The 61,634-nt window shown below is 42.1% G+C and overlaps 9 non-coding genes across 9 annotated transcripts; all 9 read right to left on the minus strand.

The window, feature by feature from the left end:
* Positions 1–8,507: 8,507 nt before the first annotated feature.
* trnap-ugg (transfer RNA proline (anticodon UGG)) lies at positions 8,508–8,595 on the minus strand. Its single transcript is given in 2 exon segments — positions 8,508–8,543; positions 8,560–8,595. It is a non-coding gene; the product is annotated as a tRNA-Pro (tRNA).
* Positions 8,596–11,637: 3,042 nt separating this feature from the next.
* On the minus strand, positions 11,638–11,725 carry trnap-ugg (transfer RNA proline (anticodon UGG)). Its single transcript is given in 2 exon segments — positions 11,638–11,673; positions 11,690–11,725. It is a non-coding gene; the product is annotated as a tRNA-Pro (tRNA).
* A 3,041-nt stretch (positions 11,726–14,766) lies between these two features.
* Positions 14,767–14,854, minus strand: trnap-ugg (transfer RNA proline (anticodon UGG)). Its single transcript is given in 2 exon segments — positions 14,767–14,802; positions 14,819–14,854. It is a non-coding gene; the product is annotated as a tRNA-Pro (tRNA).
* Positions 14,855–17,896: 3,042 nt separating this feature from the next.
* trnap-ugg (transfer RNA proline (anticodon UGG)) lies at positions 17,897–17,984 on the minus strand. The gene is given in 2 exon segments: positions 17,897–17,932; positions 17,949–17,984. It is a non-coding gene; the product is annotated as a tRNA-Pro (tRNA).
* A 3,037-nt stretch (positions 17,985–21,021) lies between these two features.
* trnap-ugg (transfer RNA proline (anticodon UGG)) lies at positions 21,022–21,109 on the minus strand. The gene is given in 2 exon segments: positions 21,022–21,057; positions 21,074–21,109. It is a non-coding gene; the product is annotated as a tRNA-Pro (tRNA).
* Positions 21,110–24,151: 3,042 nt separating this feature from the next.
* On the minus strand, positions 24,152–24,239 carry trnap-ugg (transfer RNA proline (anticodon UGG)). Its single transcript is given in 2 exon segments — positions 24,152–24,187; positions 24,204–24,239. It is a non-coding gene; the product is annotated as a tRNA-Pro (tRNA).
* Positions 24,240–39,518: 15,279 nt separating this feature from the next.
* Positions 39,519–39,606, minus strand: trnap-ugg (transfer RNA proline (anticodon UGG)). The gene is given in 2 exon segments: positions 39,519–39,554; positions 39,571–39,606. It is a non-coding gene; the product is annotated as a tRNA-Pro (tRNA).
* Positions 39,607–42,634: 3,028 nt separating this feature from the next.
* trnap-ugg (transfer RNA proline (anticodon UGG)) lies at positions 42,635–42,722 on the minus strand. The gene is given in 2 exon segments: positions 42,635–42,670; positions 42,687–42,722. It is a non-coding gene; the product is annotated as a tRNA-Pro (tRNA).
* A 9,288-nt stretch (positions 42,723–52,010) lies between these two features.
* trnap-ugg (transfer RNA proline (anticodon UGG)) lies at positions 52,011–52,098 on the minus strand. The gene is given in 2 exon segments: positions 52,011–52,046; positions 52,063–52,098. It is a non-coding gene; the product is annotated as a tRNA-Pro (tRNA).
* Between the last annotated feature and the right edge of the window lie 9,536 nt (positions 52,099–61,634).

Consider the following 61,634-nt stretch of genomic DNA (forward strand, 5'->3'; position numbering starts at 1 on the left):
AGCCTCAAAGAGCTCAACGCCCTCCCGGATGGATTTTCTCCACCTCGGGCTATCTGCGGCCAGGGTCTCACAGGTGTCAGTGGTGATGTCGCACTTTCCCAGCGAGGCTTTCAGGGTGTCCTTATAACGTTTACGCTGTCCTCCTTTGGCTCGTTTACCATGAAGGAATTCCGCATAAAGCATTGCTTATGGAGTCTCACATCTGGCATGCGTGCTATGTTGCCTGCCCAGCGAAGCTGATCGAGTGTGGTCAGTGCTTCAGTACTGGGGATGTTACCCTGGTCGAGGACACTGATGTTGATGCGTCTGTCCTGCCAGGAGATTTGCAGGATCTTGCGGAGACATCGTTGGTGATATATCTCCAGCGACCTGAGGTGCCTTCTGCACATCGTCCATGCCTCAGACCCATACAGGAGGGCGGGTACTATTACAGCCCTGTAGACCATGAGTTAGGTGGTAGATTTCAGGGCCTGGTCTTCAAACAGTCTTTTCCGCAGGCGGCTGAAGGCTGCACTGGAGCACTGGAGGAGATGCTGAATCTCCACATCAATGTCTGCCTTTGTTGATAAGAGGCACCCCCTCATTTCCAATGGAATTCTTCCAGTCACACAGCCTTCGTTCAATCAAAAAATATCTAGATTATGAATCAATTATTTATTTATTTAAAACAAATCAAATTCAATTTTTTTTAAATAAAAATTAAATGTATTTATTTTCTTAAGTTGTTTAATATATATATATATTTGTAAATTGGCTTTCAGTGGGCTGGTTTTACGTACCTCCCTCTTTCCTGCCTGTCTATCACCTGTGGCTTCAATAACCGTCTCTGCCCCGCGTGGTCCTGAGCCCCACTGCACAATTGCCTTCAGTGATGATAGAAATCTCACTTTATTCATTTAAAAGGGAACTGCGGTCAGTCAAGGGTGATTCTGCATCTGGGTAAAAGGGATGTTATTGCAGTCCCCGATCATTCTGTATCTCTTTAAAAGGGCTGGTTGTCAGTTCCGGTTCATAATCTTTCCCTTTAAAACGGATTGTCTCATAAACCCGGGTCATCCTGTATAGTTTGAGAAGGAGTATGATTTCAGCTGCAATGACCGAATTGTTAAACTGTTGTGATCCAATTTACATTGGGGTTTCCTCTGCCGGGTGCGCACCCAGATCGCAGTGCATCTGTTCATTTACTCGAAATATGCTCATCTTTTCCTCAATCCACTCCTTGATTTTGCTCGCAATATACACAACAACACATTAGGTGATGGGGGCAGCGGCCGTGTGGTCTAATGGATACAGCGTCTGACTTCGATTATAACCGCGAACTTATCAAAACATTGCAGAGTCGTATCTTGCCGCGGTCAATTGACCCGCTGCCTGAAATTTTATATTCGTTGTTTTGATTCTGCCGAGAAACCAACCATCACTTCCAGTCACTCAGCTGAAGGAAAGGAAGGATGTTTGCTTTTGGAATCGAATAGCACGTTTTCATCATTGTCGATCTGCATGCACGGGCGCAGCAAGCTGTGAAGTGGACTTTCTTGCACATTATTTCTGTTGGGTTACAAAAAGCAGGAGATTGAAAGGCTGACGCTTGGCTGAATAAAAGGCGAGGTGGCCGAGAAGTTAAGGCGATGAACTACTAATCAATTTTGTTCTACACGCATGGGTTCGAATCCCATCCTCGTCGTATTTGTGTTCAGCTTTGACTCCCCTGGTCACTTTGTCAATCACATTAACCTCATCGCCGAGTTTCCCTTTCACTGACAAGAATGCTGCACTTTGCTCATGTTATGTCTCAAATTAATAATATATTCGTCAAAAGGATAACAGTTGCAGGACTGCGGAGAGGGGGACTAATTAGATAGCTCTCTGAGGGACAGCGCAAGCACGATGGGCCTAATATCTTTTCTCACTACCGTCAGAATCTGAGAGCTGCGCTTTTCACTGTCGGCGGCTCTTGTTCTCGGGTTATGATTCTCGCTTAGGAATGATCACATTTGAAATGCGTGAGGTCTCGGGCCAAATCCTGAACGAGCCCCGTCATTTTTTATTCAAAGTTCCGCTTCTCACAGCCGCTTGACATGTGAGAAAACAGACATATTTCACATTAAAATGTGTAATTTTGCGCCGATTGTTCCCACAGCGTCCAAATCCCAGAGCAAAGTGAAACTCACACAACTGAGTAAAGTTAAAGTATCTCAAAGGTACTCGGCTCTGTGATTCGTGGATAACCTAAACCCGTGTTTAGTTCCGGCCAATAATTGATCAGTATATCTTCCTGTCTGTCCGCATCAGCTCTGCTCAGTGGGGATACGCATACATTCAGCGTCAATCTCCACCTCTGCCCTGAATATGAAGGCGTCTTGTTTCTCTAGAGCTGAAAAGATGTGAGAAGCTAGCTTTTGAATTAGCCTCTTGGTTGACGGATTCAGAGCGGACAGGAAATCAATCCGGGGTGGCCAAGCTACCTGGTCTGATGAAAAGGCGTTGACACCTAATATTGCAGGCATGTTATAGTCTTCTGGCCTCAACATTAGGTTCAACGTATCGGGTGATAAGCACCGCTCCTATTGTCTGGTAATAGTTCTGCTATTCCCACGAACACCTCCTTTGGACCATCCTTTGTAACCTTATTCCCCGATTACCACCCACTCTGCCTTCTCCATTGTGCCATTTATTATTAATCACTCCTGCGTTCCACTGTATCACAGACATTCCCATTTGACCTTTCTCGCTGCGTATTATTTCCAGGCGCTATTTTTGTTGAAAAAAATCTGTAATCTTGAAATGTTTCCTAAAATATCGGAATGATTATCCGACAGAACGTGAAACCGGGTTCTGCATCCACAGAATCTGCACGACCTGCTGAGTTTTACATATTTATCTGTTTTTATTCATTCTATTTCCGTGTCCCTTTTAAGGGGATGTGCTGTCTGTCCGAGATCATTCTCTATCTGTTTAAAATGGTGTGCTATCAGACCCGCATCGTTCTGTGTCTGTGTAAAAGCGATGTGCTGTCTGTCCCGGAGTTCACATTTCAAATTTCAAAAACTGCCTTAGAGGGTGCAGGAATTTTAGTTTGTGTGTGTGTTTGTGTAAGCCAGTGTGTGTGCAAACGTGCTGTGCGATCTTACTATCATGTGAGAAAAATGCATTACATGCAGCTTGAAACCGTACTGATTTGATTGAACACTCCTTCGTGGACTCTCTGACGGTAGAAGAATCTGCTGTGGGATTTTGCTATTCCACATCTAAAAGAAGGGAAAATACACAAGTTAGAAATATAGCGATTTTATCGAGGGCTTGCGTGTGGGCTGTGTGACATGATGACATCCTCCACCCTTATTTTCAAATTCAAATCAAATCAAATAAAATCAAGAAAAGACGAGACAAGACAAGACAAGACATGACTGACTGACTGACTTTGTATATTTAAATATATGTATATTTATATCCAATCCCAACTTTTTAACTTCCAAAATAAATGTACTTTTTCTGTTCTGCCTGCACGGGGCTCGATTACGTTTGACCTCTTTCACAGCACAAGCAGCTGCTGTCAGATCCAGCAGAAAGACACACGCGACACATACTGGATCATTATTAAGATCAATTGCAGTGGCTAAATTTTACTCATATTTAGCACAGTGGTACTGAGGACAACTATAACCCGTGAATTGCTGCCTTGGCTGAGATCAACTAACAGCCCAGATCAAGGACCGAACTTGGCACCTTCCCAGTCAGTATTGCCGAGTATTCTAAAATTTGGGAGCTGAGGGAGGGTTAGAAAGAATATTTTGAAACTAATTTTACTCTACCTTTAAACAAAACCTTTGTCAAACTGCACAATTCTGAAATTTTGACAAATAAAACAAGCAAGTCAAATGGATTATAAAAACAATGTGACATTTTAGAAAGGCCCAAGTCACTGAAATAGACAGCTTTACAATCACAGCACAGTACAGAAGGGAGCGAACGGTAATGGTAGCTCGGTTCGTGAAGTCCGCCAACACTCTGAGATGAACTGGACTGTTCCTTTAATTTAAATAGGCAGAGAAAAGAGAGTCCCTGTCCGTTTAAATAGCTACCCGATTCCCCCGGGCAGTGGGAGGAGCAACTGCGCGCTATCTCTTGAGATACTGAAATAGCAAACACCGCCTGATGGCTTCCCGCGGTTCCTAAAGTCCGAAGAAATAAAATTGCATCAGGTTAAGTCGAACAACTGAAAAGAATGCACAGAGAGTCGTTGCTGTGTGTGTGTGTAAATAAAACACATCATTCTTAATGTTTGATAGAGATAAGCTATTATCTGCACCAGTTATTTTCCAGCATTTTATTTCCTATTATTTACAATGTAATTGAAGAGTGATTAATTCATTTACCATTTATTGATGACGCATTGTCTTGTGTGCTATTGGATAGAAAGTGATGTCACAATGACCATTCCGTTACCAAGGTGACCGTCTGTCCAGAGTATTCAGTGGGAAAGGGGATTAACTATCACCGAGGGTAATGAGCAGCCATCCATCAGTCTCTGCACTTTATTGTCCAGTGATCACCTCACCATCACACAGAAGATCCTAGATTTACCTCCAGTGTAGATGACTTGTGTAAGTGATGTTGAAAATGAAACTGTAGGGATGAAAGAGGAGTTGGAGGAGGTGGGTTTGGAGAGTAGGGTGAAAGAGGAGTTGGGGTGAAGGTTTGAAAGAAATGGGGTGATAGAGGAGTTGGGGTGAGGGGTTTGGTAAGTAAAAGAATAGTTGGCGAGGGGGATTTGGAGAGTAGGGGTGAAGGAGGTGTATGAATCAGTGGGATTTACTGCCCATTAATTGCCTTTGTTGAACTATGATGGGTTTATTTTTCTTTTAAAATGTTTTGCACTGTGTTCCACTGAAGCGAAATGCGGGGCAGCAGTTCCTTGCAGGCACTGGGCTGTTACTGGTGAATTACTATGGGTTAGTGTTAATTGGGAATAGATTTTAATGATATTTTTCTGTGCTGAATGCGCTGCTGGGCTGCAGGTTTGTCATCAGTCCCAATGACGAGGTGCTGTTGACAACAAATCCAAGATTCCCTTACATTGTGACACCAAATCCAGGGACCACAGGAAATGAGGCATCAAATCCAGGGACCCCTTACACTGAGGCACCAAATCCAGGGAGCCCTTACACTGAGGGATCAAATCCAGGGACCCCTTACACTGAGGCACCAAATCCAGGGACCGCTCACACTGAGACACCAAATCCAGGGACCCCTTACACTGAGGCATCAAATCCAGGGAACCTTGACACTGAGGCACCAAATCCAGGGACCCCTTACGCTGAGGCATCAAATCCAAGGAACCTTTACACTGAGGCATCAAATCCAGGGATCCCTTACACTGAGAGACCAAATCCAGGGTACCCTTAATCTGAGGCACCAAATCCAGGGAACTTTTACACTGAGGCACCAAATCCAGGGACCCCTTACAATGAGACACCAAATCCAGGGACCGCTTGCTCTGAGGCACCAAATCCATGAACCCCTTACACTGATGCACCAAATATAGGGACCCCTTACACTGAGGCATCAAATCCAGGGACCCCTTACACTGAGGCACCAATACAGGAAACCCTTACACTGAGGCACCAAATCCAGGGACCCCTTACACTGAGGCATCAAATCCAGGGAGCCCTCACAATGAGACATCAAATCCACGGACCCTTTACACTGAGACATCAAATCCAGGGACCCCTTACAATGAGACATCAAATCCAGGGACACCTTACACAGAGACATCAAATCCAGGGACCCCTTACACTGAGACATCAAATCCAGGGACCCCTTACACAGAGACATCAAATCCAGGGACCACTTACACTGAGACATCAAATCCAGGGACCCCTTACACTGAGACATCAAATCCAGGGACCCCTTACACTGAGGCACCAAATACAGGAAACCCTTACACTGAGGCACCAAATCCAAACACTGAGGCATCAAATCCAGGGACCCCTTACACTGAGGCACCAAATACAGGAAGCACTTACACTGAGGCACCAAATCCAGGGACCACTTACACTGCGGCATCAAATCCAGGGACCCCTTACACTGAGGCATCAAATCGAGGGATCCCTTACACTGAGACACCAAATCCATGAACCCCTTACACTGAGGCATCAAATCCAGGGAGCCCTTACACTGAGACATCAAAAACATCGGAAAACATGAGCATATATTGAGTAATGAACAGATGCGCTGCGATATGATGTACACGGACACAGGCAAAGTAAATGTAGCTTGAAACACAACAGTTTAATAATTCGGTTATCACAGCTGATAATCACACTCCTTTTTAAATGTACAGGATGATCCGGATAATGAGAAAAAATACGTTTTAAAGGGGCAATTGATGAACCGGAACTGACAACCATCCCGTTGAAACAGACACCGAATGATCCTGGACAGGAAGCACATCTCTCTTACACAGCTGTAGAATTGCCCTTCACGGACAGCAGTTCCCTTTCAGAAGAATAAAGTGGGATTTCTATCATTCCTGAATGCAATTGTGTTGTGCGTGAATGAGCGCGGTTCTCATGAGCACGCGGGACTGTGACGGTTGTTGAAGCCACAGGTGATAGACAAGCAGGAAAGAGGGATGGAAATAAAACCAACCCAGACAAAAAGACAATTTAAAACATATATATATTTATCCTAATAAGAAAATAAATAAATTTACAATTTTATTGCAAAAAATTGAATTTGATTTGATTGAAATAAATAAATAATTGTTTCTTAATCTATATATTTTTGATTGAACGAAGTCTGTGCGACTGCATGAAATGCACTGGAAATCAGGGTGTGCAGTCAGTAAATTCCCAAACACAGTAAGCCCATGGTGTAAGACAAGCCACGAGGGAAGATGTGGGCAACAAAGGCCATCTTTTAAAGTCGCGAGTGCTTTTCTGCAGGATCAGACAGAAGCTGCGTGTGCTGTGAAAGAGGTCAAATGTAATAGAGCCAATGCAGGCAGAACAGAAAAGCACATTTATTGTGAAAGTTAAAAAGTAGTGAATGTATGTAAATATATGCATATATAAATATTGATACAGAAATTTACATAAACAAAGTCAGTCAGTCAGTCATGTCTTGTCTTGTCTTGATTTGATTTGTATTTGAAAATAAGGGGGAAGGAGCTCATCATGTCACACAGCCCATCCGCAAGCTCTCGCTAAAATCGCTATGTTTCTAACTTATATAATTTGCCTTCTTTCACATGTGGAATAGCAAAATCCCACAGCAGATTCTTGTCCTGTCAGTCAGTCCCTGAATGCGTGTTGAATCAAATCAGTGTGGCTTCAAGTTGCATGTAATGCATTTTTCCTCACATGACATGAAATGCACAGTAAGATCGCGCAGAACGTTTCCACGCACTCTCTCACTTACACAAACACACCAACAAACTAACAATTCTGCACTCTCCAAAGGCAGTTTTTGAAATTTGAAATTTGAAATCCGGGACAGACAGCACATTCCTTTTAAACAGATAGATAATGATCCGATACTGATAGCACACCATTTTGGAGAGACAGAGAATGACCCCGGGCAGACCAGCACATCACCTTAAAAGGGATACAGAAACACAATGAACAAAAACAAAGCATTCTGTAAAACTCAGCAGGCCGTGAACATTCTGTGGATGAATTTCCCGGGCTCACGTTCAGTAAGATGATCATTCCGATATGTTAAGAAAAATGTAAAGTTTACAGATTTTTCCTGGAAAATAGCGCCTGGAAAAATAGGCAGCGAGGAAGGACAAAAGGGAATGCCTGTGATACAGTGGAGCGTAGGAGTGATTGAATAATAAATGGCACAATGCAAAAAGGCAAAGTGAGTGGTAAGCGGGCAATAAAGTAACAAAGGATGGACCAGAGGAGGTGTTAGTGTGAACAGCAGAACCATTAGCAGACAATGGGACCGGTGCTTATGATCCGATACGTTGAACCGAAAGTTGAGGCCAGAACACTATAACCTGCCTGGAATGTAGGGTTTGAACGCCTTTTAATTAGACCAGGCAGCTTGGCCACCCCGAATTGATTTCCTGCACGGTTTAAATTCGGCAGCCAAGGGACTAAATCCAAAGCCAGCTTCTCACATCTTTTCAGCGCGAGAGAAACAGGACGCACTCATATTCAGGGCAGAGTCTGTTTCACGTTGAATTTGAGATTGACGTTAAATGTATGCTTATCCCTATGGAGGTGAGCTCATGCGTGCAGAAAGGAAGATACACTGATCAAGTATTTGCCGGAATCAAAACGGGGTTTATGTTGTCCAATGAAACGCAGAGCCGAGCACATCTGAGAAACATGAACTTTATTCAGTTCGGTGAGTTTCACTTTGCTCCTGGGAATCTCCAGGATTTTTGTACGCTGTGTGAACAACGGAGTGCAATCACACGTTTTAATTTGAAACATGTCAGTTTTCTCACATGTCGACCGGCTGAGAAGTCGTTTTTTGACAAAAGGTTGGCAGGGCTCGTCCGGGATTTGAACCCGGGACCTCTCGCATTTCAATTATTATAATCCCAAAGCGAGAATCATACCCCTAGACCAACGAGCCGCCGACAGTGAGGAGCGTAGCTCTCAGTTTCTGACGTTAGTTTGCTATTCGGCCCATCGTGCCTGTGCTGACTCTCAGAGACCGATTTCATGAGTCCCCCTCTCCATCGTTCTGCTAATGTTTTCCCTTTGATGAAGTGATTATTTTTTGTGACATTACTTCATCAACGAGCTGCATCCTTTTCAGTAAAAGGTGAATTTGGCAATGAGGATAAATGTGATTGAATAAAAAAACTAGGGGAAAATGTTTAACACAATAACGACGAAGCTGGGGGCATACTGGATCAGCAGTCCATTGCTTCAACCTGTCAGTCACCTTGTCTCCTATTGACTGCAAAGTCAGACATCCATCCCCTACTTTTTGCATTCAAACAGAAATAATATGCACGAAAATCTACTTCACGACTTGTTTTGCCCGTGCAACCAGATCGACAGTGATGAAAATGTGCCATTAGCTTCTTAAAGCACACAGCCTTCCTTTACTTCAGGTGAGTGACTGTCCGAGATGGTTGGTTTTGAGGCAGAATCAAAACAAAGAATATAAAATTTCGCAAAGCGCGAAAGCTGACCACTGCCGGACTCGAACCTGCAATCATCTGATAAGATCACAGTTACAATCGAAATCAGACACCTTATCCTTTAGGCCACGCGGTCGCTACCGTCGGTGCATAATTTGTAGTTTTTTATATTGAGAGCAAATATGGGACAAGGGTTACATCAAGGAGTGGCTATCGGAAAACATGAGCATATTTTGAGTAATGAACAGATGCGCTGCGATATGGATGTACACGGACACAGGCAAAGTCAATGTATCTTGAAACACAACAGTTTAACAATTCGGTTATCACAGCTGATAATCACACTCCTTTTTAAATGTACAGGATGATCCGGATAATGAGAAAATACGTTTTAAAGGGGCAATTGATGAACCGGAACTGACAACCATCCCGTTGAAACAGACACCGAATGATCCTGGACAGGAAGCACATCCCTCTTACACAGCTGTAGAATTGCCCTTCACGGACAGCAGTTCCCTTTCAGAAGAATAAATTGGAATTTCTATCATTCCTGAATGCAATTGTGTTGTGCGTGAATGAGCGCGGTTCTCATGAGCACGCGGGACTGTGACGGTTGTTGAAGCCACAGGTGATAGACAAGCAGGAAAGAGGGAGGGAAATAAAACCAACCCAGACAAAAAGACAATTTAAAACATATATATATTTATCATAATAAGAAAATAAATAAATTTACAATTTTATTGCAAAAAATTGAATTTGATTTGATTGAAATAAATAAATAATTGTTTCTTAATCTATATATTTTTGATTGAACGAAGTCTGTGCGACTGCATGAAATGCACTGGAAATCAGGGTGTGCAGTCAGTAAATTCCCAAACACAGTAAGCCCATGGTGTAAGACAAGCCACGAGGGAAGATGTGGGCAACAAAGGCCATCTTTTAAAGTCGCGAGTGCTTTTCTGCAGGATCAGACAGAAGCTGCGTGTGCTGTGAAAGAGGTCAAATGTAATAGAGCCAATGCAGGCAGAACAGAAAAGCACATTTATTGTGAAAGTTAAAAAGTAGGGAATGTATGTAAATATATGCATATATAAATATTGATACAGAAATTTATATAAACAAAGTCAGTCAGTCAGTCATGTCTTGTCTTGTCTTGATTTGATTTGTATTTGAAAATAAGGGGGAAGGAGCTCATCATGTCACACAGCCCATCCGCAAGCTCTCGCTAAAATCGCTATGTTTCTAACTTATATAATTTACCTTCTTTCACATGTGGAATAGCAAAATCCCACAGCAGACTCTTCTCCTGTCAGTCAGTCCCTGAATGCGTGTTGAATCAAATCAGTGTGGCTTCAAGTTGCATGTAATGCATTTTTCCTCACATGACATGAAATGCACAGTAAGATCGCGCAGAACGTTTCCACGCACTCTCTCACTTACACAAACACACCAACAAACTAAAAATTCTGCACTCTCCAAAGGCAGTTTTTGAAATTTGAAATTTGAAATCCGGGTCAGACAGCACATTCCTTTTAAACAGATAGATAATGATCCGATACTGATAGCACACCATTTTGGAGAGACAGAGAATGACCCCGGGCAGACCAGCACATCACCTTAAAAGGGATACAGAAACACAATGAACAAAAACAAAGCATTCTGTAAAACTCAGCAGGCCGTGAACATTCTGTGGATGAATTTCCCGGGCTCACGTTCAGTCAGATGATCATTCCGATATTTTAAGAAAAATGTAAAGTTGACAGATTTTTCCTGGAAAATAGCGCCTGGAAAAATAGGCAGCGAGGAAGGACCAAAGGGAATGCCTGTGATACAGTGGAGCGTAGGAGTGATTGAATAATAAATGGCACAATGCAAAAAGGCAAAGTGAGTGGTAAGCGGGCAATAAAGTAACAAAGGATGGACCAGAGGAGGTGTTAGTGTGAACAGCAGAACCATTAGCAGACAATGGGAGCGGTGCTTATGATCCGATACGTTGAACCGAATGTTGAGGCCAGAACACTATAACCTGCCTGGAATGTAGGGTTTGAACGCCTTTTAATTAGACCAGGCAGCTTGGCCACCCCGGATTGATTTCCTGCACGGTTCAAATTCGGCAGCCAAGGGACTAAATCCAAAGCCAGCTTCTCACATCTTTTCAGCGCGAGAGAAACAGGACGCACTCATATTCAGGGCAGAGTCTGTTTCACGTTGAATTTGAGATTGACGTTGAATGTATGCTTATCCCTATGGAGGTGAGCTCATGCGTGCAGAAAGGAAGATACACTGATCAAGTATTTGCCGGAATCAAACCAGGGTTTATGTTGTCCAATGAGACGCAGAGCCGAGCACATCTGAGAAACATGAACTTTACTCAGTTCGGTGAGTTTCACTGTGCTCCTGGGAATCTCCAGGATTTTTGTACGCTGTGTGAACAACGGAGTGCAATCACACGTTTTAATTTGAAACATGTCAGTTTTCTCACATGTCGTCCGGCTGAGAAGTCGTTTTTTGACAAAAGGTTGGCAGGGCTCGTCCGGGATTTGAACCCGGGACCTCTCGCATTTCAATTATTATAATCCCAAAGCGAGAATCATACCCCTAGACCAACGAGCCGCCGACAGTGAGGAGCGTAGCTCTCAGTTTCTGACGTTAGTTTGCTATTCGGCCCATCGTGCCTGTGCTGACTCTCAGAGACCGATTTCATGAGTCCCCCTCTCCATCGTTCTGCTGATGTTTTCCCTTTGATGAAGTGATTATTTTTTGTGACATTACTTCATCAACGAGCTGCATCCTTTTCAGTAAAAGGTGAATTTGGCAATGAGGATAAATGTGATTGAATAAAAAAACTAGGGGAAAATGTTTAACACAATAACGACGAAGGTGGGGGCATACTGGATCAGCAGTCCATTGCTTCAACCTGTCAGTCACCTTGTCTCCTATTGACTGCAAAGTCAGACATCCATCCCCTACTTTTTGCATTCAAACAGAAATAATATGCACGAAAATCTACTTCACCACTTGTTTTGCCCGTGCAACCAGATCGACAGTGATGAAAATGTGCCATTAGCTTCTTAAAGCACACAGCCTTCCTTTACTTCAGGTGAGTGACTGTCCGAGATGGTTGGTTTTGAGGCAGAATCAAAACAAAGAATATAAAATTTCACAAAGCGCGATAGCTGACCACTGCCGGACTCTAACCTGCAATCATCTGATAAGATCACAGTTACAATCGAAATCAGACACCTTATCTTTAAGGCCACGCGGCCGCTACCGTCGGTGCATAATTTGTTGTTTTTTATATTGAGAGCAAATTTGGGACAAGGGTTACATCAAGGAGTGGATATCGGAAAACATGAGCATATTTTGAGTAATGAACAGATGCGCTGCGATATGGATGTACACGGACACAGGCAAAGTCAATGTATCTTGAAACACAACAGTTTAACAATTCGGTTATCACAGCTGATAATCACACTCCTTTTTAAATGTACAGGATGATCCGGATAATGAGAAAATACGTTTTAAAGGGGCAATTGATGAACCGGAACTGACAACCATCCCGTTGAAACAGACACCGAATGATCCTGGACAGGAAGCACATCCCTCTTACACAGCTGTAGAATTGCCCTTCACGGACAGCAGTTCCCTTTCAGAAGAATAAATTGGAATTTCTATCATTCCTGAATGCAATTGTGTTGTGCGTGAAAGAGCGCGGTTCTCATGAGCACGCGGGACTGGGACGGTTGTTGAAGCCACATTTAATAGACAAGCAGGAAAGAGGGAGGGAAATAAAACCAACCCAGACAAAAAGACAATTTAAAACATATATATATTTATTATAATAAGAAAATAAATAAATTTACAATTTTATTGGAAAAAATTGAATTTGATTTGATTGAAATAAATAAATAATTGTTTCTTAGTATATATATTTTTGATTGAACGAAGTCTGTGCGACTGCATGAAATGCACTGGAAATCAGGGTGTGCAGTCAGTAAATTCCCAAACACAGTAAGCCCATGGTGTAAGACAAGCCACGAGGGAAGATGTGGGCAACAAAGGCCATCTTTTAAAGTCGCGAGTGCTTTTCTGCAGGATCAGACAGAAGCTGCGTGTGCTGTGAAAGAGGTCAAATGTAATAGAGTCAATGCAGGCAGAACAGAAAAGCACATTTATTGTGAAAGTTAAAAAGTAGGGAATGTATGTAAATATATGCATATATAAATATTGATAAAGAAATTTATATAAACAAAGTCAGTCAGTCAGTCATGTCTTGTCTTGTCTTGATTTGATTTGTATTTGAAAATAAGGGGGAAGGAGCTCATCATGTCACACAGCCCATCCGCAAGCTCTCGCTAAAATCGCTATGTTTCTAACTTATATAATTTGCCTTCTTTCACATGTGGAATAGCAAAATCCCACAGCAGACTCTTCTCCTGTCAGTCAGTCCCTGAATGCGTGTTGAATCAAATCAGTGTGGCTTCAAGTTGCATGTAATGCATTTTTCCTCACATGACATGAAATGCACAGTAAGATCGCGCAGAACGTTTCCACGCACTCTCTCACTTACACAAACACACCAACAAACTAAAAATTCTGCACTCTCCAAAGGCAGTTTTGAAATTTGAAATTTGAAATCCGGGACAGACAGCACATTCCTTTTAAACAGATAGATAATGATCCGATACTGATAGCACACCATTTTGGAGAGACAGAGAATGACCCCGGGCAGACCAGCACATCACCTTAAAAGGGATACAGAAACACAATGAACAAAAACAAAGCATTCTGTAAAACTCAGCAGGCCGTGAACATTCTGTGGATGAATTTCCCGGGCTCACGTTCAGTCAGATGATCATTCCGATATTTTAAGAAAAATGTAAAGTTGACAGATTTTTCCTGGAAAATAGCGCCTGGAAAAATAGGCAGCGAGGAAGGACCAAAGGGAATGCCTGTGATACAGTGGAGCGTAGGAGTGATTGAATAATAAATGGCACAATGCAAAAAGGCAAAGTGAGTGGTAAGCGGGCAATAAAGTAACAAAGGATGGACCAGAGGAGGTGTTAGTGTGAACAGCAGAACCATTAGCAGACAATGGGAGCGGTGCTTATGATCCGATACGTTGAACCGAATGTTGAGGCCAGAACACTATAACCTGCCTGGAATGTAGGGTTTGAACGCCTTTTAATTAGACCAGGCAGCTTGGCCACCCCGGATTGATTTCCTGCACGGTTCAAATTCGGCAGCCAAGGGACTAAATCCAAAGCCAGCTTCTCACATCTTTTCAGCGCGAGAGAAACAGGACGCACTCATATTCAGGGCAGAGTCTGTTTCACGTTGAATTTGAGATTGACGTTGAATGTATGCTTATCCCTATGGAGGTGAGCTCATGCGTGCAGAAAGGAAGATACACTGATCAAGTATTTGCCGGAATCAAACCAGGGTTTATGTTGTCCAATGAGACGCAGAGCCGAGCACATCTGAGAAACATGAACTTTACTCAGTTCGGTGAGTTTCACTGTGCTCCTGGGAATCTCCAGGATTTTTGTACGCTGTGTGAACAACGGAGTGCAATCACACGTTTTAATTTGAAACATGTCAGTTTTCTCACATGTCGTCCGGCTGAGAAGTCGTTTTTTGACAAAAGGTTGGCAGGGCTCGTCCGGGATTTGAACCCGGGACCTCTCGCATTTCAATTATTATAATCCCAAAGCGAGAATCATACCCCTAGACCAACGAGCCGCCGACAGTGAGGAGCGTAGCTCTCAGTTTCTGACGTTAGTTTGCTATTCGGCCCATCGTGCCTGTGCTGACTCTCAGAGACCGATTTCATGAGTCCCCCTCTCCATCGTTCTGCTGATGTTTTCCCTTTGATGAAGTGATTATTTTTTGTGACATTACTTCATCAACGAGCTGCATCCTTTTCAGTAAAAGGTGAATTTGGCAATGAGGATAAATGTGATTGAATAAAAAAACTAGGGGAAAATGTTTAACACAATAACGACGAAGGTGGGGGCATACTGGATCAGCAGTCCATTGCTTCAACCTGTCAGTCACCTTGTCTCCTATTGACTGCAAAGTCAGACATCCATCCCCTACTTTTTGCATTCAAACAGAAATAATATGCACGAAAATCTACTTCACCACTTGTTTTGCCCGTGCAACCAGATCGACAGTGATGAAAATGTGCCATTAGCTTCTTAAAGCACACAGCCTTCCTTTACTTCAGGTGAGTGACTGTCCGAGATGGTTGGTTTTGAGGCAGAATCAAAACAAAGAATATAAAATTTCACAAAGCGCGATAGCTGACCACTGCCGGACTCTAACCTGCAATCATCTGATAAGATCACAGTTACAATCGAAATCAGACACCTTATCTTTAAGGCCACGCGGCCGCTACCGTCGGTGCATAATTTGTTGTTTTTTATATTGAGAGCAAATTTGGGACAAGGGTTACATCAAGGAGTGGATATCGGAAAACATGAGCAAATTTTGAGTAATGAACAGATGCGCTGCGTTATGGATGTACGCGGACACAGGCAAAGTCAATGTTTCTTGAAACACATCAGTTTAACAATTCGGTTATCACAGCTGATAATCACACTCCTTTTTAAATGTACAGGATGATCCGGATAATGAGAAAATACGTTTTAAAGGGGCAATTGATGAACCGGAACTGACAACCATCCCGTTGAAACAGACACCGAATGATCCTGGACAGGAAGCACATCCCTCTTACACAGCTGTAGAATTGCCCTTCACGGACAGCAGTTCCCTTTCAGAAGAATAAATTGGAATTTCTATCATTCCTGAATTTAATTGTGTTGTGCGTGAATGAGCGCGGTTCTCATGAGCACGCGGGACTGGGACGGTTGTTGAAGCCACATTTAATAGACAAGCAGGAAAGAGGGAGGGAAATAAAACCAACCCAGACAAAAAGACAATTTAAAACATATATATATTTATTATAATAAGAAAATAACTAAATTTACAATTTTATTGCAAAAAATTGAATTTGATTTGATTGAAATAAATAAATAATTGTTTCTTAATCTATATATTTTTGATTGAACGAAGTCTGTGCGACTGCATGAAATGCACTGGAAATCAGGGTGTGCAGTCAGTAAATTCCAAAACACAGTAAGCCCATGGTGTAAGACAAGCCACGAAGGAAGATGTGGGAAACAAAGGCCATCTTTTAAAGTCGCGAGTGCTTTTCTGCAGGATCAGACAGAAGCTGCCTGTGCTGTGAAAGAGGTCAAATGTAATAGAGTCAATGCAGGCAGAACAGAAAAGCACATTTATTGTGAAAGTTAAAAAGTAGGGAATGTATGTAAATATATGCATATATAAATATTGATACAGAAATTTATATAAACAAAGTCAGTCAGTCAGTCATGTCTTGTCTTGTCTTGATTTGATTTGTATTTGAAAATAAGGGGGAATGAGCTCATCATGTCACACAGCCCATCCGCAAGCTCTCGCTAAAATCGCTATGTTTCTAACTTATATAATTTGCCTTCTTTCACATGTGGAATAGCAAAATCCCACAGCAGACTCTTCTCCTGTCAGTCAGTACCTGAATGAGTGTTGAATCAAATCAGTGTGGCTTCAAGTTGCATGTAATGCATTTTTCCTCACATGTCATGAAATGCACAGTAAGATCGCGCAGAACGTTTCCACGCACTCTCTCACTTACACAAACACACCAACAAACTAAAAATTCTGCACTCTCCAAAGGCAGTTTTTGAAATTTGAAATTTGAAATCCGAGACAGACAGCACATTCCTTTTAAACAGATAGATAATGATCCGATACTGATAGCACACCATTTTGGAGAGACAGAGAATGACCCCGGGCAGACCAGCACATCACCTTAAAAGGGATACAGAAACACAATGAACAAAAACAAAGCATTCTGTAAAACTCAGCAGGCCGTGAACATTCTGTGGATGAATTTCCCGGGCTCACGTTCAGTCAGATGATCATTCCGATATTTTAAGAAAAATGTAAAGTTTACAGATTTTTCCTGGAAAATAGCGCCAGGAAAAATAGGCAGCGAGGAAGGACAAAAGGGAATGCCTGTGATACAGTGGAGCGTAGGAGTGATTGAATAATAAATGGCACAATGCAAAAAGGCAAAGTGAGTGGTAAGCGGGCAATAAAGTAACAAAGGATGGAGCAGAGGAGGTGTTCGTGTGAACAGCAGAACCATTAGCAGACAATGGGAGCGGTGCTTATGATCCGATACGTTGAACCGAATGTTGAGGCCAGAACACTATAACCTGCCTGGAATGTAGGGTTTGAACGCCTTTTAATTAGACCAGGCAGCTTGGCCACCCCGGATCGATTTCCTGCACGGTTTAAATTCGGCAGCCAAGGGACTAAATCCAAAGCCAGCTTCTCACATCTTTTCAGCGCGAGAGAAACAGGACGCACTCATATTCAGGGCAGAGTCTGTTTCACGTTGAATTTGAGATTGACGTTGAATGTATGCTTATCCCTATGGAGGTGAGCTCATGCGTGCAGAAAGGAAGATACACTGATCAAGTATTTGCCGGAATCAAAACGGGGTTTATGTTGTCCAATGAGACGCAGAGCCGAGCACATCTGAGAAACATGAACTTTACTCAGTTCGGTGAGTTTCACTTTGCTCCTGGGAATCTCCAGGATTTTTGTACACTGTGTGAACAACGGAGTGCAATCACACGTTTTAATTTGAAACATGTCAGTTTTCTCACATGTCGACCGGCTGAGAAGTCGTTTTTTGACAAAAGGTTGGCAGGGCTCGTCCGGGATTTGAACCCGGGACCTCTCGCATTTCAATTATTATAATCCCAAAGCGAGAATCATACCCCTAGACCAACGAGCCGCCGACAGTGAGGAGCGTAGCTCTCAGTTTCTGATGTTAGTTTGCTATTCGGCCCATCGTGCCTGTGCTGACTCTCAGAGACCGATTTCATGAGTCCCCCTCTCCATCGTTCTGCTAATGTTTTCCCTTTGATGAAGTGATTATTTTTTGTGACATTACTTCATCAACGAGCTGCATCCTTTTCAGTAAAAGGTGAATTTGGCAATGAGGATAAATGTGATTGAATAAAAAAACTAGGGGAAAATGTTTAACACAATAACGACGAAGCTGGGGGCATGCTGGATCAGCAGTCCATTGCTTCAACCTGTCAGTCACCTTGTCTCCTATTGACTGCAAAGTCAGACATCCATCCCCTACTTTTTGCATTCAAACAGAAATAATATGCACGAAAATCTACTTCACCACTTGTTTTGCCCGTGCAACCAGATCGACAGTGATGAAAATGTGCCATTAGCTTCTTAAAGCACACAGCCTTCCTTTACTTCAGGTGAGTGACTGTCCGAGATGGTTGGTTTTGAGGCAGAATCAAAACAAAGAATATAAAATTTCACAAAGCGCGATAGCTGACCACTGCCGGACTCGAACCTGCAATCATCTGATAAGATCACAGTTACAATCGAAATCAGACACCTTATCCTTTAGGCCACGCGGCCGCTACCGTCGGTGCATAATTTGTTGTTTTTTATATTGAGAGCAAATTTGGGACAAGGATTACATCAAGGAGTGGATATCGGAAAACATGAGCAAATTTTGAGTAATGAACAGATGCGCTGCGATATGGATGTACACGGACACAGGCAAAGTCAATGTATCTTGAAACACAACAGTTTAACAATTCGGTTATCACAGCTGATAATCACACTCCTTTTTAAATGTACAGGATGATCCGGATAATGAGAAAATACGTTTTAAAGGGGCAATTGATGAACCGGAACTGACAACCATCCCGTTGAAACAGACACCGAATGATCCTGGACAGGAAGCACATCCCTCTTACACAGCTGTAGAATTGCCCTTCACGGACAGCAGTTCCCTTTCAGAAGAATAAATTGGAATTTCTATCATTCCTGAATGCAATTGTGTTGTGCGTGAATGAGCGCGGTTCTCATGAGCACGCGGGACTGGGACGGTTGTTGAAGCCACATTTAATAGACAAGCAGGAAAGAGGGAGGGAAATAAAACCAACCCAGACAAAAAGACAATTTAAAACATATATATATTTATTATAATAAGAAAATAAATAAATTTACAATTTTATTGCAAAAAATTGAATTTGATTTGATTGAAATAAATAAATAATTGTTTCTTAATCTATATATTTTTGATTGAACGAAGTCTGTACGACTGCATGAAATGCATTGGAAATCAGGGTGTGCAGTCAGTAAATTCCCAAACACAGTAAGCCCATGGTGTAAGACAAGCCACGAGGGAAGATGTGGGCAACAAAGGCCATCTTTTAAAGTCGCGAGTGCTTTTCTGCACGATCAGACAGAAGCTGCGTGTGCTGTGAAAGCGGTCAAATGTAATAGAGCCAATGCAGGCAGAACAGAAAAGCACATTTATTGTGAAAGTTAAAAAGTAGGGAATGTATGTAAATATATGCATATATAAATATTGTTACAGAAATTTATATAAACAAAGTCAGTCAGTCAGTCATGTCTTGTCTTGATTTGATTTGTATTTGAAAATAAGGGGGAAGGAGCTCATCATGTCACACAGCCCATCCGCAAGCTCTCGCTAAAATCGCTATGTTTCTAACTTATATAATGTGCCTTCTTTCACATGTGGAATAGCAAAATCCCACAGCAGACTCTTCTCCTGTCAGTCAGTCCCTGAATGCGTGTTGAATCAAATCAGTGTGGCTTCAAGTTGCATGTAATGCATTTTTCCTCCCATGACATGAAATGCACAGTAAGATCGCGCAGAACGTTTCCACGCACTCTCTCACTTACACAAACACACCAACAAACTACAAATTCTGCACTCTCCAAAGGCAGATTTTGAAATTTGAAATTTGAAATCCGAGACAGACAGCACATTCCTTTTAAACAGATAGATAATGATCCGATACTGATAGCACACCATTTTGGAGAGACAGAGAATGACTCCGGGCAGACCAGCACATCACCTTAAAAGGGATACAGAAACACAATGAACAAAAACAAAGCATTCTGTAAAACTCAGCAGGCCGTGAACATTCTGTGGATGAATTTCCCGGGCTCACGTTCAGTCAGATGATCATTCCGATATTTTAAGAAAAATGTAAATTTTACAGATTTTTCCTGGAAAATAGCGCCTGGAAAAATAGGCAGCGAGGAAGGACAAAAGGGAATGCCTGTGATACAGTGGAGCGTAGGAGTGATTGAATAATAAATGGCACAATGCAAAAAGGCAAAGTGAGTGGTAAGCGGGCAATAAAGTAACAAAGGATGGACCAGAGGAGGTGTTAGTGTGAACAGCAGAACCATTAGCAGACAATAGGAGCGCTGCTTATGATCCGATACGTTGAACCAAATGTTGAGGCCAGAACACTATAACCTGCCTGGAATGTAGGGTTTGAACGCCTTTTAATTAGACAAGGCAGCTTGGCCACCCCGGATCGATTTCCTGCACGGTTTAAATTCGGCAGCCAAGGGACTAAATCCAAAGCCAGCTTCTCACATCTTTTCAGCGCGAGAGAAACAGGACGCACTCATATTCAGGGCAGAGTCTGTTTCACGTTGAATTTGAGATTGACGTTGAATGTATGCTTATCCCTATGGAGGTGAGCTCATGCGTGCAGAAAGGAAGATACACTGATCAAGTATTTGCCGGAATCAAAACGGGGTTTATGTTGTCCAATGAGACGCAGAGCCGAGCACATCTGAGAAACATGAACTTTACTCAGTTCGGTGAGTTTCACTTTGCTCCTGGGAATCTCCAGGATTTTTGGACGCTGTGTGAACAACGGAGTGCAATCACACGTTTTAATTTGAAACAAGTCAGTTTTCTCACATGTCGACCGGCTGAGAAGTCGTTTTTTGACAAAAGGTTGGCAGGGCTCGTCCGGGATTTGAACCCGTGACCTCTCGCATTTCAATTATTATAATCCCAAAGCGAGAATCATACCCCTAGACCAACGAGCCGCCGACAGTGAGGAACGTAGCTCTCAGTTTCTGACTTTAGTTTGCTATTCGGCCCATCGTGCCTGTGCTGACTCTCAGAGACCGATTTCATGAGTCCCCCTCTCCATCGTCCTGCTAATGTTTTCCCTTTGATTAAGTGATTATTTTTTGTGACATTACTTCACCAACGAGCTGCATCCTTTTCAGTAAAAGGTGAATTTGGCAATGAGGATAAATGTGATTGAATAAAAAAACTAGGGGAAAATGTTTAACACAATAACGACGAAGCTGGGGGCATACTGGATCAGCAGTCCATTGCTTCAACCTGTCAGTCACCTTGTCTCCTATTGACTGCAAAGTCAGACATCCATCCCCTACTTTTTGCATTCAAACAGAAATAATATGCACGAAAATCTACTTCACCACTTGTTTTGCCCGTGCAACCAGATCGACAGTGATGAAAATGTGCCATTAGCTTCTTAAAGCACACAGCCTTCCTTTACTTCAGGTGAGTGACTGTCCGAGATGGTTGGTTTTGAGGCAGAATCAAAACAAAGAATATAAAATTTCACAAAGCGCGATAGCTGACCACTGCCGGACTCGAACCTGCAATCATCTGATAAGATCACAGTTACAATCGAAATCAGACACCTTATCCTTTAGGCCACGCGGCCGCTACCGTCGGTGCATAATTTGTTGTTTTTTATATTGAGAGCAAATTTGGGACAAGGGTTACATCAAGGAGTGGATATCGGAAAACATGAGCATATTTTGAGTAATGAACAGATGCGCTGCGATATGGATGTACACGGACACAGGCAAAGTCAATGTATCTTGAAACACAACAGTTTAACAATTCGGTTATCACAGCTGATAATCACACTCCTTTTTAAATGTACAGGATGATCCGGATAATGAGAAAATACGTTTTAAAGGGGCAATTGATGAACCGGAACTGACAACCATCCCGTTGAAACAGACACCGAATGATCCTGGACAGGAAGCACATCCCTCTTACACAGCTGTAGAATTGCCCTTCACGGACAGCAGTTCCCTTTCAGAAGAATAAATTGGAATTTCTATCATTCCTGAATGCAATTGTGTTGTGCGTGAATGAGCGCGGTTCTCATGAGCACGCGGGACTGGGACGGTTGTTGAAGCCACAGGTGATGGACAAGCAGGAAAGAGGGAGGGAAATAAAACCAACCCAGACAAAAAGACAATTTAAAACATATATATATTTATCATAATAAGAAAATAAATAAATTTACAATTTTATTGCAAAAAATTGAATTTGATTTGATTGAAATAAATAAATAATTGTTTCTTAATCTATATATTTTTGATTGAACGAAGTCTGTGCGACTGCATGAAATACACTGGAAATCAGCGTGTGCAGTCAGTAAATTCCCAAACACAGTAAGCCCATGGTGTAAGACAAGCCACGAAGGAAGATGTGGGAAACAAAGGCCATCTTTTAAAGTCGCGAGTGCTTTTATGCACGATCAGACAGAAGCTGCGTGTGCTGTGAAAGAGGTCAAATGTAATAGAGCCAATGCAGGCAGAACAGAAAAGCACATTTATTGTGAAAGTTAAAAAGTAGGGAATGTATGTAAATATATGCATATATAAATATTGATACAGAAATTTATATAAACAAAGTCAGTCAGTCAGTCATGTCTTGTCTTGTCTTGATTTGATTTGTATTTGAAAATAAGGGGGAATGAGCTCATCATGTCACACAGCCCAACCGCAAGCTCTCGCTAAAATCGCTATGTTTCTAACTTATATAATTTGCCTTCTTTCACATGTGGAATAGCAAAATCCCACAGCAGACTCTTCTCCTGTCAGTCAGTCCCTGAATGCGTGTTGAATCAAATCAGAGTGGCTTCAAGTTGCATGTAATGCATTTTTCCTCACATGACATGAAATGCACAGTAAGATCGCGCAGAACGTTTCCACGCACTCTCTCACTTACACAAACACACCAACAAACTAAAAATTCTGCACTCTCCAAAGGCAGTTTTTGAAATTTGAAATTTGAAATTCGGGACAGACAGCACATTCCTTTTAAACAGATAGATAATGATCCGATACTGATAGCACACCATTTTGGAGAGACAGAGAATGACCCCGGGCAGACCAGCACATCACCTTAAAAGGGATACAGAAACACAATGAACAAAAACAAAGCATTCTGTAAAACTCAGCAGGCCGTGAACATTCTGTGGATGAATTTCCCGGGCTCACGTTCAGTCAGATGATCATTCCGATATTTTAAGAAAAATGTAAAGTTTACAGATTTTTCCTGGAAAATAGCGCCAGGAAAAATAGGCAGCGAGGAAGGACAAAAGGGAATGCCTGTGATACAGTGGAGCGTAGGAGTGATTGAATAATAAATGGCACAATGCAAAAAGGCAAAGTGAGTGGTAAGCGGGCAATAAAGTAACAAAGGATGGACCAGAGGAGGTGTTCGTGTGAACAGCAGAACCATTAGCAGACAATGGGAGCGGTGCTTATGATCCGATACGTTGAACCGAATGTTGAGGCCAGAACACTATAACCTGCCTGGAATCTAGGGTTTGAACGCCTTTTAATTAGACCAGGCAGCTTGGCAACCCCGGATCGATTTCCTGCACGGTTTAAATTCGGCAGCCAAGGGACTAAATCCAAAGCCAGCTTCTCACATCTTTTCAGCGCGAGAGAAACAGGACGCACTCATATTCAGGGCAGAGTCTGTTTCACGTTGAATTTGAGATTGACGTTGAATGTATGCTTATCCCTATGGAGGTGAGCTCATGCGTGCAGAAAGGAAGATACACTGATCAAGTATTTGCCGGAATCAAAACGGGGTTTATGTTGTCCAATGAGACGCAGAGCCGAGCACATCTGAGAAACATGAACTTTACTCAGTTCGGTGAGTTTCACTTTGCTCCTGGGAATCTCCAGGATTTTTGGACGCTGTGTGAACAACGGAGTGCAATCACACGTTTTAATTTGAAACAAGTCAGTTTTCTCACATGTCGACCGGCTGAGAAGTCGTTTTTTGACAAAAGGTTGGCAGGGCTCGTCCGGGATTTGAACCCGTGACCTCTCGCATTTCAATTATTATAATCCCAAAGCGAGAATCATACCCCTAGACCAACGAGCCGCCGACAGTGAGGAGCGTAGCTCTCAGTTTCTGACGTTAGTTTGCTATTCGGCCCATCGTGCCTGTGCTGACTCTCAGAGACCGATTTCATGAGTCCCCCTCTCCATCGTCCTGCTCATGTTTTCCCTTTGATGAAGTGATTATTTTTTGTGACATTACTTCACCAACGAGCTGCATCCTTTTCAGTAAAAGGTGAATTTGGCAATGAGGATAAATGTGATTGAATAAAAAAACTAGGGGAAAATGTTTAACACAATAACGACGAAGCTGGGGGCATACTGGATCAGCAGTCCATTGCTTCAACCTGTCAGTCACCTTGTCTCCTATTGACTGCAAAGTCAGACATCCATCCCCTACTTTTTGCATTCAAACAGAAATAATATGCACGAAAATCAACTTCACCACTTGTTTTGCCCGTGCAACCAGATCGACAGTGATGAAAATGTGCCATTAGCTTCTTAAAGCACACAGCCTTCCTTTACTTCAGGTGAGTGACTGTCCGAGATGGTTGGTTTTGAGGCAGAATCAAAACAAAGAATATAAAATTTCACAAAGCGCGATAGCTGACCACTGCCGGACTCGAACCTGCAATCATCTGATAAGATCACAGTTACAATCGAAATCAGACACCTTATCCTTTAGGCCACGCGGCCGCTACCGTCGGTGCATAATTTGTTGTTTTTTATATTGAGAGCAAATTTGGGACAAGGATTACATCAAGGAGTGGATATCGGAAAACATGAGCAAATTTTGAGTAATGAACAGATGCGCTGCGTTATGGATGTACGCGGACACAGGCAAAGTCAATGTATCTTGAAACACATCAGTTTAACAATTCGGTTATCACAGCTGATAATCACACTCCTTTTTAAATGTACAGGATGATCCGGATAATGAGAAAATACGTTTTAAAGGGGCAATTGATGAACCGGAACTGACAACCATCCCGTTGAAACAGACACCGAATGATCCTGGACAGGAAGCACATCCCTCTTACACAGCTGTAGAATTGCCCTTCACGGACAGCAGTTCCCTTTCAGAAGAATAAATTGGAATTTCTATCATTCCTGAATTTAATTGTGTTGTGCGTGAATGAGCGCGGTTCTCATGAGCACGCGGGACTGGGACGGTTGTTGAAGCCACATTTAATAGACAAGCAGGAAAGAGGGAGGGAAATAAAACCAACCCAGACAAAAAGACAATTTAAAACATATATATATTTATTATAATAAGAAAATAACTAAATTTACAATTTTATTGCAAAAAATTGAATTTGATTTGATTGAAATAAATAAATAATTGTTTCTTAATCTATATATTTTTGATTGAACGAAGTCTGTGCGACTGCATGAAATGCACTGGAAATCAGGGTGTGCATCAGTAAATTCCAAAACACAGTAAGCCCATGGTGTAAGACAAGCCACGAAGGAAGATGTGGGAAACAAAGGCCATCTTTTAAAGTCGCGAGTGCTTTTCTGCAGGATCAGACAGAAGCTGCCTGTGCTGTGAAAGAGGTCAAATGTAATAGAGTCAATGCAGGCAGAACAGAAAAGCACATTTATTGTGAAAGTTAAAAAGTAGGGAATGTATGTAAATATATGCATATATAAATATTGATACAGAAATTTATATAAACAAAGTCAGTCAGTCAGTCATGTCTTGTCTTGTCTTGATTTGATTTGTATTTGAAAATAAGGGGGAATGAGCTCATCATGTCACACAGCCCATCCGCAAGCTCTCGCTAAAATCGCTATGTTTCTAACTTATATAATTTGCCTTCTTTCACATGTGGAATAGCAAAATCCCACAGCAGACTCTTCTCCTGTCAGTCAGTACCTGAATGAGTGTTGAATCAAATCAGTGTGGCTTCAAGTTGCATGTAATGCATTTTTCCTCACATGTCATGAAATGCACAGTAAGATCGCGCAGAACGTTTCCACGCACTCTCTCACTTACACAAACACACCAACAAACTAAAAATTCTGCACTCTCCAAAGGCAGTTTTTGAAATTTGAAATTTGAAATCCGAGACAGACAGCACATTCCTTTTAAACAGATAGATAATGATCCGATACTGATAGCACACCATTTTGGAGAGACAGAGAATGACCCCGGGCAGACCAGCACATCACCTTAAAAGGGATACAGAAACACAATGAACAAAAACAAAGCATTCTGTAAAACTCAGCAGGCCGTGAACATTCTGTGGATGAATTTCCCGGGCTCACGTTCAGTCAGATGATCATTCCGATATTTTAAGAAAAATGTAAAGTTTACAGATTTTTCCTGGAAAATAGCGCCAGGAAAAATAGGCAGCGAGGAAGGACAAAAGGGAATGCCTGTGATACAGTGGAGCGTAGGAGTGATTGAATAATAAATGGCACAATGCAAAAAGGCAAAGTGAGTGGTAAGCGGGCAATAAAGTAACAAAGGATGGAGCAGAGGAGGTGTTCGTGTGAACAGCAGAACCATTAGCAGACAATGGGAGCGGTGCTTATGATCCGATACGTTGAACCGAATGTTGAGGCCAGAACACTATAACCTGCCTGGAATCTAGGGTTTGAACGCCTTTTAATTAGACCAGGCAGCTTGGCCACCCCGGATCGATTTCCTGCACGGTTTAAATTCGGCAGCCAAGGGACTAAATCCAAAGCCAGCTTCTCACATCTTTTCAGCGCGAGAGAAACAGGACGCACTCATATTCAGGGCAGAGTCTGTTTCACGTTGAATTTGAGATTGACGTTGAATGTATGCTTATCCCTATGGAGGTGAGCTCATGCGTGCAGAAAGGAAGATACACTGATCAAGTATTTGCCGGAATCAAAACGGGGTTTATGTTGTCCAATGAGACGCAGAGCCGAGCACATCTGAGAAACATGAACTTTACTCAGTTCGGTGAGTTTCACTTTGCTCCTGGGAATCTCCAGGATTTTTGTACACTGTGTGAACAACGGAGTGCAATCACACGTTTTAATTTGAAACATGTCAGTTTTCTCACATGTCGACCGGCTGAGAAGTCGTTTTTTGACAAAAGGTTGGCAGGGCTCGTCCGGGATCTCTCGCATTTCAATTATTATAATCCCAAAGCGAGAATCATATCCCTAGACCAACGAGCCGCCGACAGTGAGGAGCGTAGCTCTCAGTTTCTGATGTTAGTTTGCTATTCGGCCCATCGTGCCTGTGCTGACTCTCAGAGACCGATTTCATGAGTCCCCCTCTCCATCGTTCTGCTAATGTTTTCCCTTTGATGAAGTGATTATTTTTTGTGACATTACTTCATCAACGAGCTGCATCCTTTTCAGTAAAAGGTGAATTTGGCAATGAGGATAAATGTGATTGAATAAAAAAACTAGGGGAAAATGTTTAACACAATAACGACGAAGCTGGGGGCATGCTGGATCAGCAGTCCATTGCTTCAACCTGTCAGTCACCTTGTCTCCTATTGACTGCAAAGTCAGACATCCATCCCCTACTTTTTGCATTCAAACAGAAATAATATGCACGAAAATCTACTTCACCACTTGTTTTGCCCGTGCAACCAGATCGACAGTGATGAAAATGTGCCATTAGCTTCTTAAAGCACACAGCCTTCCTTTACTTCAGGTGAGTGACTGTCCGAGATGGTTGGTTTTGAGGCAGAATCAAAACAAAGAATATAAAATTTCACAAAGCGCGATAGCTGACCACTGCCGGACTCGAACCTGCAATCATCTGATAAGATCACAGTTACAATCGAAATCAGACACCTTATCCTTTAGGCCACGCGGCCGCTACCGTCGGTGCATAATTTGTTGTTTTTTATATTGAGAGCAAATTTGGGACAAGGATTACATCAAGGAGTGGATATCGGAAAACATGAGCAAATTTTGAGTAATGAACAGATGCGCTGCGATATGGATGTACACGGACACAGGCAAAGTCAATGTATCTTGAAACACAACAGTTTAACAATTCGGTTATCACAGCTGATAATCACACTCCTTTTTAAATGTACAGGATGATCCGGATAATGAGAAAATACGTTTTAAAGGGGCAATTGATGAACCGGAACTGACAACCATCCCGTTGAAACAGACACCGAATGATCCTGGACAGGAAGCACATCCCTCTTACACAGCTGTAGAATTGCCCTTCACGGACAGCAGTTCCCTTTCAGAAGAATAAATTGGAATTTCTATCATTCCTGAATTTAATTGTGTTGTGCGTGAATGAGCGCGGTTCTCATGAGCACGCGGGACTGGGACGGTTGTTGAAGCCACATTTAATAGACAAGCAGGAAAGAGGGAGGGAAATAAAACCAACCCAGACAAAAAGACAATTTAAAACATATATATATTTATTATAATAAGAAAATAAATAAATTTACAATTTTATTGCAAAAAATTGAATTTGATTTGATTGAAATAAATAAATAATTGTTTCTTAATCTATATATTTTTGATTGAACGAAGTCTGTGCGACTGCATGAAATGCACTGGAAATCAGGGTGTGCAGTCAGTAAATTCCAAAACACAGTAAGCCCATGGTGTAAGACAAGCCACGAAGGAAGATGTGGGAAACAAAGGCCATCTTTTAAAGTCGCGAGTGCTTTTCTGCAGGATCAGACAGAAGCTGCCTGTGCTGTGAAAGAGGTCAAATGTAATAGAGTCAATGCAGGCAGAACAGAAAAGCACATTTATTGTGAAAGTTAAAAAGTAGGGAATGTATGTAAATATATGCATATATAAATATTGATACAGAAATTTATATAAACAAAGTCAGTCAGTCAGTCATGTCTTGTCTTGTCTTGATTTGATTTGTATTTGAAAATAAGGGGGAATGAGCTCATCATGTCACACAGCCCATCCGCAAGCTCTCGCTAAAATCGCTATGTTTCTAACTTATATAATTTGCCTTCTTTCACATGTGGAATAGCAAAATCCCACAGCAGACTCTTCTCCTGTCAGTCAGTCCCTGAATGCGTTTTGAATCAAATCAGTGTGGCTTCAAGTTGCATGTAATGCATTTTTCCTCACATGTCATGAAATGCACAGTAAGATCGCGCAGAACGTTTCCACGCACTCTCTCACTTACACAAACACACCAACAAACTAAAAATTCTGCACTCTCCAAAGGCAGTTTTTGAAATTTGAAATTTGAAATCCGAGACAGACAGCACATTCCTTTCAAACAGATAGATAATGATCCGATACTGATAGCACACCATTTTGGAGAGACAGAGAATGACCCCGGGCAGACCAGCACATCACCTTAAAAGGGATACAGAAACACAATGAAACAAAAACAAAGCATTCTGTAAAACTCAGCAGGCCGTGAACATTCTGTGGATGAATTTCCCGGGCTCACGTTCAGTCAGATGATCATTCCGATATTTTAAGAAAAATGTAAAGTTTACAGATTTTTCCTGGAAAATAGCGCCAGGAAAAATAGGCAGCGAGGAAGGACAAAAGGGAATGCCTGTGATACAGTGGAGCGTAGGAGTGATTGAATAATAAATGGCACAATGCAAAAAGGCAAAGTGAGTGGTAAGCGGGCAATAAAGTAACAAAGGATGGAGCAGAGGAGGTGTTCGTGTGAACAGCAGAACCATTAGCAGACAATGGGAGCGGTGCTTATGATCCGATACGTTGAACCGAATGTTGAGGCCAGAACACTATAACCTGCCTGGAATGTAGGGTTTGAACGCCTTTTAATTAGACCAGGCAGCTTGGCCACCCCGGATCGATTTCCTGCACGGTTTAAATTCGGCAGCCAAGGGACTAAATCCAAAGCCAGCTTCTCACATCTTTTCAGCGCGAGAGAAACAGGACGCACTCATATTCAGGGCAGAGTCTGTTTCACGTTGAATTTGAGATTGACGTTGAATGTATGCTTATCCCTATGGAGGTGAGCTCATGCGTGCAGAAAGGAAGATACACTGATCAAGTATTTGCCGGAATCAAAACGGGGTTTATGTTGTCCAATGAGACGCAGAGCCGAGCACATCTGAGAAACATGAACTTTACTCAGTTCGGTGAGTTTCACTTTGCTCCTGGGAATCTCCAGGATTTTTGTACACTGTGTGAACAACGGAGTGCAATCACACGTTTTAATTTGAAACATGTCAGTTTTCTCACATGTCGACCGGCTGAGAAGTCGTTTATTGACAAAAAGTTGGCAGGGCTCGTCCGGGATTTGAACCCGGGATCTCTCGCATTTCAATTATTATAATCCCAAAGCGAGAAGCATACCCCTAGACCAACGAGCCGCCGACAGTGAGGAACGTAGCTCTCAGTTTCTGACGTTAGTTTGCTATTCGGCCCATCGTGCCTCTGCTGACTCTCAGAGACCGATTTCATGAGTCCCCCTCTCCATCGTCCTGCTAATGTTTTCCCTTTGATGAAGTGATTATTTTTTGTGACATTACTTCACCAACGAGCTGCATCCTTTTCAGTAAAAGGTGAATTTGGCAATGAGGATAAATGTGATTGAATAAAAAAACTAGGGGAAAATGTTTAACACAATAACGACGAAGCTGGGGGCATACTGGATCAGCAGTCCATTGCTTCAACCTGTCAGTCACCTTGTCTCCTATTGACTGCAAAGTCAGACATCCATCCCCTACTTTTTGCATTCAAACAGAAATAATATGCACGAAAATCTACTTCGCCACTTGTTTTGCCCGTGCAACCAGATCGACAGTGATGAAAATGTGCCATTAGCTTCTTAAAGCACACAGCCTTCCTTTACTTCAGGTGAGTGACTGTCCGAGATGGTTGGTTTTGAGGCAGAATCAAAACAAAGAATATAAAATTTCACAAAGCGCGATAGCTGACCACTGCCGGACTCTAACCTGCAATCATCTGATAAGATCACAGTTACAATCGAAATCAGACACCTTATCCTTTAGGCCACGCGGCCGCTACCGTCGGTGCATAATTTGTTGTTTTTTATATTGAGAGCAAATTTGGGACAAGGATTACATCAAGGAGTGGATATCGGAAAACATGAGCAAATTTTGAGTAATGAACAGATGCGCTGCGATATGGATGTACACGGACACAGGCAAAGTCAATGTATCTTGAAACACAACAGTTTAACAATTCGGTTATCACAGCTGATAATCACACTCCTTTTTAAATGTACAGGATGATCCGGATAATGAGAAAATACGTTTTAAATGGGCAATTGATGAACCGGAACTGACAACCATCCCGTTGAAACAGACACCGAATGATCCTGGACAGGAAGCACATCCCTCTTATACAGCTGTAGAATTGCCCTTCACGGACAGCAGTTCCCTTTCAGAAGAATAAATTGGAATTTCTATCATTCCTGAATGCAATTGTGTTGTGCGTGAATGAGCGCGGTTCTCATGAGCACGCGGGACTGGGACGGTTGTTGAAGCCACAGGTGATAGACAAGCAGGAAAGAGGGAGGGAAATAAAATCAACCCAGACAAAAAGACAATTTAAAACATATATATATTTATTATAATAAGAAAATAAATAAATTTACAATTTTATTGCAAAAAATTGAATTTGATTTGATTGAAATAAATAAATAATTGTTTCTTAATCTATATATTTTTGATTGAACGAAGTCTGTGCGACTGCATGAAATGCACTGGAAATCAGGGTGTGCAGTCAGTAAATTCCCAAACACAGTAAGCCCATGGTGTAAGACAAGCCACGAGGGAAGATGTGGGCAACAAAGGCCATCTTTTAAAGTCGCGAGTGCTTTTCTGCACGATCAGACAGAAGCTGCGTGTGCTGTGAAAGCGGTCAAATGTAATAGAGCCAATGCAGGCAGAACAGAAAAGCACATTTATTGTGAAAGTTAAAAAGTAGGGAATGTATGTAAATATATGCATATATAAATATTGTTACAGAAATTTATATAAACAAAGTCAGTCAGTCAGTCATGTCTTGTCTTGATTTGATTTGTATTTGAAAATAAGGGGGAAGGAGCTCATCATGTCACACAGCCCATCCGCAAGCTCTCGCTAAAATCGCTATGTTTCTAACTTATATAATTTGCCTTCTTTCACATGTGGAATAGCAAAATCCCACAGCAGACTCTTCTCCTGTCAGTCAGTCCCTGAATGCGTGTTGAATCAAATCAGTGTGGCTTCAAGTTGCATGTAATGCATTTTTCCTCACATGACATGAAATGCACAGTAAGATCGCGCAGAACGTTTCCACGCACTCTCTCACTTACACAAACACACCAACAAACTAAAAATTCTGCACTCTCCAAAGGCAGTTTTTGAAATTTGAAATTTGAAATCCGGGACAGACAGCACATTCCTTTTAAACAGATAGATAATGATCCGATACTGATAGCACACCATTTTGGAGAGACAGAGAATGACCCCGGGCAGACCAGCACATCACCTTAAAAGGGATACAGAAACACAATGAACAAAAACAAAGCATTCTGTAAAACTCAGCAGGCCGTGAACATTCTGTGGATGAATTTCCCGGGCTCACGTTCAGTCAGATGATCATTCCGATATTTTAAGAAAAATGTAAAAGTTTACAGATTTTTCCTGGAAAATAACGCCTGGAAAAATAGGCAGCGAGGAAGGACAAAAGGGAATGCCTGTGATACAGTGGAGCGTAGGAGTGATTGAATAATAAATGGCACAATGCAAAAAGGCAAAGTGAGTGGTAAGCGGGCAATAATGTAACAAAGGATGGACCAGAGGAGGTGTTAGTGTGAACAGCAGAACCATTAGCAGACAATGGGAGCGGAGCTTATGATCCGATACGTTGAACCGAATGTTGAGGCCAGAACACTATAACCTGCCTGGAATGTTGGGTTTGAACGCCTTTTAATTGACCAGGCAGCTTGGCCACCCCGGATTGATTTCCTGCACGGTTTAAATTCGGCAGCCAAGGGACTAAATCCAAAGCCAGCTTCTCACATCTTTTCAGCGCGAGAGAAACAGGACGCACTCATATTCAGGGCAGAGTCTGTTTCACGTTGAATTTGAGATTGACGTTGAATGTGTGCTTATCCCTATGGAGGTGAGCTCATGCGTGCAGAAAGGAAGATACACTGATCAAGTATTTGCCGGAATCAAACCGGGGTTTATGTTGTCCAATGAGACGCAGAGCCGAGCACATCTGAGAAACATGGACTTTACTCAGTTCGGTGAGTTTCACTTTGCTCCTGGGAATCTCCAGGATTTTTGGACGCTGTGTGAACAACGGAGTGCAATCACACGTTTTAATTTGAAACATGTCAATTTTCTCACATGTCGACCGGCTGAGAAGTCGTTTATTGACAAAAAGTTGGCAGGGCTCGTCCGGGATTTGTACCCGGGATCTCTCGCATTTCAATTATTATAATCCCAAAGCGATAATCATACCCCTAGACCAACGAGCCGCCGACAGTGAGGAACGTAGCTCTCAGTTTCTGACGTTAGTTTGCTATTCGGCCCATCGTGCCTGTGCTGACTCTCAGAGACCGATTTCATGAGTCCCCCTCTCCATCGTCCTGCTAATGTTTTCCCTTTGATGAAGTGATTATTTTTTGTGACATTACTTCACCAACGAGCTGCTTCCTTTTCAGTAAAAGGTGAATTTGGCAATGAGGATAAATGTGATTGAATAAAAAAACTAGGGGAAAATGTTTAACACAATAACGACGAAGCTGGGGGCATACTGGATCAGCAGTCCATTGCTTCAACCTGTCAGTCACCTTGTCTCCTATTGACTGCAAAGTCAGACATCCATCCCCTACTTTTTGCATTCAAACAGAAATAATATGCACGAAAATCTACTTCACCACTTGTTTTGCCCGTGCAACCAGATCGACAGTGATGAAAATGTGCCATTAGCTTCTTAAAGCACACAGCCTTCCTTTACTTCAGGTGAGTGACTGTCCGAGATGGTTGGTTTTGAGGCAGAATCAAAACAAAGAATATAAAATTTCACAAAGCGCGATAGCTGACCACTGCCGGACTCTAACCTGCAATCATCTGATAAGATCACAGTTACAATCGAAATCAGACACCTTATCCTTTAGGCCACGCGGCCGCTACCGTCTGTGCATAATTTTTTGTTTTTTATATTGAGAGCAAATTTGGGACAAGGGTTACATCAAGTAGTGGATATCGGAAAACATGAGCATATTTTGAGTAATGAACAGATGCGCTGCGATATGGATGTACACGGACACAGGCAAAGTCAATGTATCTTGAAACACAACAGTTTAACAATTCGGTTATCACAGCTGATAATCACACTCCTTTTTAAATGTACAGGATGATCCGGATAATGAGAAAATACGTTTTAAAGGGGCAATTGATGAACCGGAACTGACAACCATCCCGTTGAAACAGACACCGAATGATCCTGGACAGGAAGCACATCCCTCTTACACAGCTGTAGAATTGCCCTTCACGGACAGCAGTTCCCTTTCAGAAGAATAAATTGGAATTTCTATCATTCCTGAATGCAATTGTGTTGTGCGTGAATGAGCGCGGTTCTCATGAGCACGCGGGACTGGGACGGTTGTTGAAGCCACAGGTGATAGACAAGCAGGAAAGAGGGAGGGAAATAAAACCAACCCAGACAAAAAGACAATTTAAAACATATATATATTTATCATAATAAGAAAATAAATAAATTTACAATTTTATTGCAAAAAATTTAATTTGATTTGATTGAAATAAATAAATAATTGTTTCTTAATCTATATATTTTTGATTGAACGAAGTCTGTGCGACTGCATGAAATGCACTGGAAATCAGCGTGTGCAGTCAGTAAATTCCCAAACACAGTAAGCCCATGGTGTAAGACAAGCCACGAGGGAAGATGTGGGAAACAAAGGCCATCTTTTAAAGTCGCGAGTGCTTTTCTGCAGGATCAGACAGAAGCTGCGTGTGCTGTGAAAGAGGTCAAATGTAATAGAGCCAATGCAGGCAGAACAGAAAAGCACATTTATTGTGAAAGTTAAAAAGTAGGGAATGTATGTAAATATATGCATATATAAATATTGATACAGAAATTTATATAAACAAAGTCAGTCAGTCAGTCATGTCTTGTCTTGTCTTGATTTGATTTGTATTTGAAAATAAGGGGGAATGAGCTCATCATGTCACACAGCCCATCCGCAAGCTCTCGCTAAAATCGCTATGTTTCTAACTTATATAATTTGCCTTCTTTCACATGTGGAATAGCAAAATCCCACAGCAGACTCTTCTCCTGTCAGTCAGTCCCTGAATGCGTGTTGAATCAAATCAGTGTGGCTTCAAGTTGCATGTAATGCATTTTTCCTCACATGACATGAAATGCACAGTCAGATCGCGCAGAACGTTTCCACGCACTCTCTCACTGACACAAACACACCAACAAACTAAAAATTCTGCACTCTCCAAAGGCAGTTTTTGAAATTTGAAATTTGAAATCCGGGACAGACAGCACATTCCTTTTAAACAGATAGATAATGATCCGATACTGATAGCACACCATTTTGGAGAGACAGAGAATGACCCCGGGCAGACCAGCACATCACCTTAAAAGGGATACAGAAACACAATGAACAAAAACAAAGCATTCTGTAAAACTCAGCAGGCCGTGAACATTCTGTGGATGAATTTCCCGGGCTCACGTTCAGTCAGATGATCATTCCGATATTTTAAGAAAAATGTAAAAGTTTACAGATTTTTCCTGGAAAATAGCGCCTGGAAAAATAGGCAGCGAGGAAGGACAAAAGGGAATGCCTGTGATACAGTGGAGCGTAGGAGTAATTGAATAATAAATGGCACAATGCCAAAAGGCAAAGTGAGTGGTAAGCGGGCAATAAAGTAACAAAGGATGGACCAGAGGAGGTGTTAGTGTGAACAGCAGAACCATTAGGAGACAATGGGAGCGGTGCTTATGATCCGATACGTTGAACCGAATGTTGAGGCCAGAACACTATAACCTGCCTGGAATCTAGGGTTTGAACGCCTTTTAATTAGACCAGGCAGCTTGGCCACCCCGGATCGATTTCCTGCACGGTTTAAATTCGGCAGCCAAGGGACTAAATCCAAAGCCAGCTTCTCAAATCTCCAGGATTTTTGGACGCTGTGTGAACAACGGAGTGCAATCACACGTTTTAATTTGAAACATGTCAGTTTTCTCACATGTCGACCGGCTGAGAAGTCGTTTTTTGACAAAAGGTTGGCAGGGCTCGTCCGGGATTTGAATCCGGGACCTCTCGCATTTCAATCATTATAATCCCAAAGCGAGAATCATACCCCTAGACCAACGAGCCGCCGACAGTGAGGAGCGTAGCTCTCAGTTTCTGACGTTAGTTTGCTATTCGGCCCATCGTGCCTGTGCTGACTCTCAGAGACCGATTTCATGAGTCCCCCTCTCCATCGTTCTGCTAATGTTTTCCCTTTGATGAAGTGATTATTTTTTGTGACATTACTTCATCAACGAGCTGCATCCTTTTCAGTAAAAGGTGAATTTGGCAATGAGGATAAATGTGATTGAATAAAAGAACTAGGGGAAAATGTTTAACACAATAACGACGAAGCTGGGGGCATACTGGATCAGCAGTCCATTGCTTCAACCTGTCAGTCACCTTGTCTCCTATTGACTGCAAAGTCAGACATCCATCCCCTACTTTTTGCATTCAAACAGAAATAATATGCACGAAAATCTACTTCACCAGTTGTTTTGCCCGTGCAACCAGATCGACAGTGATGAAAATGTGCCATTAGCTTCTTAAAGCACACAGCCTTCCTTCACTTCAGGTGAGTGACTGTCCGAGATGGTTGGTTTTGAGGCAGAATCAAAACAAAGAATATAAAATTTCACAAAGCGCGATAGCTGACCACTGCCGGACTCGAACCTGCAATCATCTGATAAGATCACAGTTACAATCGAAATCAGAAACCTTATCCTTTAGGCCACGCGGTCGCTACCGTCGGTGCATAATTTGTTGTTTTTTATATTGAGAGCAAATTTGGGACAAGGGTTACATCAAGGAGTGGATATCGGAAAACATGAGCATATTTTGAGTAATGAACAGATGCGCTGCGATATGGATGTACACGGACACAGGCAAAGTCAATGTATCTTGAAACACAACAGTTTAACAATTCGGTTATCACAGCTGATAATCACACTCCTTTTTAAATGTACAGGATGATCCGGATAATGAGAAAATACGTTTTAAAGGGGCAATTGATGAACCGGAACTGACAACCATCCCGTTGAAACAGACACCGAATGATCCTGGACAGGAAGCACATCCCTCTTACACAGCTGTAGAATTGCCCTTCACGGACAGCAGTTCCCTTTCAGAAGAATAAATTGGAATTTCTATCATTCCTGAATGCAATTGTGTTGTGCGTGAATGAGCGCGGTTCTCATGAGCACGCGGGACTGGGACGGTTGTTGAAGCCACAGGTGATAGACAAGCAGGAAAGAGGGAGGGAAATAAAACCAACCCAGACAAAAAGACAATTTAAAACATATATATATTTATCATAATAAGAAAATAAATAAATTTACAATTTTATTGCAAAAAATTTAATTTGATTTGATTGAAATAAATAAATAATTGTTTCTTAATCTATATATTTTTGATTGAACGAAGTCTGTGCGACTGCATGAAATACACTGGAAATCAGCGTGTGCAGTCAGTAAATTCCCAAACACAGTAAGCCCATGGTGTAAGACAAGCCACGAGGGAAGATGTGGGAAACAAAGGCCATCTTTTAAAGTCGCGAGTGCTTTTCTGCACGATCAGACAGAAGCTGCGTGTGCTGTGAAAGAGGTCAAATGTAATAGAGCCAATGCAGGCAGAACAGAAAAGCACATTTATTGTGAAAGTTAAAAAGTAGGGAATGTATGTAAATATATGCATATATAAATATTGATACAGAAATTTATATAAACAAAGTCAGTCAGTCAGTCATGTCTTGTCTTGTCTTGATTTGATTTGTATTTGAAAATAAGGGGGAATGAGCTCATCATGTCACACAGCCCATCCGCAAGCTCTCGCTAAAATCGCTATGTTTCTAACTTATATAATTTGCCTTCTTTCACATGTGGAATAGCAAAATCCCACAGCAGACTCTTCTCCTGTCAGTCAGTCCCTGAATGCGTGTTGAATCAAATCAGTGTGGCTTCAAGTTGCATGTAATGCATTTTTCCTCACATGACATGAAATGCACAGTAAGATCGCGCAGAACGTTTCCACGCACTCTCTCACTTACACAAACACACCAACAAACTAAAAATTCTGCACTCTCCAAAGGCAGTTTTTGAAATTTGAAATTTGAAATCCGGGACAGACAGCACATTCCTTTTAAACAGATAGATAATGATCCGATACTGATAGCACACCATTTTGGAGAGACAGAGAATGACCCCGGGCAGACCAGCACATCACCTTAAAAGGGATACAGAAACACAATGAACAAAAACAAAGCATTCTGTAAAACTCAGCAGGCCGTGAACATTCTGTGGATGAATTTCCCGGGCTCACGTTCAGTCAGATGATCATTCCGATATTTGAAGAAAAATGTAAAGTTTACAGATTTTTCCTGGAAAATAGCGCCTGGAAAAATAGGCAGCGAGGAAGGACAAAAGGGAATGCCTGTGATACAGTGGAGCGTAGGAGTGATTGAATAATAAATGGCACAATGCAAAAAGGCAAAGTGAGTGGTAAGCGGGCAATAAAGTAACAAAGGATGGACCAGAGGAGGTGTTCGTGTGAACAGCAGAACCATTAGCAGACAATGGGAGCGGTGCTTATGATCCGATACGTTGAACCGAAAACACTATAACCTGCCTGGAATCTAGGTTTTGAACGCCTTTTAATTAGACCAGGCAGCTTGGCCACCCCGGATCGATTTCCTGCACGGTTTAAATTCGGCAGGCAAGGGAGTAAATCCAAAGCCAGCTTCTCACATCTTTTCAGCGCGAGAGAAACAGGACGCACTCATATTCAGGGCAGAGTCTGTTTCACGTTGAATTTGAGATTGACGTTGAATATATGCTTATCCCTATGGAAGTGAGCTCATGCGTGCAGAAAGGAAGATACACTGATCAAGTATTTGCCGGAATCAAAACGGGGTTTATGTTGTCCAATGAGACGCAGAGCCGAGCACATCTGAGAAACATGAACTTTACTCAGTTCGGTGAGTTTCACTTTGCTCCTGGGAATCTCCAGGATTTTTGTACGCTGTGTGAACAACGGAGTGCAATCACACGTTTTAATTTGAAACATGTCAGTTTTCTCACATGTCGACCGGCTGAGAAGTCGTTTTTTGACAAAAGGTTGGCAGGGCTCGTCCGGGATTTGAACCCGGGACCTCTCGCATTTCAATTATTATACTCCCAAAGCGAGAATCATACCCCTAGACCAACGAGCCGCCGACAGTGAGGAACGTAGCTCTCAGTTTCTGATGTTAGTTTGCTATTCGGCCCATCGTGCCTGTGCTGACTCTCAGAGACCGATTTCATGAGTCCCCCTCTCCATCGTTCTGCTGATGTTTTCCCTTTGATGAAGTGATTATTTTTTGTGACATTACTTCATCAACGAGCTGCATCCTTTTCAGTAAAAGGTGAATTTGGCAATGAGGATAAATGTGATTGAATAAAAAAACTAGGGGAAAATGTTTAACACAATAACGACGAAGCTGGGGGCATACTGGATCAGCAGTCCATTGCTTCAACCTGTCAGTCACCTTGTCTCCTATTGACTGCAAAGTCAGACATCCATCCCCTACTTTTTGCATTCAAACAGAAATAATATGCACGGAAATCTACTTCACCACTTGTTTTGCCCGAGCAACCAGATCGACAGTGATGAAAATGTGCCATTAGCTTCTTAAAGCACACAGCCTTCCTTTACTTCAGGTGAGTGACTGTCCGAGATGGTTGGTTTTGAGGCAGAATCAAAACAAAGAATATAAAATTTCACAAAGCGCGATAGCTGACCACTGCCGGACTCTAACCTGCAATCATCTGATAAGATCACAGTTACAATCGAAATCAGACACCTTATCCTTTAGGCCACGCGGCCGCTACCGTCGGTGCATAATTTGTTGTTTTTTATATTGAGAGCAAATTTGGGACAAGGGTTACATCAAGGAGTGGATATCGGAAAACATGAGCATATTTTGAGTAATGAACAGATGCGCTGCGATATGGATGTACACGGACACAGGCAAAGTCAATGTATCTTGAAACACAACAGTTTAACAATTCGGTTATCACAGCTGATAATCACACTCCTTTTTAAATGTACAGGATGATCCGGATAATGAGAAAATACGTTTTAAAGGGGCAATTGATGAACCGGAACTGACAACCATCCCGTTGAAACAGACACCGAATGATCCTGGACAGGAAGCACATCCCTCTTACACAGCTGTAGAATTGCCCTTCACGGACAGCAGTTCCCTTTCAGAAGAATAAATTGGAATTTCTATCATTCCTGAATGCAATTGTGTTGTGCGTGAATGAGCGCGGTTCTCATGAGCACGCGGGACTGGGACGGTTGTTGAAGCCACATTTAATAGACAAGCAGGAAAGAGGGAGGGAAATAAAACCAACCCAGACAAAAAGACAATTTAAAACATATATATATTTATTATAATAAGAAAATAAATAAATTTACAATTTTATTGCAAAAAATTGAATTTGATTTGATTGAAATAAATAAATAATTGTTTCTTAATCTATATATTTTTGATTGAACGAAGTCTGTGCGACTGCATGAAATGCACTGGAAATCAGGGTGTGCAGTCAGTAAATTCCAAAACACAGTAAGCCCATGGTGTAAGACAAGCCACGAAGGAAGATGTGGGAAACAAAGGCCATCTTTTAAAGTCGCGAGTGCTTTTCTGCACGATCAGACAGAAGCTGCGTGTGCTGTGAAAGAGGTCAAATGTAATAGAGCCAATGCAGGCAGAACAGAAAAGCACATTTATTGTGAAAGTTAAAAAGTAGGGAATGTATGTAAATATATGCATATATAAATATTGATACAGAAATTTATATAAACAAAGTCAGTCAGTCAGTCATGTCTTGTCTTGTCTTGATTTGATTTGTATTTGAAAATAAGGGGGAATGAGCTCATCATGTCACACAGCCCATCCGCAAGCTCTCGCTAAAATCGCTATGTTTCTAACTTATATAATTTGCCTTCTTTCACATGTGGAATAGCAAAATCCCACAGCAGACTCTTCTCCTGTCAGTCAGTCCCTGAATGCGTGTTGAATCAAATCAGTGTGGCTTCAAGTTGCATGTAATGCATTTTTCCTCACATGACATGAAATGCACAGTAAGATCGCGCAGAACGTTTCCACGCACTCTCTCACTTACACAAACACACCAACAAACTAAAAATTCTGCACTCTCCAAAGGCAGTTTTTGAAATTTGAAATTTGAAATCCGGGACAGACAGCACATTCCTTTTAAACAGATAGATAATGATCCGATACTGATAGCACACCATTTTGGAGAGACAGAGAATGACCCCGGGCAGACCAGCACATCACCTTAAAAGGGATACAGAAACACAATGAACAAAAACAAAGCATTCTGTAAAACTCAGCAGGCCGTGAACATTCTGTGGATGAATTTCCCGGGCTCACGTTCAGTCAGATGATCATTCCGATATTTGAAGAAAAATGTAAAGTTTACAGATTTTTCCTGGAAAATAGCGCCTGGAAAAATAGGCAGCGAGGAAGGACAAAAGGGAATGCCTGTGATACAGTGGAGCGTAGGAGTGATTGAATAATAAATGGCACAATGCAAAAAGGCAAAGTGAGTGGTAAGCGGGCAACAAAGTAACAAAGGATGGACCAGAGGAGGTGTTCGTGTGAACAGCAGAACCATTAGCAGACAATGGGAGCGGTGCTTATGATCCGATACGTTGAACCGAAAACATAAACCTGCCTGGAATCTAGGGTTTGAACGCCTTTTAATTAGACCAGGCAGCTTGGCCACCCCGGATCGATTTCCTGCACGGTTTAAATTCGGCAGCCAAGGGAGTAAATCCAAAGCCAGCTTCTCACATCTTTTCAGCGCGAGAGAAACAGGACGCACTCATATTCAGGGCAGAGTCTGTTTCACGTTGAATTTGAGATTGACGTTGAATGTATGCTTATCCCTATGGAAGTGAGCTCATGCGTGCAGAAAGGAAGATACACTGATCAAGTATTTGCCGGAATCAAAACGGGGTTGATGTTGTCCAATGAGACGCAGAGCCGAGCACATCTGAGAAACATGAACTTTACTCAGTTCGGTGAGTTTCACTTTGCTCCTGGGAATCTCCAGGATTTTTGTACGCTGTGTGAACAACGGAGTGCAATCACACGTTTTAATTTGAAACATGTCAGTTTTCTCACATGTCGACCGGCTGAGAAGTCGTTTTTTGACAAAAGGTTGAAAGGGCTCGTCCGGGATTTGAACCCGGGACCTCTCGCATTTCAATTATTATAATCCCAAAGCGAGAATCATACCCCTAGACCAACGAGCCGCCGACAGTGAGGACCGTAGCTCTCAGTTTCTGACGTTAGTTTGCTATTCGGCCCATCGTGCCTGTGCTGACTCTCAGAGACCGATTTCATGAGTCCCCCTCTCCATCGTTCTGCTGATGTTTTCCCTTTGATGAAGTGATTATTTTTTGTGACATTACTTCATCAACGAGCTGCATCCTTTTCAGTAAAAGGTGAATTTGGCAATGAGGATAAATGTGATTGAATAAAAAAACTAGGGGAAAATGTTTAACACAATAACGACGAAGCTGGGGGCATACTGGATCAGCAGTCCATTGCTTCAACCTGTCAGTCACCTTGTCTCCTATTGACTGCAAAGTCAGACATCCATCCCCTACTTTTTGCATTCAAACAGAAATAATATGCACGGAAATCTACTTCACCACTTGTTTTGCCCGAGCAACCAGATCGACAGTGATGAAAATGTGCCATTAGCTTCTTAAAGCACACAGCCTTCCTTTACTTCAGGTGAGTGACTGTCCGAGATGGTTGGTTTTGAGGCAGAATCAAAACAAAGAATATAAAATTTCACAAAGCGCGATAGCTGACCACTGCCGGACTCGAACCTGCAATCATCTGATAAGATCACAGTTACAATCGAAATCAGACACCTTATCCTTTAGGCCACGCGGCCGCTACCGTCGGTGCATAATTTGTTGTTTTTTATATTGAGAGCAAATTTGGGACAAGGGTTACATCAAGGAGTGGATATCGGAAAACATGAGCATATTTTGAGTAATGAACAGATGCGCTGCGATATGGATGTACACGGACACAGGCAAAGTCAATGTATCTTGAAACACAACAGTTTAACAATTCGGTTATCACAGCTGATAATCACACTCCTTTTTAAATGTACAGGATGATCCGGATAATGAGAAAATACGTTTTAAAGGGGCAATTGATGAACCGGAACTGACAACCATCCCGTTGAAACAGACACCGAATGATCCTGGACAGGAAGCACATCCCTCTTACACAGCTGTAGAATTGCCCTTCACGGACAGCAGTTCCCTTTCAGAAGAATAAATTGGAATTTCTATCATTCCTGAATGCAATTGTGTTGTGCGTGAATGAGCGCGGTTCTCATGAGCACGCGGGACTGGGACGGTTGTTGAAGCCACATTTAATAGACAAGCAGGAAAGAGGGAGGGAAATAAAACCAACCCAGACAAAAAGACAATTTAAAACATATATATATTTATTATAATAAGAAAATAAATAAATTTACAATTTTATTGCAAAAAATTGAATTTGATTTGATTGAAATAAATAAATAATTGTATCTTAATCTATATATTTTTGATTGAACGAAGTCTGTGCGACTGCATGAAATGCACTGGAAATCAGGGTGTGCAGTCAGTAAATTCCAAAACACAGTAAGCCCATGGTGTAAGACAAGCCACGAAGGAAGATGTGGGAAACAAAGGCCATCTTTTAAAGTCGCGAGTGCTTTTCTGCAGGATCAGACAGAAGCTGCGTGTGCTGTGAAAGAGGTCAAATGTAATAGAGCCAATGCAGGCAGAACAGAAAAGCACATTTATTGTGAAAGTTAAAAAGTAGGGAATGTATGTAAATATATGCATATATAAATATTGATACAGAAATTTATATAAACAAAGTCAGTCAGTCAGTCATGTCTTGTCTTGTCTTGATTTGATTTGTATTTGAAAATAAGGGGGAATGAGCTCATCATGTCACACAGCCCATCCGCAAGCTCTCGCTAAATTCGCTATGTTTCTAACTTATATAATTTGCCTTCTTTCACATGTGGAATAGCAAAATCCCACAGCAGACTCTTCTCCTGTCAGTCAGTCCCTGAATGCGTGTTGAATCAAATCAGTGTGGCTTCAAGTTGCATGTAATGCATTTTTCCTCACATGACATGAAATGCACAGTAAGATCGCGCAGAACGTTTCCACGCACTCTCTCACTTACACAAACACACCAACAAACTAAAAATTCTGCACTCTCCAAAGGCAGTTTTTGAAATTTGAAATTTGAAATCCGGGACAGACAGCACATTCCTTTTAAACAGATAGATAATGATCCGATACTGATAGCACACCATTTTGGAGAGACAGAGAATGACCCCGGGCAGACCAGCACATCACCTTAAAAGGGATACAGAAACACAATGAACAAAAACAAAGCATTCTGTAAAACTCAGCAGGCCGTGAACATTCTGTGGATGAATTTCCCGGGCTCACGTTCAGTCAGATGATCATTCTGATATTTTAAGAAAAATGTAAAGTTTACAGATTTTTAATGGAAAATAGCGCCTGGAAAAATAGGCAGCGAGGAAGGACAAAAGGGAATGCCTGTGATACAGTGGAGCGTAGGAGTGATTGAATAATAAATGGCACAATGCAAAAAGGCAAAGTGAGTGGTAAGCGGGCAATAAAGTAACAAAGGATGGACCAGAGGAGGTGTTCGTGTGAACAGCAGAACCATTAGCAGACAATGGGAGCGGTGCTTATGATCCGATACGTTGAACCGAATGTTGAGGCCAGAACACTATAACCTGCCTGGAATGTAGGGTTTGAATGCCTTTTAATTAGACCAGGCAGCTTGGCCACCCCGGATTGATTTCCTGCACGGTTTACATTCGGCAGCCAAGGCCAGCTTCTCACATCTTTTCAGCGCGAGAGAAACAGGACGCACTCATATTCAGGGCAGAGTCTGTTTCACGTTGAATTTGAGATTGACGTTGAATGTATGCTTATCCCTATGGAGGTGAGCTCATGCGTGCAGAAAGGAAGATACACTGATCAAGTATTTGCCGGAATCAAAACGGGGTTTATGTTGTCCAATGAGACGCAGAGCCGAGCACATCTGAGAAACATGAACTTTACTCAGTTCGGTGAGTTTCACTTTGCTCCTGGGAATCTCCAGGATTTTTGGACGCTGTGTGAACAACTGAGTGCAATCACACGTTTTAATTTGAAACAAGTCAGTTTTCTCACATGTCGACCGGCTGAGAAGTCGTTTTTTGACAAAAGGTTGGCAGGGCTCATCCGGGATTTAAACACGTGACCTCTCGCATTTCAATTATTATAATCCCAAAGCGAGAATCATACCCCTAGACCAACGAGCCGCCGACAGTGAGGGACGTAGCTCTCAGTTTCTGACGTTAGTTTGCTATTCGGCCCATCGTGCCTGTGCTGACTCTCAGAGACCGATTTCATGAGTCCCCCTCTCCATCGTCCTGCTAATGTTTTCCCTTTGATGAAGTGATTATTTTTTGTGACATTACTTCACCAACGAGCTGCATCCTTTTCAGTAAAAGGTGAATTTGGCAATGAGGATAAATGTGATTGAATAAAAAAACTAGGGGAAAATGTTTAACACAATAACGACGAAGCTGGGGGCATACTGGATCAGCAGTCCATTGCTTCAACCTGTCAGTCACCTTGTCTCCTATTGACTGCAAAGTCAGACATCCATCCCCTACTTTTTGCATTCAAACAGAAATAATATGCACGAAAATCTACTTCACCACTTGTTTTGCCCGTGCAACCAGATCGACAGTGATGAAAATGTGCCATTAGCTTCTTAAAGCACACAGCCTTCCTTTACTTCAGGTGAGTGACTGTCCGAGATGGTTGGTTTTGAGGCAGAATCAAAACAAAGAATATAAAATTTCACAAAGCGCGATAGCTGACCACTGCCGGACTCGAACCTGCAATCATCTGATAAGATCACAGTTACAATCGAAATCAGACACCTTATCCTTTAGGCCACGCGGCCGCTACCGTCGGTGCATAATTTGTTGTTTTTTATATTGAGAGCAAATTTGGGACAAGGGTTACATCAAGGAGTGGATATCGGAAAACATGAGCATATTTTGAGTAATGAATAGATGCGCTGCGATATGGATGTACACGGACACAGGCAAAGTCAATGTATCTTGAAACACAACAGTTTAACAATTCGGTTATCACAGCTGATAATCACACTCCTTTTTAAATGTACAGGATGATCCGGATAATGAGAAAATACGTTTTAAAGGGGCAATTGATGAACCGGAACTGACAACCATCCCGTTGAAACAGACACCGAATGATCCTGGACAGGAAGCACATCCCTCTTACACAGCTGTAGAATTGCCCTTCACGGACAGCAGTTCCCTTTCAGAAGAATAAAGTGGGATTTCTATCATTCCTGAATGCAATTGTGTTGTGCGTGAATGAGCGCGGTTCGCATGAGCACGCGGGACTGGGACGGTTGTTGAAGCCACAGGTGATAGACAAGCAGGAAAGAGGAAGGGAAATAAAACCAACCCAGACAAAAAGACAATTTAAAACATATATATATTTATTATAATAAGAAAATAAATAAATTTACAATTTTATTGCAAAAAATTGAATTTGATTTGATTGAAATAAATAAATAATTGTTTCTTAATCTATATATTTTTGATTGAACGAAGTCTGTGCGACTGCATGAAATGCACTGGAAATCAGGGTGTGCAGTCAGTAAATTCCCAAACACAGTAAGCCCATGGTGTAAGACAAGCCACGAGGGAAGATGTGGGCAACAAAGGCCATCTTTTAAAGTCGCGAGTGCTTTTCTGCAGAATCAGACAGAAGCTGCGTGTGCTGTGAAAGAGGTCAAATGTAATAGAGCCAATGCAGGCAGAACAGAAAAGCACATTTATTGTGAAAGTTAAAAAGTAGGGAATGTATGTAAATATATGCATATATAAATATTGATACAGAAATTTATATAAACAAAGTCAGTCAGTCAGTCATGTCTTGTCTTGTCTTGATTTGATTTGTATTTGAAAATAAGGGGGAAGGAGCTCATCATGTCACACAGCCCATCCGCAAGCTCTCGCTAAAATCGCTATGTTTCTAACTTATATAATTTGCCTTCTTTCACAGGTGGAATAGCAAAATCCCACAGCAGACTCTTCTCCTGTCAGTCAGTCCCTGAATGCGTGTTGAATCAAATCAGTGTGGCTTCAAGTTGCATGTAATGCATTTTTCCTCCCATGACATGAAATGCACAGTAAGATCGCGCAGAACGTTTCCACGCACTCTCTCACTTACACAAACACACCAACAAACTAAAAATTCTGCACTCTCCAAAGGCAGTTTTTGAAATTTGAAATTTGAAATCCGAGACAGACAGCACATTCCTTTTAAACAGATAGATAATGATCCGATACTGATAGCACACCATTTTGGAGAGACAGAGAATGACCCCGGGCAGACCAGCACATCACCTTAAAAGGGATACAGAAACACAATGAACAAAAACAAAGCATTCTGTAAAACTCAGCAGGCCGTGAACATTCTGTGGATGAATTTCCCGGGCTCACGTTCAGTCAGATGATCATTCCGATATTTTAAGAAAAATGTGAAGTTTACAGATTTTTCCTGGAAAATAGCGCCTGGAAAAATAGGCAGCGAGGAAGGACAAAAGGGAATGCCTGTGATACAGTGGAGCGTAGGAGTGATTGAATAATAAATGGCACAATGCAAAAAGGCAAAGTGAGTGGTAAGCGGGCAATAAAGTAACAAAGGATGGACCAGAGGAGATGTTAGTGTGAACAGCAGAACCATTAGCAGACAATAGGAGCGGTGCTTATGATCCGATACGTTGAACCGAATGTTGAGGCCAGAACACTATAACCTGCCTGGAATGTACGGTTTGAACGCCTTTTAATTAGACCAGGCAGCTTGGCCACCCCGGATCGATTTCCTGCACGGTTTAAATTCGGCAGCCAAGGGACTAAATCCAAAGCCAGCTTCTCACATCTTTTCAGCGCGAGAGAAACAGGACGCACTCATATTCAGGGCAGAGTCTGTTTCACGTTGAATTTGAGATTGACGTTGAATGTATGCTTATCCCTATGGAGGTGAGCTCATGCGTGCAGAAAGGAAGATACACTGATCAAGTATTTGCCGGAATCAAAACGGGGTTTATGTTGTCCAATGAGACGCAGAGCCGAGCACATCTGAGAAACATGAACTTTACTCAGTTCGGTGAGTTTCACTTTGCTCCTGGGAATCTCCAGGATTTTTGGACGCTGTGTGAACAACTGAGTGCAATCACACGTTTTAATTTGAAACAAGTCAGTTTTCTCACATGTCGACCGGCTGAGAAGTCGTTTTTTGACAAAAGGTTGGCAGGGCTCATCCGGGATTTAAACACGTGACCTCTCGCATTTCAATTATTATAATCCCAAAGCGAGAATCATACCCCTAGACCAACGAGCCGCCGACAGTGAGGGACGTAGCTCTCAGTTTCTGACGTTAGTTTGCTATTCGGCCCATCGTGCCTGTGCTGACTTTCAGAGACCGATTTCATGAGTCCCCCTCTCCATCGTCCTGCTAATGTTTTCCCTTTGATGAAGTGATTATTTTTTGTGACATTACTTCACCAACGAGCTGCATCCTTTTCAGTAAAAGGTGAATTTGGCAATGAGGATAAATGTGATTGAATAAAAAAACTAGGGGAAAATGTTTAACACAATAACGACGAAGCTGGGGGCATACTGGATCAGCAGTCCATTGCTTCAACCTGTCAGTCACCTTGTCTCCTATTGACTGCAAAGTCAGACATCCATCCCCTACTTTTTGCATTCAAACAGAAATAATATGCACGAAAATCTACTTCACCACTTGTTTTGCCCGTGCAACCAGATCGACAGTGATGAAAATGTGCCATTAGCTTCTTAAAGCACACAGCCTTCCTTTACTTCAGGTGAGTGACTGTCCGAGATGGTTGGTTTTGAGGCAGAATCAAAACAAAGAATATAAAATTTCACAAAGCGCGATAGCTGACCACTGCCGGACTCGAACCTGCAATCATCTGATAAGATCACAGTTACAATCGAAATCAGACACCTTATCCTTTAGGCCACGCGGCCGCTACCGTCGGTGCATAATTTGTTGTTTTTTATATTGAGAGCAAATTTGGGACAAGGGTTACATCAAGGAGTGGATATCGGAAAACATGAGCATATTTTGAGTAATGAATAGATGCGCTGCGATATGGATGTACACGGACACAGGCAAAGTCAATGTATCTTGAAACACAACAGTTTAACAATTCGGTTATCACAGCTGATAATCACACTCCTTTTTAAATGTACAGGATGATCCGGATAATGAGAAAATACGTTTTAAAGGGGCAATTGATGAACCGGAACTGACAACCATCCCGTTGAAACAGACACCGAATGATCCTGGACAGGAAGCACATCCCTCTTACACAGCTGTAGAATTGCCCTTCACGGACAGCAGTTCCCTTTCAGAAGAATAAAGTGGGATTTCTATCATTCCTGAATGCAATTGTGTTGTGCGTGAATGAGCGCGGTTCGCATGAGCACGCGGGACTGGGACGGTTGTTGAAGCCACAGGTGATAGACAAGCAGGAAAGAGGAAGGGAAATAAAACCAACCCAGACAAAAAGACAATTTAAAACATATATATATTTATTATAATAAGAAAATAAATAAATTTACAATTTTATTGCAAAAAATTGAATTTGATTTGATTGAAATAAATAAATAATTGTTTCTTAATCTATATATTTTTGATTGAACGAAGTCTGTGCGACTGCATGAAATGCACTGGAAATCAGGGTGTGCAGTCAGTAAATTCCCAAACACAGTAAGCCCATGGTGTAAGACAAGCCACGAGGGAAGATGTGGGCAACAAAGGCCATCTTTTAAAGTCGCGAGTGCTTTTCTGCAGAATCAGACAGAAGCTGCGTGTGCTGTGAAAGAGGTCAAATGTAATAGAGCCAATGCAGGCAGAACAGAAAAGCACATTTATTGTGAAAGTTAAAAAGTAGCGAATGTATGTAAATATATGCATATATAAATATTGATACAGAAATTTATATAAACAAAGTCAGTCAGTCAGTCATGTCTTGTCTTGTCTTGATTTGATTTGTATTTGAAAATAAGGGGGAAGGAGCTCATCATGTCACACAGCCCATCCGCAAGCTCTCGCTAAAATCGCTATGTTTCTAACTTATATAATTTGCCTTCTTTCACAGGTGGAATAGCAAAATCCCACAGCAGACTCTTCTCCTGTCAGTCAGTCCCTGAATGCGTGTTGAATCAAATCAGTGTGGCTTCAAGTTGCATGTAATGCATTTTTCCTCCCATGACATGAAATGCACAGTAAGATCGCGCAGAACGTTTCCACGCACTCTCTCACTTACACAAACACACCAACAAACTAAAAATTCTGCACTCTCCAAAGGCAGTTTTTGAAATTTGAAATTTGAAATCCGAGACAGACAGCACATTCCTTTTAAACAGATAGATAATGATCCGATACTGATAGCACACCATTTTGGAGAGACAGAGAATGACCCCGGGCAGACCAGCACATCACCTTAAAAGGGATACAGAAACACAATGAACAAAAACAAAGCATTCTGTAAAACTCAGCAGGCCGTGAACATTCTGTGGATGAATTTCCCGGGCTCACGTTCAGTCAGATGATCATTCCGATATTTTAAGAAAAATGTGAAGTTTACAGATTTTTCCTGGAAAATAGCGCCTGGAAAAATAGGCAGCGAGGAAGGACAAAAGGGAATGCCTGTGATACAGTGGAGCGTAGGAGTGATTGAATAATAAATGGCACAATGCAAAAAGGCAAAGTGAGTGGTAAGCGGGCAATAAAGTAACAAAGGATGGACCAGAGGAGATGTTAGTGTGAACAGCAGAACCATTAGCAGACAATAGGAGCGGTGCTTATGATCCGATACGTTGAACCGAATGTTGAGGCCAGAACACTATAACCTGCCTGGAATGTACGGTTTGAACGCCTTTTAATTAGACCAGGCAGCTTGGCCACCCCGGATCGATTTCCTGCACGGTTTAAATTCGGCAGCCAAGGGACTAAATCCAAAGCCAGCTTCTCACATCTTTTCAGCGCGAGAGAAACAGGACGCACTCATATTCAGGGCAGAGTCTGTTTCACGTTGAATTTGAGATTGACGTTGAATGTATGCTTATCCCTATGGAGGTGAGCTCATGCGTGCAGAAAGGAAGATACACTGATCAAGTATTTGCCGGAATCAAAACGGGGTTTATGTTGTCCAATGAGACGCAGAGCCGAGCACATCTGAGAAACATGAACTTTACTCAGTTCGGTGAGTTTCACTTTGCTCCTGGGAATCTCCAGGATTTTTGGACGCTGTGTGAACAACGGAGTGCAATCACACGTTTTAATTTGAAACAAGTCAGTTTTCTCACATGTCGACCGGCTGAGAAGTCGTTTTTTGACAAAAGGTTGGCAGGGCTCGTCCGGGATTTGAACCCGGGACCTCTCGCATTTCAATTATTATAATCCCAAAGCGAGAATCATACCCCTAGACCAACGAGCCGCCGACAGTGAGGAACGTAGCTCTCAGTTTCTGACGTTAGTTTGCTATTCGTCCCATCGTGCCTGTTTTGACTCTCAGAGACCGATTTCATGAGTCCCCCTCTCCATCGTCCTGCTAATGTTTTCCCTTTGATGAAGTGATTATTTTTTGTGACATTACTTCACCAACGAGCTGCATCCTTTTCAGTAAAAGGTGAATTTGGCAATGAGGATAAATGTGATTGAATAAAAAAACTAGGGGAAAATGTTTAACACAATAACGACGAAGCTGGGGGCATACTGGATCAGCAGTCCATTGCTTCAATCTGTCAGTCACCTTGTCTCCTATTGACTGCAAAGTCAGACATCCATCCCCTACTTTTTGCATTCAAACAGAAATAATATGCACGAAAATCTACTTCACCACTTGTTTTGCCCGTGCAACCAGATCGACAGTGATGAAAATGTGCCATTAGCTTCTTAAAGCACACAGCCTTCCTTTACTTCAGGTGAGTGACTGTCCGAGATGGTTGGTTTTGAGGCAGAATCAAAACAAAGAATATAAAATTTCACAAAGCGCGATAGCTGACCACTGCCGGACTCGAACCTGCAATCATCTGATAAGATCACAGTTACAATCGAAATCAGACACCTTATCCTTTACGCCACGCGGCCGCTACCGTCGGTGCATAATTTGTTGTTTTTTATATTGAGAGCAAATTTGGGACAAGGGTTACATCAAGGAGTGGATATCGGAAAACATGAGCATATTTTGAGTAATGAACAGATGCGCTGCGATATGGATGTACACGGACACAGGCAAAGTCAATGTATCTTGAAACACAACAGTTTAACAATTCGGTTATCACAGCTGATAATCACACTCCTTTTTAAATGTACAGGATGATCCGGATAATGAGAAAATACGTTTTAAAGGGGCAATTGATGAACCGGAACTGACAACCATCCCGTTGAAACAGACACCGAATAATCCTGGACAGGATGCACATCCCTCTTACACAGCTGTAGAATTGCCCTTCATGGACAGCAGTTCCCTTTCAGAAGAATAAATTGGAATTTCTATCATTCCTGAATGCAATTGTGTTGTGCGTGAATGAGCGCGGTTCTCATGAGCACGCGGGACTGGGACGGTTGTTGAAGCTACAGGTGATAGACAAGCAGGAAAGAGGGAGGGAAATAAAACCAACCCAGACAAAAAGACAATTTAAAACATATATATATTTATCATAATAAGAAAATAAATAAATTTACAATTTTATTGCAAAAAATTGAATTTGATTTGATTGAAATAAATAAATAATTGTTTCTTAATCTATATATTTTTGATTGAACGAAGTCTGTGCGACTGCATGAAATGCACTGGAAATCAGGGTGTGCAGTCAGTAAATTCCCAAACACAGTAAGCCCATGGTGTAAGACAAGCCACGAGGGAAGATGTGGGCAACAAAGGCCATCTTTCAAAGTCGCGAGTGCTTTTCTGCAGGATCAGACAGAAGCTGCGTGTGCTGTGAAAGAGGTCAAATGTAATAGAGCCAATGCAGGCAGAACAGAAAAGCACATTTATTGTCAAATTTTAAAAGTAGGGAATGTATGTAAATATATGCATATATAAATATTGATACAGAAATTTATATAAACAAAGTCAGTCAGTCAGTCATGTCTTGTCTTGTCTTGATTTGATTTGTATTTGAAAATAAGGGGGAAGGAGCTCATCATGTCACACAGCCCATCCGCAAGCTCTCGCTAAAATCGCTATGTTTCTAACTTATATAATTTGCCTTCTTTCAAATGTGGAATACAAAAATCCCACAGCTGATTCTTCTCCTGTCAGGCAGTCCCCGAATGCGTGTTGAATCAAATCAGTGTGGCTTCAAGTTGCATGTAATGCATTTTTCCTCCCATGACATGAAATGCACAGTAAGATCGCGCAGAATGTTTGCACGCACTTCCTCGCTTACACAAACACACCAACAAACTAAAAATCCTGCATCCTCCAAAGGCAGTTTTTGAAATTTGAAATTTGAAATCCGGGACCGACAGCACATACCTTTTAAACAGATAGATAATGATCCGATACTGATAGCACACCATTTTGGAGAGACAGAGAATGACCCCGGGCAGACCAGCACATCACCTTAAAAGGGATACAGAAACACAATGAACAAAAACAAAGCATTCTGTAAAACTCAGCAGGCCGTGAACATTCTGTGGATGAATTTCCCGGGCTCACGTTCAGTCAGATGATCATTCCGATATTTTAAGAAAAATGTAAAGTTTACAGATTTTTCCACGGAAATAGCGCCTGGAAAAAAATAGGCAACGAGGAAGGACAAAAGGGAATGCCTGTCATACAGTGGAGCGTAGGAGTGATTGAATAATAAATGGCACAATGCGAAAAGGCAAAGTGGGTGGTAAGCGGGCAATAAAGTAACAAAGGATGGACCAGAGGAGGTGTTAGTGGGAACAGCAGAACCATTAGCAGACAATGGGAGCGGTGCTTATGATCCGATACGTTGAACCGAATGTTGAGGCCAGAACACTATAACCTTCCTGGAATGTCGGGTTTGAAGGCCTTTTCATCAGACCAAGCAGGTTGGCCACCCCGGATTGATTTCCTGTACGGTTTAAATTCGGCAGCAAAGGGACTAAATCCAAAGCCAGATTCTCACATCTTTTCAGCGCGAGAGAAACAGGACGCACTCATATTCAGGGCAGAGTCTGTTTCACGTTGACGTTGAGATTGATGCTGAATGTATGCTCATCCCAATGGAGGTGAGCTCATGCGTGCAGGAAGGATGATATACTGATCAAGTATTGGCCGGAATCAAACCCGTGTTTAGGTTGTCCAATGAGACACAGAGCCGAGTACATCTGAGATACATGAACTTAACTCAGTTCGGTGAGTTTCACTTTGCTCCTGGGAATCTCCAGGATTTTTGGACGCTGTGTGAACAACGGAGTGCAATCACACGTTTTAATTTGAAACATGTCAGTTTTCTCACATGTCGACCGGCTGAGAAGTGTTTTTTTTGACTAAATGTTGGCAGGGCTCGTCTGGGATATGAACCCGGGACCTCTCGCCTTTCAATTATTATAACTCCTAAGCGAGAATCATACCCCTAGACCAACGAGCCGCCGACAGGGAAGGACGTAGCTCTCAGATTCTGACGTTAGTTTGCTATTCGGCCCATCGAGCCTGTGCTGACTCTCAGAGACCAATCACATGAGTCAACCAATCCATCGTCCTGCTAATGTTTTCCCTTTGATGAAGTGATTATTTTTTGAGACATTACTTCCCCAACGACTGCATCCTTGTCAGTAAATGGTGAATTTGGCAATGAGGTTCAATGTATTGACGAAAAAAAACGAGGGGAAAATGTTTAACACAATAACGACGAAGCTGGGGGCATACTGGATCAGCAGTCCATTGCCTGAACCTCTCACTCACCTTGTCTCCTATTTACTACAAAGTCAGACATCCATCCCCTACGTTTTGCATTCAAACAGAAATAATGTGCACGAAAGTCTACTTCACCGTTTGTTTTGCCCGTGCAACCAGATCGACAGTGATGAAAATGTGCCATTAGCTTCTTAAAGCAAACAACCTTCATTTACTTCAGGTAAGTGACTGTCCGAGATGGTTGGTTTTGAGGCAGAATCAAAACAAAGAATATGGCGAGTTTGCTGACCGCTGCAGGACTCGAACTTGCAATCTTCTGATAAGATGACAGTTGCAATCGAAGTCAGACACCTTATCCATTAGACCACGCGGCCGCTACAGTCGGTACCAAATTTGTTGTTTTTTATATTGAGAGCAAATTTGGGACAAGGGTTTTATCAAGGAGTGGATATCGGAAAACATGAGCATATTTTGAGTAATGAAGAGATGCGCTGCGATATGGATGTGCACGGACACAGGCAACGTCAATGTAGCTTGAAACACAACAGTTTAACAATTCGGTTATCACAGCTGATAATCACACTCCTTTTTAAATGTACAGGATGATCCGGATAATGAGAAAATACGTTTTAAAGGGGCAATTGATGAACCGGAACTGACAACCATCCCGTTGACACAGACACCGAATGATCCTGGACAGGAAGCACATCCCTCTTACACAGCTGTAGAATGGCCCTTCACGAACAGCAGTTCCATTTCAGAAGAATAAAGTGGGATTTCTATCATTCCTGAATGCAATTGTGCTGTGCGTGATTGAGCGCGGGTCTCAGGACCACGCAGGACTGGGACGGTTGTTGAAGCCACTGGTGATAGACAGGCAGGAAGGAGGGAGGATAGTAAACTGTTGCTCAACAGCTTCGTTGGTTTGGCATTGCCTTCTCGTCATCTATGCAAAAGTTCGAGCGACCGAATGGAGTTCGACATTTCGTGTAAAACAGGCACAAGAAGCTGAATGGCTTCCTCCTGCCCTTTGCAATTGGTTTGAGGGGTTAATGGACACAATGGCCTCCACCTGTCCGTGTATAACGATTGCTTGCATCTGCTAGTGTGCAAAATACTCAGATGATAATTGGGAAGGACTGCAGCCACTTGTGCAACAGAAAGCGCAGGTACCGCAGCTAGCCTTCTTTGAAGTATTGTTTTGCTGCACAATTCACTATGCAGCCCAAGCCCAAATACTGACTTTGGTGTGAGTGGAACCCACAAATGTTTAATATGCTATGGATTAGAAGTGCCAACGTGCTATCCAGTGCACCACCGAGCCGCCAAATGTTGCATCAATCCAAAATTAAAATAGATGCATAATCTGAGCTAAAAACAGAAAAATCTGCATATACTCAGCAGACGAGGCAAAAACCTGCGAAGAGAGAAACAGAGTGAACTTGTTGGGTCGCAACTGGATCAATCTCTGCCGTCCAAAACGGATGCTCTTTCAGACCCGAATCATCATGTTACTGTTTGAAAGTGATGTTTTGTCATTGACTGATGGAACTTTTCAGCTTGGAAGGAGGCCACTTCGCCCCACTGTGTCCGCAATGTCCGACAAATACCTATCCAACCTGAACCCACTTTCCAGCTCTTCTTGTTCCCATGTAACAAACTATGGTTTCATTTTATTCATTCAAGCATGTGGACATCGCTAGCAAGGATTTAATGGCCTTCTCCTGTTCTTGTGTAACAGACTGGACGGGCTCAATTGCCTTCTACTATTTCTGAGCAACAGGTTCTTTGGTTTGGCATTGCCTTCTCCTCATCTATGCAACAGGTTCGCGCGACCGAATTTGTTGCAGTCATCCTCAGTATTGAATATCCAACTAATTTGGCGTCTTCCGCAAATTGAGAAATTATGTTTTTGATTCCTCGGTCTAAATCTTAAATATAAATTGTAAACAACAGTGGTCCCAGCACAGATCCTTCTGGAACAGAACTAGCCACCATCTGCCACTATGAAAGCTAACTTTTACCCCTACACTCTGCTTTCTGTCTTGAAGCCAGCTAGCTATGCATTTATCTAGTTGTCTCCTGATTCGACATTCTCTGACCTGACTTGCGGTTCTTTTTTTTCCTGTTTAACAATCTAGCAATCCTAGTATTTCTTTTATATATTCTAGCATGTGGATAATGCTAGCAAGGGCAACCATTTTTGCCTTTCCCTAATTGCCCTTGTGAAGGTAATGGTTAGCCATCTTATGCAACTGAGTTTCTTGCTAGGCCATTTCAGAGGGCAGTTCAGAGTCAACCATGTTGCTCGGGATCTGGAGCCCCATTTAGGCCCAGACCAGTAAGGACTGCAGATTTCCTTCACTAAAGGAGACCATCGAACGAGATGGGTGTGTTGCATCAATGGTCAACATTACTAATACTTTTAAAATTCCTGATGTATTTAATTTAATTTAAATTGCTCTATTCTCGCGGTGGGCTATGATTTTCTCGCACTGGATTACTAGTCCAGTGCCATAACCATTATTCTATTATGATTGGCCTCCGCCTGTGTAATGTGCTAGAGGGGCTGAATGACTCCTCCTGTTCCTGTGCAACAGGTTGAGGGATGGAATGTCATCCTCCGAGTCCTATGTAACAGGTTCGAGGGGTTGTTTAGTCTCAACCTGTTCCTGTATAACAGGTCGGTTGGTCTGAAATGCCTCGTCCTAATCCTATGCAACGTGTTCTATTAAGGGGAGAGCAGAGTGGGGTTCGGGATGTGGGGCCGCGCGGAGAGGGGGCGGAGGTCGTGTTGCAGAGAAATCTAGAATGCTAAAGAGAAATGAAAAGGAAACAATGCCGGAAAGTGATTGTTGTATTGTAACCACATTATGTCAAGAAGGGACAGAGCATAGAAACAACAGGGGGCACTAACAAAAAGGATCCTGGTAAGAAAAAAAGCGATAAGATAAATAGGGCTATAGTACAAAATAATGTTACGATTTAAAGTGACAAATCTAAAAGCATTGTATCTGAATGAACGAAGCATCTGTAATAAGGTAGAAGAATTGACAGCTCAAATAGATGTAAACGGATACAATATCGTTGCAATTACAGAGATATGGTTGCACGGTGACCAGGGTTGGGAACTGAATATCAAACAATATCCGGTATTTCGGAAGGACAGGCAGAAAGGAAGAGCGGGTTGTGTGGCATTGTTAGTAAAGGATGAAATCAGCGCAAGAATGAGAAAGTTTAACAGCACGGAAAGTCAAGATGTAGATTCAGTCTGGGTGGCACGAAGGACAACGAAGGGGCAGAAAAGATTGGTGTGAGTTGTCTATAGGCCTCCAAACAGTTGTGGTAGTGTAGAGGATAACATTAACAGGAAATTGGAGATGCATGTAACAAGGGTACTACCATCATCGAAGGTGACTTTAAACTGCATATAAATTAAAGTAATAATAATATGGCCGATTGATTCCTGGCATGTGTATGAGATGTTTTTTTAGCCCAGTATTTTCGGAGCCTATTAGGGAACAGAATATCCTATATTGGGTATTATGTAATGAGAAGTGGTTATTTAGCAATCTTTTTGACCGGGGTCCTTTCGGGAAGAGTGGCAATAATATGATTGAATTCTTTATTAAGATGGAAAGTGAAGTATTCCAATCCGAATCTATGGTCCTAAATCCAAGCAAAGGAAACGATGAATGTATGGGGAATGAATTGGCCGTGCTAGATTGGGAAGAATCAATAAACGTCATGTTGGTGGATGGGCAACAGCTAACATTTCTGGAACGAATGCATGAAGTGCGACAGTTATACTTTCCTTTCTGGTGTAAAAACACAAAAATGATACTGACCCAACCATGGCTAACAAAATAAATTAAGGATAGTATTAAATTCAAAGAAGAGTTATACAAAGTTGCCAGAAAAAGTAGCAAGCCTGAGGATGGTGGACAATTTAGAATTCAGTAAAAATGTGCCAAGAGATTGATTAAGAGGCGAGACATAGAGTATGAGAGTGAACTTGCAAGGAACATAAACACCAACTGTAGTAGATTCTACAAGTTCATAAAAAGGAAAAGATTAGTGAAGGCAAACGTAGGTCCTTTACAGACAGACACGGGAGAATTTATAATATGGAACAAGGAAATGGCAGGACAATTAAATAAATACTTCGTTTCTGTCTTCAAGGACGAGGACACAAGTAACATTCCAGAAATGCTTGCGAACCAAAGGTCTACTGCGCAAGAGGAATTAAAGGAAATGATTATTTGTAAGAAAATAGTGCTGAGGAAACAAATGGGACTGAAGGCCGATTAATCACCAGGGCCTGATGATCTGCATCCAAGAGTACTAAAAGAGATTGCAATGGAAAGAGTGCATGCATTGGTTGACAACTTCCAAAAATCTATAGTTTATGGAACAGTTCCTGCAGACTGGACGGTGGCAAATGTAACCTCACTGTTTAAAAAAGGATGGAGAGAGAAAACAAGGAACTACAGACCGGTTAGCCTAACATGAGCTGCAGGGAAAATGCGAGAGCCTATAATAAAGGATTTTATAACGGCACACTTACATAATATCAAAGGGATTAGAGAAAGTCAACATGAATTAATGAAAAGAAAATCATGTTTGACAAACTGGCGTTTTTTGAGTAAGTAATAATAGAAAACATAAGGTAGAACCAGTGTATATAGTGTATTTGGATTTTCAGAAGGCCTCGGATAAAGTCCCACGTAAGATGTAGTGTGCAAAATAAAAGTACATCGGATTGGGGGTAATTTACCAGCATGAATTGAAAATTGTTTAATGGACAGGAAACAGGATCGATGGGCAGCGGGATCGGTGTCCTTGTAAAACTGTAATGTGAAAGCATACATGCAGGTGCAGCAAGCAGTTAAGAAGGCAGATGGCATGTTGGTCTTCAGTGCAAGAAGATTTGAGTAAAGGAGCAACGATGTGTTACTAGTTGTACAGAGCCTTGGTGAGACCGCACCTGGAGTATGGCGTGCAGTTTTGGTTTCGTAAATCAAGAAAGGATATACTTGCCATAGAGGGAGTGCAGCGAAGGTTCACCAGACGGATTATTGGGATGTCAGGATTGTCGTATGAGGAGAGATTGAGTCGACTCGGCCTGTATTCAGTGGAGTTTATAAGAATGAGAGAAGATCTCATTGAAACTTCTACCATTCTGAGAGGATGAATAGACTGGATGCGGGGAAGATGATTCTCCTGATGGGAAGATTTTAACAAGGAGTCACAGTCTCAGGATACGGGGTAGGTAGTTTAGAAAGGAGAAGTGGAGGTTTTATTTCACTCAGAGAGTGGTGCAGCTGTGGAATTCTCTACTACAGAAGACTGTGAAGCCCGAGTCACTGAATATATTTAAGATGGTGATAGATTTCTAGACACAAAAGACATACAGTGATATGGGGAAAAAGCCTGAATATGTTGTTGAGATAGAGGATTAGGAATGATCATATTGAATAGTGGTGCAGACTCGAAGGGCCGAATGGACGACTACTGCATGTTTCTATGTTTTAGGATCTAAATGGACTTTTGCTCTTCTTGTAGAGCAAGCTCAAGGAACTGATCGGCTTCTGCCTCTGCTAAGGCTCAGATTTGAGGCGTTAATGGCTTCCTCCTTTCCCTGTGCAACAGTGCGGTGCGGCTGAAAGGCCTCCTCCTAAATCTGTGTAACAGGAAAGAGTGCCTCCTCGTCATCTCTGCAGCAGGTACGAGCGGCCGAATGGCGTTCTACTATTCTTGTATAAAAAGCCCAAGTATCTGACTGACTTCCTCTTGACCCTTGCAACTGGCTCGAGGGGTTAATGAATTCTACTGTCCTTCTGTAACAGGGTTGATGGCTTGCTCCGGTTGCTGTGTAACAGACTCAGTGTGCTAAGAGAACTCAATAGAAAAGTGGGTGGGATTGGAGCCACTTGTGTTACAGGAAGTGCAGGCCCGCAGTTTCCCTTCTCGGAAGTATTGATTTGCTGCAAAATGTACTGAGCGGCCGAGGAAACACCAGCTCATGACCGAAATTACGACTTAAATCCAAGCTATCCAGACGAATGCCACATCCGGCTCTTGGTCCGTAGCCTTTTAGATTACTGGAATTCAAGTGCACATTCAAGGACTTTTTA

The sequence above is a fragment of the Pristiophorus japonicus genome, unplaced genomic scaffold, assembly GCF_044704955.1.
Source record: "Pristiophorus japonicus isolate sPriJap1 unplaced genomic scaffold, sPriJap1.hap1 HAP1_SCAFFOLD_312, whole genome shotgun sequence".
In the NCBI taxonomy this organism is placed as follows: domain Eukaryota; kingdom Metazoa; phylum Chordata; class Chondrichthyes; family Pristiophoridae; genus Pristiophorus; species Pristiophorus japonicus.